Raw genomic sequence first — 71107 nt, 5'->3', positions numbered from 1 at the left:
AGCAGGGCATTCGTTAAGCGAGGCACCACTGTAGTTAGAAGGACAAAATGCCAGAGTTGTGTGAGAGAGCGAGAAGCAGGCTGCAGACTGAAGCCTAAGAGGGAGAGACATGCTTGATTTCTGCTTGAATCCAAGGCTGTGGCTATGGGGAAAGCACAACCTTCTGGGGTGTTAATGCTGTGAGGCCCTTCATCATAGGCCCAGCTTGTAGATATGTGTAAATAAATCATATATCCTAAAGACTCTCTGCTGTCCCTTATTCCAGGGAAACCAAACTTTGGGAAAGCTCCTGCAATCCCTGGCATCTTGCACCGCTCAGATATTCTTCTTTTTGTGTGTGGGCAAAAATATATTCACCCCAGGCTGCATACTTTGAATGCTTTTTGGCCTAGATCCCTTTTCCCACCACAGGTGAAATGTTCAAGGGCTAGTTGACATGCCTAGCAGAATGAGGGGATATGATGCCGCTTCAGGCGACAGGGAGAAGTTGCAGGCTCCACCCCCCCCCCACAGCAACTCTCCTAGTGCAAGTCAAAGCAGAAGAAAAGTTTAGCACATCAGGCACAGAGGTCAGCCTTTTCCTTGCTGGGTTCATCCTTTACTTGGAGGGAGGGAGTCATTTGTAGACAACGTGTGTTAAAAATGTGAAGCCCACACGGCAGACTGAAATGGTGCAGCTCTGGAGCTCCTCCCAGATGCATGAAGGGGCTGCAAATTGGTGGTGGTCTCTCTCTCTCTCTCTCTCTGCATTCAGAACTACTCTTTTCACTAAAATTAGCCCTTTCAAGTCAGATTCTCATTGAGACTAAGGTTACATCATGTCTTTTGCCACATCAAAAGATACTACTTGTAATGGTTTGTATAATGAATTTGGGCTTAGGTGTTTGAAACAGCAGAGTTAGCATCAGAAAGTGAGCCAGCCGTGCTGTCGGAAAGGTAATTTCTCTTTCAATAATTTCACAGCCTGTATAGGGTTGTCCTGTTGTGACTGGTTCATAATTAAAGTTTACCTCACACAGCACCAAAGTCTACAAGGGAGATCTGGCTAAAATGCTTACATATTCCAAGAAGAGCTGCTTTTAATAAATGGGCAAGAAAGCCAAATTTAGAAGAGAAACGTTTAGTCTCCAGGTCCAAGGCCCTTGAAACCAGCTCTAGAATAAGTGTCCCATCCAGGGCTTTCAAGTGGGAATTTCTTTCTTATTAAAGCTTCCAATCCACCTCGACCAGACGATGAGATGCAAATCAGTACAGCGTTGTGGTGCACTTTTCAGCAGATGGAAAGTTCTGCAACAGAAGGAAAGGTCTCCTGACCAAGGGCCCCATTTCCTGAGAAACCAAGCTTGCTGAGAAACTAAACCAGAGTGAGCCAATTCTTGCAGACTGAGGTCAGAAACTGGCATCTCTCTGCTGTCGTTCAAAGAAATGCAATTCCCAGAAGCAAGCAAAAGGCTAGTGGGTGTCCACAGTTTTCCCTTCATGAGCCAGGCCTTGCAGAAGCACAGCCCTCCCCTCCCTTTCCCAGCTCAGAATAGACACAGTTGGCTATTAAATGAGCATTCAGTCCAATTTGTTTGAGGGGAGGCTGGATGACATTGCATCAAAACAATTGTTATTCCACACATTCCACTACATTTGCTTGTCATTCTGTTTAATGTGCTCCATAATTTAAAATATTTTGAGGAAGCAAGGTTGTTGTGCAACAGCTCCTAATCAACTATAGCTGTGCAACCTGAATTTGCCAGTATGTGACTGAATCCCAGCCAAAAACTGTGATAGTCTCAAACTATCCCAAATTCCCCACATCTCCATGTTACTTTCTGGGTTGTGAATAATGTCCAGCCCCCCTCCAGACTGAAGAGACCCCAAAACATTGAGAGTATTCACCTGACAGAATATTTTAGCCTCTTTAATTTCTCAGCAATCTCTCCAAACAAAAATCATTCTAATTTTTTTCACAGAGTTGAGGAAACCCAAAATGCATAGGAACTAATCCCATTTAAAGTTTCATGACCATGTTCATCTTAAAGTGCTTTGTCTTACATCACATTCACAACACTGTCGGAACTGCTCAGGCGCTGCTGGGAATCAGGGATGCTGAGGGTGGTGCCAGAGTTTCACCGTACTTTGTGGGGCTTTGCCTGCCTCTGAGCACAGAGAGAAGTGTCTTTTGGTTGAGAGTTGGCTAACTCTAGAGCCAAAGAGGTAGGCTGGAAAAGGGTGGCTTCAATTTCTGGCACTGGGGAAGTTTTAAAAGTGTGTCCAATGAATGAGAGCAACCCAATGGGCCTTCACTTGATGGGAACGCCTGGGAAGCTGCAGCACAGGCCAGCCCTCAGACATAAACGTTGGATGGAACTAGACTAGCAGCTAGGTGGGCACATGCTAGGAACTAACCGAAAACATTTCTGTTCATGGGCGTACCCAGGATCAAAACTAGGGGGGGCAAGGGGAGGGGCCAAGGCACGGAAGGGGAGGGGCCACAAAGTGGGCGGGAACGGCGAACTCGCGCTCCGCCGGGCTGTGCCCCTCCCTAGCAGCAGGGCTGGTGGGCGGAGGCGGAGCCCAGCCCAGCGGAGCGCGAGTTCGGCGTTCCCGCCCACCGCGCCGCGCTCCCTGGTTCCCCGCCGCGCTTGGCCTTGCCTGAGGGCGCGCCGGGGAGCTGGAGGGAGGGTGCGGCGCGGCGCGGCGGGAATGGCGAACTCGCGCTCCGCCGGGCTGTGCTCCGGCTCTGCCCACCAGCCCTGCTTCTAGAGTAGGGCAGCTGCCCTAACTTGCCCCGTGGTGGGTACGCCCTTGTTTCTGTTCCCTTCACACCTCAGCTGCCACACAATCAAAGAACATCTCTTCAAATATGGATCCAAATTTGACTGCTACATTTGGTCAATAGGGACAGGTTTTTATGCCACAAAATCCCTGCTTTGCCCAAATGGAGGACTTCCTGGCACCCTTTGGCAAAGCAAGTCATGTGTGGTTCGTGGCTGTTTTGTCTCTGAAGGAATCCAGGAGGAAAAGTCGACCTCAGTTTGAATCTGTGGAGATCCACTTCAGGTCTTCTTTGAACATCTCAGCGTAAAAAGTGAAGTCATGGAGTCCGATGGGCTTCCTAGAGAAGCAACGTTTGTAGTCCATAAGCTGTTCCAGATAATTTTCATGTTGCTCATAATTTTCACATAGCATATTCGATGAATGCTAGTCTTCCACCCACCCCTAAAGCATATATAAGCCAAAGAAGGTTTTTGACTCCTCAGGATTCACCAGTGTGACTTCTGAGACACTCACATACAGGCTGTCCTGCCTGGAAAGGTTGAACAAAGCACCCAAATAGCTGCTCCTGCCCCACATGTGCCTGGCCACACAGTAGCTCATCTTTCGGTCCTCCATCAGCACCTGGATATCGGGATAAGATGGGTTTCTTTTGAAAACCACATGGTCAAGAGGCTGGGGGGTGCAGGCCCCACCTCGGAAGAACACTTTGGAGTACACGAAGTAGAGGCCAGCTTCATCGATCACCAAACCCCTGTTTTCATACTGAACACCAGAAGTGAAGGCATGCCCATAGGTGCTCTCCCATTCCAGTGGGAGCGATCGCTGGTTTGCTTTGCCTAGAAACATGGAATGTCATGGTGAAAAGAAGAAGACAACAAGCAGTTTTCTCAGACCCCACTATAGTGCAAAGTTTCCTAATATCTTTGAACTTAGCAAAATGACCTTTATGTCTAATCTGAAGAGCACTGAAGAATGTGGACTCCAATGCCATTTGCTGGTTTGCTCTTTGCAGTGTGGATGTCAGTTGTTCTCACCGCTGACTGAGAACCTTGAACCTGTCAGCTTGCTACTCTCGCAAGACAAAATGCAAAAAAGGTGGGGCTCCCTTCAAGTCTCCATTTCTCTACCTGCCAATATGCCAGAGCTTCAGCATGCCTTCTCTGCCCCCCAGAGAAGTGCTCTCATCTGCGTGGATATTTTGGAGATGCTGGAGCAGAAAATAAATAAGAAAGCCATTTTGATGTTTATAGATGCAGAGAAGGCTTTTGACAATATTTCTTGGCTGTTTCTAAAAAGAAATTTAGAAAAAATGGGGATGGGCCAGAGTTTCCTGAATGGAGTAAATGCGATCTATTCCGAGCAAAAAGCTAAAATAATTGTAAACAATATGGTTTCAGAAGAAATTAGAATTGAGAAAGGTACAAGACAAGGGTGTCCCCTCTCCTCCTTACTTTTTATATCGGTCCTGGAAGTCTTGCTCGATAGGATTAGGAAGGATCAGGAAATAAAAAGAGTGACTGTAGGGAACAAACAATATAAACTTAAAGCCTTTGCGGATGATCTTGTTTTGACTTTGCAAGATCCAGAGTCCAGTATTCAAAGGGCTCTGGAAGTAATTCAAGAGTTCGGAAGGGTAGCAGGTTTTAAATTGAATAAATCAAAAACCAAAGTATTAGATAAAAACTTGAATATTGAAGAAAGAGAGAAACTACAAGAAGCAACTGGTTTATCTTTTGTTAAGAAAGTGAAGTACCTTGGTGTTAATATGACTTCTAAGAACTTGAACCTTTTCAAAGATAATTATGTTAAATTATGGAATGAAGTTAAAAATGATTTAGAAAGCTGAACCAAACTGAAATTGTCTCTGTTGGGCCGTATAGCTACTGTTAAGATGAATGTTTTGCCAAAGATGTTGTATCTGTTTCAATCATTGCCAATAATTGAAAAGTTGGATTGTTTTAAAGAATGGCAAAAGGTGCTCTCAAAATTTATATGGCAAGGGAAGAAACCTAGAATTAAACATAAGATATTAACAGATGATAAACAAAGAGGAGGCTTTTCCCTGCCTGATCTGAAAATTTATTATGAAGCAGCTGCCTTTTGCTGGTTGAAAGATTGGTTTTTGTTGGAAAATACAGATATCTTAGATTTAGAAGGTTATGACAATGTTTATGGTTGGCATGCATATATCTGGTACGATAAAGTTAAGGCCCACAGAGGCTTTAAAAGTCATATAATCAGAAAATCATTGTATAAAGTTTGGGCCAGATATAAAGATTTGTTAGAAAGGAAAACACCTAATTGGATTTCACCTTTAGAGGCCAAGGCTCGCAAAAGGATCAATATGGAGACCAGTTGGTTGAAATATAGAGATTTGTTGATTGAAGAAGGAGACCAATTTAAGTTAAAAACTTATGAGGAGTTGAAAAGTAAATTAGATGATTGGCTCCAATACCACCAGATAAATGAAGTATTCAAATTGGATAGACTAGTTGGTTTTCAAACAGAAAAGTCAAAGGTGGAAACAGAATTGTTAGAACCAAAGACGAAAATACTTTCCAGAATGTATAAACTGTTGCTTGAGTGGCATACGAAAGATGAACAAACAAAAAATGTTATGATTTTGTGGGCAAAAGATGTTGGACATAATATTATGATTGAAGAATGGGAAAAACTGTAGAAAGAGAACATTAAATTTACTGCGTGTAGCTTATTAAGAGAAAATGTAATGAAAATGATGTATAGATGGTATCTTACACCAGTAAAATTAGCAAAGATATATCATAACAATGACAATAAATGTTGGAGATGTAAAAAAGAAGAAGGTTCTTTCTACCATATGTGGTGGACATGTCCAATAGTAAGTGACTTCTGGAATAAGATTTATAATGAACTCAAGAAAGTGTTGAAAAACACATTTGTTAAGAAACCAGAAGCATTTCTATTGGGCATTGTTGGGAAGGAGATCCCAAAGAAAAAGGTATTTTTCTTTCTGTATGCTACAACAGCTGCTAGATTATTGATTGCTAAGAACTGGAAACTACAAACACTACCAACAATTGATGATTGGCATATGAAGATGATCAAATTTATGGAGCTGGCGGAGATGACCGGAAGAATCCACAACCAGGGAGAGGAAGCGATGGAGGAAGACTGGAAAGATTTTAAACTGTATTTAAAAAAATATGCTAAAGTAACTTTTTAGATTAGAAATTAAGTTGTAAACAAACTGTGGAATATGTGAACATGATATTTTAAAGGGAAAAGAAGAAATTTTTATAAGGTGAATAATTTCTGAAATAGAATTTGCTAATTATAAATGTACTTAAGAACCACAGGGAGGGGAACCCGAGGAGGTCCCAATATACAATGTGAGGGGAGATAAGATTTCATGTTTTATATGTATTTGTTTTTGTATTGTTTTTTCTTTTTTCTATTTTTTGTCTTTAGTTTTTTGTATACCTTTTTTGGAAAAATTAATAAAATATTATTATATAAAAAAAAAGAAGTGCTCTCATCTGGATGAGGACATCAGCCCAGAGCCAGAGAATCTTATCTCTTCCAAACATCTCAAAAGCAGTGGGAGGGAAATGTGTGATTTGGTGCAAAGAGGAATGCTTAAGCACCTCCCACTTCTCCCTCTGTAGTCCTTTTTCCAGACATTTTGCCCAGCCCAAGATGGGGGGAAATTCAAGGGGAGAAGTGGCAAAAAGGGTTAAGTCAGGCACTTTCCCTGACCTGTTCCACAGCACATCCTTTCCCATTAGTTTTGAGAGACTGCAAAGTATCTGATTTGGTTATGAAAATCAGTTTTCCAAGTACAATTCAGCCAGTTCTTTGGTTTCCTCAGCTACAGCTTTTTTTGCCCTCACTGTTTGCAGGATTATTTGCTGCCCACCTGTCAAGTGTGCTCTCCTCTTGACTTTCTTTTCCGCTGTTCCATTCAGAAATCCTACATTGCAATAGAGAAGAGGGCAAGGAACACATTATACCTTTCCAACAGAGAGAAGAAATGGAAAGGGGAAGCATTGAGGTCAGCTCTAAAGAAATTGAGAGGCCAAAGTTAAGCACATTTTGGTCACATCCATTTCAACGAGAATTATGCCACTGAGTGCCATAGGCTTTACCCCCCAGGCCTTTGGCACTGAAATCAATGGGATCTACAAGTGCTAAACTAAAGCAGGATCTGTGGCCCTGTGCTTATCTTTCAGAGGCAGTTGTGCCCTTGAGGTGCAGGATGAGTGCTTAACATTTCATTTCCCTCAGCAGCCCAGTTTATGGACTGGGTGCTGTTTCCCACACAGCCAGCTAGGACTGTACTAGAACTTAGAGTTTTGGAACTTGTCTTCTAAGCTTATTGATATTATTCCTGAGTCTCCTCCCACGAGGCATCCCAAACTGATTTTCAAATACTGTATCTTATTCTAGTCTTGGCTGCTCCCCCAACCCAGGACTAATCTGTTTCCCAGCAAACACCCGGAGATCCTTACAGGCAGAATCAGCACAGAAGCAACAGGTTACATTGGTCATGCCCAATGTTTTCCTCAAACTTCTCAGCTCTGTTTTCAAATTGGTTTGGGACAAGGGCACATCTCCAAATCCATTGTGGATCCCCGAGGGCTTTCTCGCAGTGCCTTTAAATGCAGCCACCTGCAGGTCTTAGCTGCTTGAAAGAAGTCCCCATCTCCCTAGAGCTGAATGCTCTCCACCTCCCATAACACAAGAGCTGGACTTCCAATTCAGGCTGATGGCACCCAGCACCACTAGCAGACCACAGATTTTTCTGATGAAACCATTTTGAAAACAATACATTTCTGTTTAAAAGCGTGTGAACAGCAACAAACAGTTCTGTATCAAAATATTATATGCCAGACAGTAAGAGAAATGACTCTCAAGTGTGCTATAATCACTCTCTTTATCATCGGCCCGATGCAGCCCTATCCAGAAATCCCCAAAGCAGCAAAAGCTCTGGGGATCCAGAAATAACAGACAGAGAAAAGTCCCCCTGCACCTAGCATGGACTGGTACTTCAAGGCAGCCATTTCATTCAACATGTCACTGTTCAGGTAATGAGCCGAGATATCCAAAGTGGCCCAAGTTTCTTTAAGTCAGTGGCAAGAACAGCAAGCTCTAGAAATAGGCAGTTGTGATTACAGATGAAAAAAACTTTAGAAGAACTGCAAATGCAGGCAGAGCAGCCCAGGCACCACCACCCGTTTGGCTCTCCTCTCCCCCCCTCTCTCTCCCCCACCATCCCTGGACAAGGACTTCTCACCTTTGAGCATCTCAGGAGATTGAGGCACCTGCCCGGAGCAGGAAAGCTGTGGATGTAAAAGGCAGACGTTCACACTTGGGAATAAAAAAAACCCTGTGTCCCTTTTCACTTGAGGGCCCCACCTTCAGGAGCTGCCAATCCAGGGTCCCTGGGTGCCCTTCCCCCAAGTGCCATTTCTGTGCCTCCATTTACCTCTCTCAGAGCATCTAGTTCCTGCTGCAGATGGAAGATCTGAAACATTGCAAGCCCAACCCCAGTGAGGGCCAGAAGGGTCAGCAGAGAAACCACCAGGAAACAGAGGCATATGCCATCTTTTCTGTTCTGCTTCTTCCTTTGGGTCTCTGGCACAGGCAGAGCAGGGTGAATGTCCTGATGGGGCCCAAACCTGATGGGACAAAGTCCTGAAGGGGCACACTCAGAGCTAGAAACTCCGCTGCTGCTTGTCCAGAAGACCTGGGGATAAATGCAGTGCTGGTTCTGCTGCATGGCAGGCAGAGCCATGTGTCTGGATTCCTCACTTGCTCCCGCCAGCCAAGCTCAGATGCTGCGTCAGAGAAGGGTTCTCTTCCTGTGCTGGGTCCCCAGACGTCACCTGCACCCACCACTGAGAAGCCTCTTGGGCTGACACCAGAAAACCTCAGAGAGCAGAGCTTCCACCCACTGCTTAGATGCAAGATACCTGAGGTCTGCCTGCGCAGAGCAGAGCGGAGCAGAGCGGAGCAGGGAGCAGGAACGGTCCTCGTGCAAAGTGTACCCAAACATGAGATGCATTCAGAGACAAACACTGTAAACATGGACCTTTTGAGCAAAAAGCAAAATACAGTTTTGCTTCCTATTCATTTTTTGTTCAAATTTTGTCTCTTACTTGGTAGTTTTTGGTTTCCCACTTTAAAACTTGAATGTTTCTTCAGACTTCTGCTGCCTGCATTTTCCTCTTTGATCTGGCTGCTTTCCTGGCAGCCTGATTTATTTATTTTGGAAGCCAAGACTGCAATCCTTCCCATCCTCTTTGCTCCTTCTGGGTTCTCCTCCTCTTTGAGAAGCCTCTTTATTTACTTCTGACCTCCAAAGTGCAAATATGAAATGAGCTTCCTCTTGCCATTTGTTTGCTTCTACTTACTTATTAAAAACCAAACCACATCTAGGCCTTTCTCGTCTCTTTGATGTCTCCTAGAAGTTGATAAGGGAACACCCCCTGACTTTTGCATTACATGATGATTCATGGGAGAGGCAACAACTTTCGTCATATCCAGCTGTTTTCTTAGTTGCTCTAGTGAGAGCCTGAATGCTTTTGATTTTTTTGCTGAAGTGCCTAATACATTGGCGGCTGCTTATCTTAGTGTAACGCCACCACACTCTTGTTGGGATCATCTACGCTCTTAGCAGCAAAGATGTCAGAAAAACAACACCACTGTAATGTGGAAATAACACAGGAAACGATCAAGTGGACCCCCAGCACGGATGGCAACACTGGTGGCCACTCCAACAATGACCATCCACTTCCATGACACAAAACACCACCATATACAGAAAACACTTCCTCTTAGACACAAGCACCATGGACTCCCATCTGGTGCAGCCTACAGACACACAGCCAGCACAAGTTCCAGGAATCCACGTCTCCATCGACCCCCAGCTATGCCCCCCCCCACCGCCACCCTCTTGACAGGCAACCTCAGCAATGCACCTCTGCCAGCCATAACTCCCTTGAAGCAGGGAACATGCATGAAGAGGCTGTGGCCTCCCTGGAAAAGGGTTCAAGCTCTCCTGGGAGAACACATTTCACAATGGGGAGAGTTAGCACAAACCAGGCTGTGAGGCTCCCAATAGGTCAGCATGCTGAGATAGCAAACTGGAGAGAAGTGCTTGTGTGAGCAAAGGCTGGCCAGTGACCATCACATCGGAGGCACAGAAGGGAGCAGGTAGGACCAGGCCACATTCCATTAAGAGAATGCTGTGGATGTAGCCTATCTTGATTTCAGCAAGGCCTTTGACAAGGTGCCCCATGATACTCTTGTAAAGAAGCTGGTAAAATGCGGGCTAGACAATGCTACCATTCAGTGGATTTGTAACTGGCTGACTGACCGAACCCAAAGGGTGCTCATCAATGGCTCCTCTTCATCCTGGAGAGTAGTGACTAGTGGGGTGCCACAGGGTTCTGTCTTGGGCCCAGTCTTATTCAACATCTTTATCAATGACTTGGATGATGGGCTTGAGGGCATCCTGAGCAAGTTTGCAGATGACACCAAATTGGGAGGGGTGGCTAATACCCCAGAGGACAGGATCACACTTCAAAATGACCTTAACAGATTAGGCAACTGGGCCAAGGCAAACAAGATGAATTTTAACAAGGAGAAATGTAAAGTACTACACTTGGACAAAAAAACCCGAAAGGCACAAATACAGGATGGGTGACACCTGGCTTGAGAGCAGTACATGTGAAAAGGATCTAGGAGTCTTGGTAGACCACAAACTTGACATGAGTCAACAGTGTGATGCAGCAGCTAAAAAAGCCAATGCAATTCTGGGCTGCATCAATAGGAATATAGCATCTAGATCAAGGGAAGTAATAGTACCACTGTATTCCGCTCTGGTCAGACCTCACCTGGAGTACTGTGTCCAGTTCTGGGCACCACAGTTCAAGAAGGATACTGACAAGCTGGAACGTGTCCAGAAGAGGGCAACCAAAATGGTCAAAGGCCTGGAAACGATGCCTTATGAGGAACAGCTTAGGGAGCTGGGTATGTTTAGCCTGGAGAAGAGAAGGTTAAGGGGTGATATGATAGCCATGTTCAAATATATCAAAGGATGTCATATAGAGGAGGGAGAAAGGTTGTTTTCTGCTGCTCCAGAGAAGCGGACACGGAGGAATGGATCCAAACTACAAGAAAGAAGATTCCACCTAAACATTAGGAAGAACTTCCTGACAGTAAGAGCTGTTCGGCAGTGGAATTTGCTGCCAAGGAGTGTGGTGGAGTCTCCTTCTTTGGAGGTCTTTAAGCAGAGGCTTGACAGGCATATGTCAAGAATGCTTTGGTGGTGTTTCCTGCTCGGCAAGATGAGCACCAAGGAGGATGGCGGGTGCTGCTAGAACAGCCCAAACTTTTATTGAACAGCATCAGCAAAGGGGCAAGTTCTTAAAACAGGAGCTGGTAGGATGGCAGGATAGGCATTCAGAGTTCTGAGAAGATGCTGGCTATCTTGACTTTGTTTCCCACCACCAAGTCCCTCCCCCACTTGCAGGCTCGACCTTCTCTACAGAGGAGACTCATGTCTCATGTCACCACATGCTGCAAAGCCTGAGATGCATGTTTCCTGCCTGTGGTTAACATGTTGCTGGAGATCCTCTCATGCTATAGGTTTCCTGCCAGAGCTCTGTGAATAGCAGGAACCCATGGGCTGCTTTGAGGCTGGGCTGGGCCAGGCCTTGGACTGAATGATGTGTTTCCATAAGGCGGTAATGAAGTGGACCTTTGTAAACCACCCTGAGACCTGCAGGCATAGGGTAGCATACAAATGTAATAAATGAATGAATGAATAAGAACAAGAAGAGGGGACGCGGGTGGCGCTGTGGGTTAAACCACAGAGCCTAGGGCTTGCCAATCAGAAGGTCAGCGGTTCCGTTGCTCAGTCCCAGCTCCTGCCAACCTAGCAGTTTGAAAGCACGTCAAAGTGCAAGTAGATAAATAGGTAAACGGAAAGGTAAATGGCGTTTCCATGCGCTGCTCTGGTTCGCCAGATTTTGGCCACGTGACTCGGAAGCTGTACACCGGCTCCCTCGGCCAGTAAAGCAAGATGAGCACCGCAACCCCAGAGTCATCCGCAACTGGACTTCAGTCAGGGGTCCCTTTACCTTTACCTAGAAGAAGAACTGAAAGGAGCTGTTGGCCCCAACCACCGCTGATATGTGGTCTTGGAAGGTTGCTCAGGAAGGAATGCTGAATGAAGTTCCCCACTTCTGCATTAGCAGAACATCCGAGTGCAGCTCTGGGTGCTCCACGCCAGCTGAAAGCCTGAGGGTGTGAAGCTGTGTGTCTGCAGACGCCTCTTTGCAGGCTCAGAGATCAGGGATGGGGCAAGGTGGCCTGGGTCTGTTCCCTGCTCTAACAGTGGCTTATGCCAGACTCTACCCTCCCTTGTGGCTGTGCAGGAAAAGCAGAAATAGATGGGAGGTCGTGTTGCTTTGGCTCTCCATGGGCTTCTTTTAAAAATATCATAAAACAACATTACACCATTGCTGGAGTGAGCTCCGAGGGAATGTATAGTGGCTCAACAATGCCCTGCTGATGCCCAACACTCTGCCAGCGCGGTTTGCTGTTTTTGGTCCTTGGGTTAGAGAAGATGCCCCAATGCTGGGTTTATAACAGCATAATCATGGTGCTATACAAGCACAGATCCCCATCAAAATCTGGTGCACGGATTACTATCCTTTATCCCTCCAGCCAGAATGGTGCAGCGAAAGCAGGATTATTACAAGGTTTGTAGGGTATATAAGAATAATTCCCCCCCCCTTTCTCACTCTACATATTGACTAGGACTAGAGTCAGGTATGCAATTGTCGCTGAAAGTGGACAGAGAAATGCAACCACAATTATCTGTCATCTCTGATCAAGGAGGATGCTAGCAGAGCATGCAAATGTAATTTTTGCAGAGGCAACTGTGGGATGAGTGGCAATCCCTTTCAAACCACCTCTCTCAAAAACATGGTCCGTCTCAAACCCAGTGAGTGAGGCGTATGCCTTCCACAAAGGCAAGTTACGCCCACCAGTGACGTGCCAAACACACCAAGCTGAGCAAGGCTGGTTGCCCTCTGGAAAGACTGAGTTTCTTCTGCCTACAGCACTTTGTGGTTGGGTCTGTGTGCTTCAGGAGTTCCATGAGAAGTGGAACAATTTGACCATTCATCTAAAGTTATTCCATACCATTCTGTCTTCAAGTACCTTCTGTTTACTACTAGAATTTTTGTATAGAACTAGGATGTTCTCTCCCATCATATTTACTGTGTCTTTAAAGTCACAGTTTTAATGAAAACAAGCTAGTAGAAGCCTTCTGCCAACATTTTGGTTGGCACATATTCTAGTCTCTCCTTTTCCTCCCCTGCAAGCTGACTGTTCCTCGCCCCTTCCTGTCCCTTGCTTGCATCCTGTCTTCCTTGTTTAGCAGTGTCTCCCCTCTCCCTGCAGGTGGAGGGGCATGGAGCCCAGTTCACAGGGCTAGTCACCCTCTGGGTGCCATGGCTGCTTTTCCCCCTTGGGGTGCAGGCTTTGGGCTGTCAGTCAAGCCCAGAAGATGCTCCTGTGTCTGCTGCCTCCCAACCCGTCCAGCCACCCAGGCTAGTTGGACACTCAGACACTGTTTTGGCCGCTTCACCCAACAGCAGGCCAAGCAGTGATAAATAATAATAATAAATGTTTATTTATACCCTGCCCTCCCCAGCCAAGACCAGGCTCAGGGAAGCTAACACTGAATATAAATACAGTAAAAACATTTAAAAAAACAAACAAACAGTTGATTAAAATGTAAGTTAGAATACAGTTTAAAATGCAGCTTAAAATGCAGCCTCATTTTAGTGGTAGCCTATAGATCAAACCCAAAAGGGGAGAAAATGTCAAATATTCACCAGGGCTGGATGGTTCCCATTGCCACGGCAAGCAAAAGCGGAAGCACAAGTTCGTGAGAGATCTTAGTCAGACTATATCGAAGGCTGCACCCCAATGCTCAAGACCAGGGGTCAGCTAACTTTTTCAGCAGGGGGCCGGTCCACTATCCCTCAGACCTTGTGGGGGGCCGGACTATATTTTTTTTGGGGGGGGGGAATGAATGAATTCCTATGCCCCACAAATAACCCAGAGATGCATTTTAAATAAAAGGAACCATTCTACTCATGTAAAAACACGCTGATTCCCGGACCATCCGCGGGCCGGATTTAGAAGGCTATTGGGCCGCATCTGGCCCCCGGGCCTTAGAATCATAGAATCATAGAATCATAGAGTTGGAAGAGACCACAAGGGCCATCCAGTCCAACCCCCTGCCAAGCAGGAAACACCATCAAAGCATTCTTGACATATGGCTGTCAAGCCTCTGCTTAAAGACCTCCAAAGAAGGAGACTCCACCACACTGCTTGGTAGCAAATTCCACTGCCGAACAGCTCTTACTGTCAGGAAGTTCTTCCTAATGTTTAGGTGGAATCTTCTTTCTTGAAGTTTGAATCCATTGCTCCGTGTCCGCTTCTCTGGAGCAGCAGAAAACAATCTTTCTCCTTCTTCCATATGACATCCTTTCATATATTTGAACATGGCTATCATATCACCCCTTAACCTTCTCTTCTCCAGGCTAAACATACCCAGCTCCCTAAGCCGTTCCTCATAAGGCATCGTTTCCAGGCTTTAGTTTGGGGACCCCTGCCCAAGACCATCCCAAAGTGGGGATCAGGTCTTCTGTGTGATCAAGCTGTTAATTTGACCCTGCTAACAGCCTCTATCAAGAAGAAAGAATATGATGTGGAATCAAATGTGGAACTTTTCTTTGAATCTAGATACAAGGGATGAGCAATAGCAGCCTTAAACAAAATAATATATCCCCCCCCCCACCGGCCGCTTATGGAAGTATATTCAATGTTGCCTCTACATCCAGACAAGCCTTCTCCACAGACCTCGGATTAGTTAGTCTAGATATGGCAGAGATTTGCTCTCTGCGTTGGGCTATTACAATCACACACTTTGGTGATTATCTGAGAAAAGGTTAAGAGCCCAGCACACAAGGTACTTAAAAGAGCTCAAATTTGTTTAGAATTCTTTAGGTGCCAGAGATTTAAACGAGTTTTGCACCTTTATCTTTCTTGGGAACAAGGAAAACCATGGATCAGAGACCTTCATCAACTGGGTCTCCATTGAATACCTTAGGGTAAGAGAGGCTATGAATTAACCCTTGGTTTGCCCTTTTTGGGATACAGCTAGAACTTGGCAGCCTATGAAAACAATTCTCCCCGTGTGACTGAAGCTTGTGAGCCTTACCCTGTGGGAGGGACATGAGTCATCCCCACTTTCTATATGCAGGTGGCACATAGAACTGCTGATGGAGTGCTTTGGGTTCTAATCCCCTTACGTTGGCGCTTAAGGATGAGGCACACAGCATCGGACTATCACACTGAGCAGTGGAGCAGCACCCAGTCATTTGGAGCAGCTTGGCAGAGAAACCTCCTGCAGTCGGAGTCTCTTAACAGCAACTGCCCTAGATTGCTAGGCCTCAGGTAGAGAGTCTACCTCGACAGGCAGGGGCTCTCCCCTAGATAAGACACAGACAACCTTCCAGTCCTGCTATCTGAAATTCTTTAACTGGAGATACTGGGGGTTGACTGTACCACTAAGGTATTTTTCACAAATGTCCAGTGTTAGAATTGGGAGCTAGGGAAAGAGGGTAACATCAGCAGCATCTGATTCCACCTGGACAAAGTTAAAAACTGGTTCACCCCTGTCCTTGGTGATCATAAATTAGGGCTTCAAAGGGTTCATATATTTGAACCGTCACAAAATATCCAGTAGATGTGAAGATAAAACTTGCTGATACTCGAGGAGTATCATTGCATTGCATTGCATTCCTTGAAGAAATGAGGTAGATGCAGGTCAGCATGAATGTGCCTCCAAGGGAAAGGACTCCGATTTGGGAGTCAGAAGTACATTTAAAAAGGAACCTAGGATCTGAAGCTTCACCATCTCACCAACTGTTGAAGCTTATGTTCCTACATGTTGCTAACTAAAAAAATAATGCAAGGCTTAAATTTTAATCTTAAAATTTCTGCCAGCTCGTAGTGTCTGTGATTCTAAGCCGAGCATTTTCACTATTTCCAGGTTTAGTGGTTTGCATAATTAAATATGACCACCACCTGCCTTTCACGGGACTTGTCCAAAGTCCTGTGGACCTGATCTTGCCCTACCAATTGACCTGCACTGCCTTATTGCAAGACAAGTCTCACTTCAAGTCAGTTACATCTAAGGCTTCCTTAGTGGGCTGTTTCTTCAGGCCAAAATGGACGCAATGACCATGCCCAGAATTTGATCCTAGTTTGATGTAATGGTTTGGAATTCCAATATCAAAGCCAGAATTTCCTGGTTTGGACATAGTAGCAAACTTTGATTTAAAGCAACTACAGTGGTACCTTGGATTACAGATGCTTCAGATTACAGACTCCACTAACCCAGAAATAGTACCTCAGGTTACGGGTTAAGAACTTTGCTTCAGGATGAGAACAGAAATTGTGTGGCAGCAGCAGGAGGCCCCATTAGCTAAAGTGGTACCCCAGGTTAAGAACAGTTTCAGGTTAAGAACAGACCTCTGGAACGAATTAAATTCTTAACCCGAGGTACCACTTTATGATATGAGGAGAGCTGGTGCAAATGGTGAGCCCAGACAAGTGTGAGCCCCTGGTGCTTGTTCCTGACTTAGTAAGCCATGTGTGAGGGACAAGGGATACAGGGAAGTCCCTCCCATCTTAAGTTCCAGCCCATCCCCAAGCGCTGGAGAGAGTAGGGAGAGCTCTGCCTCCAGCGGAGAGTCAGGAAGTGGTGTCCGAGGCTCAGGCAAGGTTGTGGAGCCCATGCCTCAGGTGGGACAGGAAGTTGGGCGCACGGGGGGAAGGCCAATCCCCCCAACTCCCGAATTGCGACGCAAACGTAGGGGGAAGAGGTTGGGTCTCCCAAAGCTTTTGTGCTGGAAGAAAACGCGCCAATCGCCATTCGGAGGTTCTGACACCTCACCTTAAGGATGTATATTAACCGCTCTGACCACTGTAAATAATCAGCACTTAATAAAAGCCTAAAAAGACCATGCTGGAGTCGTTACTCTAGAGTAGCCACATCAGGCCCTCTGAGAGCAACCTCCGAATCTTTTTTTGGCTACTTTGGAGTGCCGCGATGAGCGCGCAAGAGGCTGAGCGTTGGAGGCGGGAGGCTGAAGCGGCGAAGCAGGAGATACTGAACCTGACAGCCCAGGCCCAGCAGCAATTGCATGCCGCTCAGGAGGAAGCGCGCGGGGCGCAGGAGGAGCTGAACAAGCTGGTGGACCAGGTGAGGACAAAAGAGGAGACTGAGAAACAGCTAAGGGTGATGGTATTGGACCTGCAGAAAAAGTTGGAAGAGGAGAAAGCCGCTAGAGGTGGGGGGGTGCCCCAGCCGCAGCTAGTCCAAGTGAGAAGGGGACAGAGCCTAGTCACCAAGTTTAGCGGCGACCCGAGAGAGTACCTAGGCTTTGAGACAGAAATAAATTATGCGCTGGAATTGCATGCAGCAGAATTCCCAGATGAAGCGCACAGAGTCTCCTTTATCATAGAGCATTTGACGGGGGCCGCCCGAGAATGGGTAAGACCGCTCATCGCGCAAAAAAATGATTGCATGAAGAACGCAAAACTATTCTTAGAAGCTTTAAAAATCATGTACGCGAGTGACTCTGAAATGGAAGCCACAAAAGAAGAGCTTCATAACTTAACACAAGGAAAATCGACAGTTAGGGACTACTGGGCGAGATTCACCATGCTGGTGCACAAACTGGGGTGGGATCTGCACAGTGAGCCAGTGAAATCAGCCTTCTACCTGGGGTTGCACTCAGACGTTAAGGATGAGCTGGCGAGGGGTCCTAAACCGCGGACTATGGATGAGTTAAGCAAAGCGGCGCTAGCGGTGGGGGTGAGACAGGAATCCAGATGGAATGACAAACAAACGACGCGCGCAGCAAAACCTTGGTTCCCACGCTCCTAGGACAGACCACATCACCAAACCCCACCCCAGGGCCCACCCCTAGCCCCGCCCAGACCAAGCTCAGAGCCGGAACCGATGGAGATCGGAGGAGCGCGCGCGGGGGCTTTTCAAAACCCGGTGCCACAGAAACGCAAGGAGGGGAGGGGAGGAAACTGCTTTTTATGCCACTCCCCCAGTCACCTCGTCAGGAATTGTCCGCATCGCCAGGAATGGCAGGGAAGGGCGGGAATTGTTATGCCCGCCCCCACAGACACAAAGCAACAGCAGGGAAACGAGACTGCCTGGCTGCAGGAGACAAGGGGCAGCAGCCAGGCGCAATCGACGGAAACCAGCCCCCTCCCTCCCTCCCTTCCACAGAGGGGCAGCGCCAGCCCACACCCCCCAGAGCAGGGGTGGTTCTAGAAGTGACTCTGACACTCCCCAATGGGTACCCACTGACGGTTTTAGCGTTAATCGACTCGGGTGCCTCTGCCAACTTTTTTTCAAGAAATTTTGCGGAAGCACACCAGATCCAACTGCTGCAGCTGGACTTTCCCCTGCACATCTCCACCATTGATGGCAGGGAGTTGCTGGGAGGGGCCATCACCCACCAGACCCCCCCCATGAGAATGACAGTGGGAAGGCACTCAGAGACACTGGCTTTCAACGTCACCACCATCTCAGACCCCCCCATAGTGCTAGGAATGAGCTGGCTAGCACGCCACGACCCATCCATAAGCTGGCACCAGAGATGCATTATGTTTGGATCGGACTTTTGTCTGGAACATTGCATGCAGCGCCAGCCAGGGGAGGGGCCACCGATAGCCACGGTGGCCACCATGCACGTTAAGGGGGGAGAGGCAATTCCCAAACAGTACTGGGACCTACAGGAGGTCTTCAGCGAAGCGGAATCCGACCACCTGCCACCCCACAGGTCTTTTGATTGTCAGATAAACCTGATACCCGGGGCAACACTACCCCCAGCCAAGCTGTACTCCATGTCAGACCAGGAACTGGAGGATCTGAGGGAGTTCATCGACAAGAACCTCAAGTGGGGGTTCATCAGAGAAAGCAAGGCAGCAGGGGGCAGCCCGGTATTCTGGGTGGACAAGAAAGACACGCAACAGCGCCGTCTTGTGGTGGATTTTAGACGCCTGAACTCCATGACAGAACCAGTGGCTTTCCCAATGCCCAGAGTGGACGATCTGTTGACAGCAGCGCGCAGGGGCAAGATCTTCACAAAGCTCGACTTGAGGGGGGCGTACAACTTGATCAGGATCCGGGAAGGCGATGAGTGGAAAACCACGATGATCATGCCACTGGGCTCTTTTGAATATCTGGTGATGCCCTTTGGTTTGCAAGGGGGCTCAGCATGCTTCCAGGCCTTCATGCACCACGTCCTGGGGCCCCTCCTCTTCAATAACTGCTTGGTCTTCCTAGATGACATCCTTATTTACTCCAATGACCCCGAGCAGCATGTGAAGGATGTCAGGGAGGTGTTGCAGCGCCTGAAGGAGCACCACCTGTATGTGAAGCTGGAGAAGTGAAAGTTTCACACCAAAGAGGTGGACTTCCTGGGCTACAAGCTGTCAGACAAGGGGCTAGCGATGGACAAGGACAAGGTGCAAACCATCCTGGACTGACACAGCCCAAGGACACGCAAAGATGCCCAACGCCTACTAGGCTTCGCCAACTTCTACAGGAAATTCATCAAGAACTTCTCTCGTGTTACGGCTCCCATCACTGACTGCCTGAGAGGCAAGCAGAAGTTCAGGTGGACACCAGAGGCGCAAGCAGCGTTCGAAGGCCTCAAAAAGGTGTTCGCCTCCGACCAGAACCTGTTCCATGTGGTACAGCACGCGCCACTGCGCATCGAAACAGACGCTTCAGACCGCGCGGTGGGGGCCATTTTACTGCAACTGGATGCCAACAGAGAGTGGAGACCCTGTGCCTTTTTCTCCAGAAAACTGACCCAGCCAGAACGCAACTACACGGTGTTTGACAAGGAGCTTCTCGTGATCCATTCTGCGTTCCAGCACTGGAGACACTTCCTGGTGGGCGCCAAGCACCCCATCCAGGTGTGCACGGACCACAAGAACCTGGAGTTCTGGAGAACAGCCAGGGTGCTCAACCAGCGGCAGATACGGTGGGCAGAGTTCTTCTCACACTTCAACTTCTCCATCCACTACATACCGGGGGGGCAGAACGTCAGGGCGGATGCCCTCTCCCGTAAGCCAGAGTACATGGAGGAGGAGTTACCACCGGCGCCCCGACACGTGTTTCCCCCGTCGGCATGGTCCTGTGGAGCAGCAGTGGTGAGCGAGGCAGAACTCACAGCACTGACGGCAGCAGATGAGTTTGCCACCCGCATCTTCCAAGACCTGCGAGGGGGGAGGGAGCAGGCACGAGACTTTGAGGAAAGGAGGGGGTTGCTTTTTTACAGGGGAGCCCTGTACCTACCCACCACACAACTCAGAGGTAAGGTCCTCAAGCAGATGCACGACAACCCAACAGCAGGGCACTTTGGTAGGGACAAGACCACCCACTTAGTCATGAGACACTTCTGGTGGCCAGGGGTGCGGGAGGATGTCAGAGACTATGTAAGGGGCTGTGACACCTGCCAGCGAGCAAAGGTGGTCAGAGCAGCACCAGCAGGATTGCTGGAGCCATTAGCCACACCGCACAGGCCGTGGGAAGTAGTGTCCATGGACTTCATCACAGACCTGCCTTCTTCAAGGGGCAAGACAGCGGTGTTGGTGGTGGTGGACCTCATGTCCAAAATGTGCCACTTTATACCGTGTGCCAGGGCGGTCTCTGCAGAAGAGACGGCCAAACTGTTCGTTGACCACGTATTCAGACTGCATGGGTTACCCTTGAGAGTTATTTCGGACCGAGGCCGCCAATTTGTTTCCAGGTTCTGGAGGCGGCTCATGAACCTCCTGCAGGTGGAGGTCAGCTTGTCGACGGCTCGGCACCCGCAGACCAATGGACAGGCGGAGAGGGTCAACGCCATTCTGCAGCAGTACCTGAGATGCTACGTCAGCCAGAGGCAGACGGACTGGGTGGATCGCCTGCCACTGGCAGAATTTGCCTACAACAATGCGGTGCACGTCTCAACAGGGGTGTCGCCCTTTAAGGCCAACTACGGGCGCGACCTCAGATCTTTCCCGGAGAGGGAGGGGGAGGAGGAGGAGGGCCCGCAGGCAGAGGATTGGGCAGAGGAACTGGAGACGGTGCACCAGCAGCTCAGAGAACACTTGGAGAGGGCAAAGGAAGCGTACAAGAGGGGGCAGATCGTCACAGGCGACCGGGGGAGGTCATCAGGGTAGGGGACAGGGTTTGGTTATCCTCTGAAGGCCTTCCCACCAGAGGGCGATGCAAGAAATTGGCGCCCAGGAGGCTGGGCCCCTTCACGGTCACGCAACAGGTAAATCCGGTAGCCTTCAGGCTGGCACTGCCGGAGGACATGAGGGTGCACCCAGTGTTTCATAGATCGCTGCTGTCGCCGTACAGAGAAAGTACCAGGTTCAGGGACAGCGATCAGCCTCCAGAGGGAGGAGGGGAAAGGGGAGAGACCCAGCAACTCAATGAGGCAACTGAGATTTTAGATTCAAGGAGAGGGGTGAGAGGGCTGGAGTACCTCATGGCATGGGAGGACACTCCGCCATCCCACAATGAGTGGATACCGGCCACGGAAGTACAAGAGGAATTTTTAGTGGAAGAGTTCCACGCCCTTTTCCCCCACAGGCCCAAGCCCTGGCACATGGAAAGGGAGGGAGAGGGGGAGGAAGGGATCGCAGGCAGCAGCTCTCCATGGAGATGGGAAGCGGAATTTGAGGATACGGAAGAAGAGGTGTGGGTTTCACCGAGGTCGACTACGTCAGAGGCAGGAGAGGACTGGCAGAACATTTTTACTCCCACCAGCTCTGACGCCACAGACTTTTTGGGATTCCCGTCTTCTCAGGGGGAGGGGGAAAGATCGCAGGATTGGGGGGAAATTTTTACACCCACAGGCTCCGATGCCACAGACTTCTTGGGGTTTCACTCGTCCCCAGCAAGCAGAGAGCCCCTAGGGAGGGGGGGAGAGGAGCCTGGGAGGGGGGTGGATGTGAGGGACAAGGGATACAGGGAAGTCCCTCCCATCTTAAGTTCCAGCCCATCCCCAAGCGCTGGAGAGAGTAAGGAGAGCTCTGCCTCCAGCGGAGAGTCAGGAAGTGGTGTCCGAGGCTCAGGCAAGGTTGTGGAGCCCATGCCTCAGGTGGGACAGGAAGTTGGGCGCACGGGGGGAAGGCCAATCCCCCCAACTCCCGAATTGCGACGCAAACGTAGGGGGAAGAGGTTGGGTCTCCCAAAGCTTTTGTGCTGGAAGAAAACGCGCCAATCGCCATTCGGAGGTTCTGACACCTCACCTTAAGCATGTATATAGATCGTTCTGACCACTGTAAATAATCAGCACTTAATAAAAGCCTAAAAAGACTATGCTGGAGTCGTTACTCTAGAGTAGCCACATCAGGCCCTCTGACACCATGGTTCTGCAAGGATTGCCTATTCTTTCCAAGCCCTCTGAGATCCTGTAACCCTTGGGCCCTGTCTATCTCCCTCATTTGCCATTCCTTTCTTTTGTGTTTTTAAATTGTTCCATCAGTCTAAAAAATGTATGTTTATGTTTTCCTATCTATCTATCTTTCTATCTTGTGATGCCAAAAGGTTTGACACACAAACAAACCCAGCCTGTAATTCATCCTTTAGAAAAATAAAACTGACCACAAGCAAGTTTCCTTCCCCCACAGCCAAGTTGCCGTTGTGCGCTGTGGAGGACTGAACAGGGTCCATGTAGCCCTTGGCCCCAAAAGGTTAGTCACCCTGATCAGAGCACTCCCCACCCCAAAGCTCTTACAATGCTGCTTGGTGATCGCTGGGTGTGGAGATAGGACATCACAAGGTCTCATCCACAGAATGGTTGAAACTGCTGGCTTAAACAAAGATTACCCAGTGAAGAAGCTCAACTCCAGAATAATTTGTGAAAAGAAAAATACATAATGTAGTTTAAAGACAAGTGTTCAGATTTATTTGGAAATTCACAGTTTCTACTGGCACTACAAATCTGTAGTTATTTATTACAAGTTCTAGTGCCTCAATTTTGTATGCTTCACGCAAACAGTATCACCGTTATGATTGCCATTCTGGTTTGGACCCACTTCTTAATCCATGTTATTAAAAAAACAAACACACAAACAAACAAAACCAAAACCAAAACCAGATCCACTTCTTTGACTGGCTAGCTGTGCATACTTAAGTTCATCACTGTAAAAAAGTACTCAAACATGGAATTTGCAAAACAGGCTTTAAATAAGTCACATTAAGAATGATATTTGGAAAAAGACATTAGCTCTTTCAAGAAAAGAAAACGAAGGAGGTTCTACTAAAAGTGCTTAATAAGTTAACTTATACAACAACCTCTAAACTCTCGAAATGGACCTTTCATCACATTCACTCTCATGTACTCACATTCCAGATATGCATTTTTTTAAAAAAAACAACAACCTCACAAGAGAAAGTACAAACGCATACTGACACACACACAAAGAACATAAGGTCATTCAATACAAAAAGCAAACTTTATGAACATACTTTTTGAAACAGAAAATAGAACGTGAAGCTTGACAAACTCACTGGTGCATTTCTACTGATAGCCAATTTTATCCAAAACTGGCATAAATGGTTCTTTCCTCCCAATTTATTACACAGGAAGCCAACTAAAGGTCATAATGTTAATTATCTCTGTTAATCAAGTCAATTGGGCTACAAAACATGTTTTAGTAATACATCTAAGCAGGGATACTGTACCATCAAAGATGTATCAGCCACAAGTGAGTTTGCAAAGCGGATCTCAAAGAGAAAGTCTCCCCGGCGGCATTTCCACAGTATCCTAGTCACATTACTTCATCTCACAGGAAGCCAGCATCTTCTTCCCCAGCACTGTAGTGTTGTATTTCCAGAAGATTTAAAGATACAAATAAAATAGTTCTCCCTTCCAGTGGTATTATAAATAGACAAAAAGGCACATAAATATGGGAAGGTGCTAGAAACAGGGGAACAGCAATATGGGAAACATTTATGCTTTAACTCTGCTCCACCCAAAATGAGTTTCAAGACCTCACCATCAGCAACTGTGAAAAACACTGTATAAAATGAATCCCCACCCTGCCATCTCCACACATCCCAAAGTTATCCACATAGAAAATCAGACTTGAAAAAGTTGAGGCTTATTAACTAAGGGTGGTTGCTGCCACGGTCCTATCTATTTGCAAAAGAACCAATGTACCTTCGAAATGTCTTCCAATTAGCCAACCACTCCTTACCTGTCAACCCAAATACTACAAGATTTGTCGTACAAAAAGCTCCCATTATGAAGAGTTCAATTAGTTTTAAAGGTGCCCAGAAACAGCTGTGACACCGAGTGTTCCCACAGTTAAATCCTTGTTTCCTTTGATGATATCGTGCAGACTTGGCAAGGATCCTGTCTTAGTCTGTATTAAAGTTTTTAGGAGCTTCTCCTGCTCTGGGGCTTTAGACCGCCTTCGTTTGAGAGCCCTCTTCTCAGTTTTTGTCTTTTGGATTTGTCCGTTACACAAACCTGCACACGCCGAAATGCCACAGAAGTAGGACTCCTCAGACTGTGACGAGGTTTCTGAGCTCCCTTCCGACGGGGGACCTTTGTATGAAGAGTGATACACATCGCCAATATTAGAGAAGTCTCTCTGGTTGGTAAAGGGCTTCTTGCTTTTTATTTCGCCATTAGCTACCTGCTGCACTGGTTCTGCTACTGGCCTGACAGTTTCGATTTTTTCACTTTTATATTTACAACGTTTCTTCTAAAAAAAAAGAAAAACAGAATTGGTAAGTAAAGGCCCTCAGTTCAGAGGCAGGATTTTCCACGTCCACTTTCAATACTTTCTGCAAATTCTTTTATGTGCAATGTAGCAGCAGCACACTCTAGCCATTTCTTTAAAAAGCATGATTCACTTTAAATGCACACATGCACGCACACAGAGAGTTTAGAACAAATGCCTTTCTACAAAGTACCTTTTTTTCTGGGGAAAACTTCAGTGGTTCTACAATGTACAAGTCCTCTGCATCCACTAAAAGGTAAGGGACAAAAATCAGACTATGCAAACACACCACCACACAGAACTGTTGATCTCCCTTTATTACTACAAGGTTGAATAGAGCCAAAGTATTTTTGAAGGTCAAGCAAAGGGCTCTGAGAGGAATTGAACAGACCAAGAAAAGAAATTCCTCCTATTCCAGATACAGAAGTCAAAATCTGCCTTCCCAGCCCTGGCAGGGGGGTCTTCCTCCATCTCAGAGGGAAAACTCCTGCTACCTGCTTTTTCCTGGGCAATCTGAATTTAAGTTACAGGTAGGTAGCTGTGTTGGTCTGACATAGTCAAAACAAAACAAAACAAAATAAATAAATAAATAAATAAATTGCTACTGGGTTAATTAATTAATTGCTACTGGAAGGAATTTTTTTTATTTTGTTTTGAATCTGAATTTAAATCAGCTTTGGTGGATGAGAACTCATTGGCATTAGAGAGAACTCATTGGCATGAGGTTGTGCAATTTAGAATTGCAAAAGCGGTGGGGGGAGGATCCATGCGCCAATAGACTGGGTAGTGCTGCCCTCCCAGTGGAACACACCCCCCCCCCTTCAGATGTCAAGGAGATAAAGAACTTTACAACTTTGAGAAGACATCTGAAGGCAGCCCATATCAGGAGGTTTTTAATGTTTGATATTTTACTATGCTTTTATATGTGTTGGAAACTGCCCAGAGTGGCCGGGGTATAAATAATGAAATCTAGTGGAGGGAGGGCTTTAACTGCACATACTTTTACCAAGTTGCTTCTTAATTAAACCAATGCGAGATCTTTCGCCATTACAAAATGGATATTGTTCTGTATTTGATACTGTACAGATTTTACAATACACACAGAGACAAATAGTTGAACCTGTGCCATTCCTACCTTCCTTACTATTCAGCTGAAAAGACTGAGACCTGGTGAGCGGAAAGGAAGTTCTTCGTTTCAAACTCATATCATCATAGGAAGAAACACATCTGTGGATGAAAATACATAGGAACTTCAGATCCAGATGGGAAATAATTATTTCATTTCTTTCAGCCATTCCTTAGGAGTTCCTTGTCCTAAACCCAACTTCAAGGCTTCCAACCCGGAGAATTACCAGAACTCTGTCCTTTCAACTCTTTAAGCTACCAAGAGCACAGGTTCCATGCAGCAGCTCCAGTGCTGGGGAAAACCTTACAAATTCTCTAGGAGACATTACGGCACACAACTCTAGATGACCTGGGGAAAACTGATGTGGATTAAATAGTCATCGGCATATTTGTAGCTTTATGGTAAGCTAGCCATTAAATTGGAGATATCTATCAAGCATGCCTTTCCAAATAATCATTGCTGGACATAATATGCAATTGGGAGGAGCCACCCCAGACTAAGGACAGCCCTCCAGGAACCTCTGGGTAATAAAAACATTCTTTTTAAAGGTGCAACTGGTGTCAAACATGAAGAAAACCTTCAATGCCTTCCTGCTTGCAGTGCTTTTCCTGGGCCCACCTAAAAAGCAGTGCCTTTCCTGGATGGGCCCAGCAGAATTAAGGCACTCAGACCCTTTGCTCCATCCATCTGCAGTGTCTGCAGAAGATAAAACATCAATGTTGTCGTATTTTGCAAAGTATGCTGGGAGGCCCAAGTAGCCACATTGCAAATTTCCTCCAAGGAAGTATCGTCCTGAAAGGCTGCCGTGGTGGCTGCCCCTTGCAGAGAGAATGTACGGTCATCCCTGCAGGAGATGATCTTCCAGGAAGAAAGAATTAGGCACCCTCTCCACCACTCTCTTTACAAGGTCACCCTTAGCCAGAGTGCACACAGAAGTCCTAGAGCCCAAGTCTCCCATCTATATATATAAAAATGTTAAAAGGGCATGTGGGTGGGTGTCCACTTTTCACCGAAACCGCTTGACTGATTGCGCTCAAATTTTGACACAACATCACATGTGAATGTCCGAAGGACCTTAGAAAGTTACCTAAGACAGATGTCACACCTGTGCCATGTAAAAACCCCAAAACAATGTCTTCCAGAACTCACAAATCACCCGCAAGTGCATGCTGGGAGCACAGGAGAGGTTACAACACAGCGCCCTCTAGTGACGGCTACACTGGTACTACACCTAGGAAACCTACCCTCTCCACAGGCTTGGCTTTCCAGACTAGGCCGAGTGGAGGTAGGGCCTTTCGGGAGGGGGGAGAGAAGGGGGGCAGAATAGGGGGCAGGGATAGGTAATGGGTTGGAACAGGGTGGGGGGAGACACAGGGATGAAACCTGCCCTCTCCACACTATCTCGGCTCAGCTTTTCAGACTAGGCCGAGTGGAGGTAGGGGCCTGCCTGGGTGGGGGATGGGGGGCCCCTACCTTACAGCTAAGAAAAAGGGCAGCTAAAAATATAGGGACAAAAACTCTGCACTTACACTAAGTGAAAGAATGAAAGGTCATGGCCCCTTCTTTCTCCTCAACCTCACAGTGTCTATGAAAACAGGGTCTCACACCAAATGTAAGTGACTCATAGAAAGGATTCTGGGCATTGAAAACAGACATTGTGTGTACCCTTGTGGTCTATGAAAACCAAAAGAAAATGGAGAGGTTTGGGGGGACGACATTAAAAACAATCAAACTTTGATAGAATTAAAGCTATATAAACAAAGAGCGACACAAAATCTATTAAAACCATAAAAATAATTACAATAAAAACAGCATGGCACCAGCCCTTTTCTGAAAAGCAGCCAGTTCCCAGCAGCCAGTTCACCTGCTGATGGAAGGACCACAAGGAGGGAGCCAGTCTGGCTTCCCTAGGGAGGAAGTTTCCAAAGCTGTCTGGCGGCAGAAGCGCCAAGAAGATTGACAGCATCAAATACAGAAAGACTCTTATAGGCATGTTCTTTCTTACAATTAAAAAATCAAAAGTAAAGTGGAAACACGTTACCTTTTTGGACTAGGATAGTGATTACTTTTGGGAACTTTTGAGAAGTAATCATAATTTAACTCTGATTTATTTTTGCAACGCTGCAGAAAGAGCATCAAACCCAGGATGGCACAGAGTATCAAGGAAATCACAAGATAGCTTTGGCGATCAGAAACCTAAACAAGGACAGATTTCAAAGGGTTAAATGTGAAATACATACATGTAGCTGAGCGGCTGAAACATGGCATGATGTGCTGGCCTGGATGAAGTGCTACCACATTTCTATCAACAAAAGTATGAGATCCATAGAGCAATTGCTGAGAAAGGCCTACCACCCCCACAATTTTATCATTATCTGGAAATATACTCAATATTCTAAGGCCTTTGGGCATTACTTTATTTTTACAACAGTCTCCAAGAGGTCCAGTCTTGTGGTCTTAGTGCTCAAGGCAACCAACCTTCCCCAAACTCTTAGATCTGAACCCCTGAGTGACCATCCCAGGGCTTCTGGAACCAGCACAGCACCTCCAGGAGCCTGGAATGCTCTCACAGCATCTTCTCATGAGGCCACCTGAGTCCCTGTGAGCATCCCGGTACCCAGGGAGGGGAGAGCTTACAAACTCTTTTTGCACTGGGTAAGTTACTTCACATTTATCTGTAGGCAATCTGTTTTACTCAAATACAGAATTATTTACACGACAATCTACAGCTGGAGTTCTAGGTTTAGCATTCCATTGGCAAAACATTGTTCCATATTCAGATACTTACCTCTCTTTTTAGCTCAGTCACAGTTAGCGACAGATTGGAGACTAGCTGTGTCATGTTGGTCAGCTGAGCCTGTAGCAGCTGGATGGCCTCTGTCTGCTTCAAATCCTAGGCAAAGAAGAGAAGAGAAGTGAAGTGAAGTGAAGTGAAGGCATGCCCTTGTTTTAAATACTAATGAGGACACAAATCCAAGGCTTAAAGAACAAGATGAGGGAATAAGAAATACCTAGAACATGTGAACAAAATAAACTAGGGGTTCCTTCTTGGCAGCCTTTAGATTACCCTTAATTTTTTGCTTAACAGACCAAATGTCTGGTGCATAGGAAAATTCTGCACTGAGAACAATGCTCAAGATCTCAGCTCTATTCCCCACCTTTGTGGGGGGTTTGAAAGCTTCTCTGTTGTTATGGCACTCAGGTCACTCCAGTTCACAAGATGCTGCTACAGGCTGCAGAAAGAAAATGTAGTTTGACCCAAAGTGTCTCTTTGGCTTCACGAGCTAAGCAGCAGTCCTGCATATTCTGCTTCAGAAGAAGTCCACTAAGCAGAAGGGGAAAGCATCAACTACAGGAGATACAGAAGAAATGGCCTAAGCTACAAACTAAAACCAAATAAAGCTGTTTTACTCTGTAGCCATCATTTAAAATTACAGAAGGGTACTAACGGGAATCCATCTAGAAAAAACATGAACTGTTGACTTTTTAAAACTTGCGTATACACACAGGTCCGACTTTCTGAAGGCTCGCTATGTGAAAATTCACTTATCTGAAAGTAAAGACTTAGTACTACCGTGTTTCCCCTTTTTTAAGACACCGTCTTATAACTTTTTTCCCTCAAAAAAACACAGGGTGGCTTACTTTCGGTGGGATGTCTTATTTTTATTGCATCAGTATGGTACGGTACAGCAATCTACATTTATTCAATTAAAATTAAGTCATCTTCTTCTGGAGCATACAACAATCAACATTTATTCAATTATAGTTAAGTCGTCTTCTTCTGGAACATCATCATAACACTCCAAACCCGGAATTCCATCCTTCATTTCTTGCAATTCCAGTTCCTTTAGAACCATTGGCCCCAATCTTTCATGTTGAGCGATAGAGCTCTCAGTAAATGAGCACCTCTTATCCAGGTAACCTGCTCGGAGTGCATTGGCAACAACACTGTCAGTGATTTTATCCCATGAATTCTTCACCCAATTCACGACCTCTTGCAGGTTAGGTTTCACAAAGTTTCCACGCTGATTTCTTGTCATTCTATTTTCAATGTAGTCGTTGATTTCCATACGCAAATGGTCTTTGAATGGCTTGTTTATTGCAATATCAAGAGTCTGCAGATAGGCAGTCATTCCTGCAGGAATCATTATTTGATCTATTCTTCTCTCTGCAAGGAACTTCTTCATGTCTTTTGCATGATGAGTGCTGGCTGAATCCCAGACTAGCAGACCTCTTTGACCACCTCGCGTAACAAGTGGCAGCATTAAATCAAGCCACCTCCTTATAACTGCTTGTGTGCACCCGGCTTTTTCGGATTCCAGAACATAAATGCCAGAAACACGTTCAATCTTATCTTTCTTGCCCTTAGCGATGATAACAGGTGTGGCTTTCTTTCCATCCAGACGAATTGCCAAAATACAGGTAACTCGAGAACTTTCATGACCAGTGGAGGGAACGTAGATTGAGGAGGCACCCCTCTGTTCAATTGTTGTTTGGGCTCCTTGACCCATAAACACTGCAGTTTCATCCATAGCAATCATGTTGCAAAGTTGGTATTTAGAAAAGTCGATGCCATCAACAAAGGACTTGAATGCAAGTGCTCGCTTAACAACTTCAGCATCTTCCAACCTAAACAGTGTTGTTGATTTTCTGAGAGACAGTTCATATCGCTGAAGGAAGCCATCCAGCCAGTGTTGTGATGCTTTGAATTCAGGGGATACTTCAAATTGTGATGCCATTGCTAGGGCAAATGCTTGAATATCAGCCCTGCGCACAACCAAAGCCTTTGCTCTCCTTTCAGCGATCCACTCACTGATCATGTCTTCCAGCTCAGGAACTGAAGGTTGCCGACCTGCACCACACTTACGCTTCTTAGCATTTCCTATGACCACCTGTAGACTGAGGTTATCGTATTCTGCCCGCCATTTTTGGACCATTCGGATATCCAAATTCTTCTCCTTGCAGAAAGTTGTAAGATTCTTGCCCTGGGAGTCCTCCACAATTCCTTTCTTGTACTCAACTGTATAGCTCCTTCTTTTTGCAGCCATATTGTCTGGGGGTTGTTTCTGGCTGGTTATGGGGGGATAGAGAAAAATGTTAAATGGCTGCTTTTAGGTGTCCAGAAATGGCTAAAAAGATTAAATTTTGGCACCTCAGGACAGGGGACTCAAGAGCATATTGCAATTTTAAGTTTGGCACAATTAAAGTGGATTAAAGAGCTGAGTTGTCCTAGTGCAACAAAACCACTTTGTTGTTTTTATTGGAACTTTGTGTTGTTTGGAAACTTGAAATCCACTGAGAACTGTGGGATGAACAAATTGTCAATGGAAAAACCTGCAAACACCCTCCACAAGCAAGTTGGAATGAATGCTTGCTCAATGAAGTCTGGATGATAAAGACTAAAAGCTTTGAGTTTGAATGCCAACAAACAGGTCATATGGAAAAGCCCTTGGTTGTTTTTTTAAAATAAATGGAAGAGGGAGGGGAGGAGAGAAGCTTCCCTGTCCTCCTCCATAAAGATCTGTTTCCTCGGAAGATTTTTAAGGAATCACCCCTCCTTCAGCCACAAACACCAGTGGCTGGGCAGGGATAAGCAGGAGGAAATCTGCCTTGAGGCAAAGCTGCCTTGATAAACAAAACTTCCCTGTCCTCCATAAAGATCGTTTCCTCGGCAGATTTTTAAAGAATCACCCCTCCTTCAGCCACAAATCAGCTGGGCAAGGAGGAGCAGGAGGAAAGCGATCCTTGGGGCAATGCTACCTTAAAAAAACGGGAGGAGGGAAAGAAGGAGAGAAGCTTCAAAAGCGCCAAGTTCTCAACAGGGGTTCCTTACAGTTTTTATCTCCTGTATTTATCTCCTTGCACGCGACAGTGCTTCTCGCTCCTTCAGTCGTCTTTGTCGGCAAGTTTCCTCTGAGTCCCGGTGGCGGCAGGGCTCGGGCAAGAGGAGACTTTTTTTTTTCCACCTCTCGCTCTCTGGCTCCCTGCACGCTAGAAGCAGGCTGCAGAACTCCGGCAAGAGGCGCCTTTTTCTCCCGGGCCTCTCGCTGGTTTGCTGCTCCCGGCAGGAACAGGAAGTGGCGTCTTTTTTTTCGCGCCTCTCCCTTTTGTTCTCCCCGCGAGTCAGGAGCAGGCGGGGCAGAACTCCGGCAAGAGGCGTCTCCCCCCCCCCACGCCTCTACCGGTAGCTGCTTTGCTGGCGATGGGGACAATGGCGGCACCATGGCTTACTTTCAGGGTACGTCTTATTTCTCCTACTTCTAAAAAAAACCCTGCCATGTCTTACTTTCTGACTACGTCTTAAAAAGGGGGAAACACGGTATGCACACTGCAGAGTCAAAACAAGAGAACATTTTTTTCACTTCCTTGTTTGCCTTTTGCAGTTTGGTTGAGAAGCTGTAGTGATCTGTATTTTAGTAAAGCCCCAGAGGGTTGTCCTTGGCTTTTTCATCATTTTGGAGTCAAACTTCTGTGGTTTAGAAAATTTCCCATAGGAATCAATGGAAATCGTCAATTCACTATGCAAACATTCAACTAATGGACTATTTCCAGGAAAAATGAGACCTGCGAGTACTTAAGAGGCAAATAAAGTGAAACCTGGGTCTGCTCTGCACAATTTAATAATAATAAATATTATTTTATTTCGCTTTTATTTCATGGTTAGGCCCTTTTTTGCGCTATTACAAGAGAAACAAGGCTGCACACAGTAAACATACCTGCTGTTCGGCTATGTGTGAAGTATTCTGAAGTTTTATTATAGTTTTATTAAAAGCCTTCTGCATTTCTTCCATTTGTTTGCGATATCTACAAAGTGAGTTAAACAGAATCTTAAGACAGCACCCACAAGTAAACCTTTTGAATTAGTACTTTTCCATGTATAAGACTAGGTTTCCCCCCTTAAAATTCATGCTAAAAAGAGGGGGTCGTCTTATTGCTGGGTAGTGCATAGGGTGGACATTTGATTGGCTGCTGCCGCGACTGTCAACAGCTATTGTGCGTGTTATTGGTTGCTGTGTCAATGGGTGGTGGTGATTGGCCAACGCTGTGGCAACTGGGCAGGCGATTGGCAGCTTCAGCCGGCAAGGGGACAGGTGGGAGACGGATTTTGCGATGTGTGCAGGTGAGTGATTTTTGGCATCCCCCCCCAAAAGAAGCTCAACAACCCTCGGAAATCCTCCCCAAAAGAAGTTCTACAACTTTTTGCCATCTCCCCCCATTTTCTGAAATTTCAGTCCACCAAAATAGACGGAGAAGTATGGTAGTTGCTTATGCTACTGCTGCACCCTGAAACTTACACTGATATATCCAGCTTTCTCAATACAACTTGAAAAGGCTACTTTCGCAAGCAAGTATCTAGCTTAAATCATTTTTCTAAATGTGCACAAGGACCCTTTGCACCTTGAAGCAAAATTTGAAGTTTGGGACACGCAGAAGAAATCTTGCCCAGTGCAGTAAGGCTGCGCTTCCTGGCCTTCATGTTCTCCTAAGCACACTTGATGTGTATCACTCTTAAACCACTGAACATACTTTAGCTAACAGAAAGTTCCTCAACTGGCTTAGTAAGGAAACAGCACCCCTAAAAAGAAGCTTAGAGAACCACCTCCCTAGGAATGTGAGTGATCCAGTATCTCCTTTAAGAACTTTTGGAGCTGCTTAGCTCATACTCAGGGTGCAAGTAGTTTAGTTTAGTCCCACCAATTTTCTTCATCAACTTTTAAAACATCTCAGAAGTGAAAATACAAGGCTATGGAAAGCTAGACCTACCTTTGACTCAGTTCTTCCAAGTAGCGGCTGCTGAGAGACATATTCACTTCCAGGGCTTTAATGCGGTTATTGAGCCTCATAAACACAGACTCTTTTTGATTTGATCCGTGAACAAGATTCCCATTTCCATAACCCAAGTCTGTGGAATTCTGCAATTCGGCATAAAAATCTGTAGCCGTCCGTGGAACAGGAATAGCAAGAAATGCTTCCTCAGCTGTCTGCTCATCGTCCTTAATTTCTAAAGATGATGTTTCCACAAGAGACACCACTTGCTTTTCCGCGTCTGAAGAACTAATTTTTGCTTCGCCCTCATAGCTTTCTGTGGCTACTGTACATTCAGACTGTGGAATAGTCTCTGTCGGTTTTGAAATAATTTCAGTTGAGGTTTTTTCATCTGTGTTCATGTCACTGAATTCAATTCCAATGCTGGTTGCAGATGGATTCTCTGCAGCAGACCCAACAAGTCCATCTTCTGAAGAAGGACTTTCCTCTTGTGAAGGGGCCTCTGGGGTTTCAGATACGGCTTCAAGTTTTGGAGGTTCCGAGGATGCCTCAACTGTAGACAGGGACTCAGCACCTGTTGTAGCATCCAAGAGAACGGACTGAGACACAGTTTGTGGGTGACTGGGCTCCAGTTCAAAAGTGCCTTCTGTCTGATTGATCACAGCCCCATTCAAGATGCTACTTAAGACCCCGACAACCATTTCAGATGGCTCTGCAATTAAGGTGTCCAATTTCTCTGAAGGATGTTCATGCACCAAAACTGGCAACGATTTGGTTGGAACCAGCTGGGCCTGCCAAGTAGCAGCCGAGTAGTATTTTCCCCAACTGGTGTCACTTTTGCTACAGTAACGGTGAAGTGTCTCCACCACTGAACACCACTTGTACAGATACTCTGAGAAACTGGAAATGCAACAGACTGTCAATAGTTCATAGCAATAGATTTGTGTTTCAGACTCAAACCATGGTATGTCTTCTTCTTGCTCATCACTGGGCAGTAAGGTCACTGTGGACTGAATTGCTTCCTCTTCATATTCATGGACTAACTGAACAATCGGGCTCTCTCTTGTTGCATCTAAGACTAACAGCTCTTTATCCAATTGTAGGATCTCTGAAGTAACAAGCCTATAAACAAAAGTTTAGAAGTACACATCAAGATGCAGTTTAGCAGATCCCTAAAACCTCTGCCAACTCGAAAGTTACTGCCATTCTCCTAACAGAGTCTGGCTTCAGAGATCTGCCCTGCCATATGCAATTCCACATATGGCCAGAGTTTCATATCAAGGTCTTGTATACTACAGGATCACTGAGGGTCAGGAAGTTATTTTTGGACCAAATATATTTTAAATTTGATTGCAACTGTTCTGGGAAATGGGTCGAGAGTGAGAGAGAATGGACATCCCCCTCCATACAAGGCACTAGATGAAGATATAAACTATTCCAAGGTAGAGCTGGATTGCAGGGGCCCAGGAAAGGCTGACTAAGGGCTGACGTCATGTTTGGAATACAACCCAGGGAAGGATGGTCAAGCCAAGAGTCATGGATGTGGGTGAGGACAGACATGGGAAAGCATGGGGGCTCTAATCTTAATGGTACTTTTGATTGTATTTATATTATTTGCAATCTGCTAAAAAAGACTCTGGGTAGCTTACAAGTCCCACACACAAACAAATCACTTACTCTAAGGAGGGAATGGTAGTGGGCTCCGGCAGTTTAGGTTCTGGCCAGGAACTGGCAGTTGTATTTTCAGAGACACTTTTGTTTCCTATCAAAGAGACATGCAGATTTATAAGATATCACATTCCAGATAAGACTGTTAAACACAGAGAATAAAAACAAAAACAAATAGCCTTTTTAAAAAAAAATCCTCTTCTGTAACCAGGCAGGGCTGTTGGTTGAAAGTTAAATGCAAAGGGACAGCCATCCTCCTCTACCTCACTCCTAACTATAATAAGAACCATAGAAGAAGAACAATGACAGGGAAGGAGGGCCTTGAAATACACTTCCTAAGCAGTGTGTTTACAGTATACTGTTCCAGTCCTGAAGTCTAGTCTCTACTGCCCCATAGGTTGTCGCTGGCTGCTAGGTCAAACACTCCCTTGTGAGCAAGGTCATAGTGCAGAGGTGCAGCGCATGCTTTTATCATCTAATGGTCAGGGGCTCAATCCCAACATCTTCAGGCAGGTCTGGGATTGAAAGAAGAAGAGGAGTTTGGATTTGATATCCCGCTTTATCACTACCCGAAGGAGTCTCAAAGCGGCTAACAATCTCCTTTCCCCTCCTCCCCCACAACAAACACTCTGTGAGGTGAGTGAGGCTAAGAGACTTCAGAGAAGTGTGACTAGCCCAAGATCACCCAGCAGCTGCATGTGGAGGAGCGGAGACACGAACCTGGTTCCCCAGATTACAAGTCTACTGCTCTTAACCACTGCACCACACTGGCTCTCTTCCCTGCAAACTCAGACAGCCACTGTTGGTTTGACCAGGCAATACTGAACTAGACAGCTAGCCCGGGAACAAATGGCCCCAGCCTAAAGATGACCTTAAACCTATGGAACCTATGGACCTTAAACCTATGGAAAGAGCACATTTCTCAAGCTCTGAGAAAACTGCATTTCCATGTAGAAGGGTGTTTTTAGCAGGTAACTCTTAAGAGTATACAGAGCCATGGCTGAGAAATGGCGTTTTGAGAGAGCATTCAGAGCAGTGTTCAGATCCCATGTAGAGACTGAAGAACAATGGGGAGGATTGGGGAAAGCGGCTTGCCTTAGACGTCTCCATCCATACAGATGTAGTTAGGCATTTCTCTAGTATCAGCCCGGACAGTGAGGTCCAGCTCTGAGGGTCTTCTGGCGGTTCCTTCACTGCAAGAAGTGAGGTTTTAGGGAACCAGGCAGAGGTTTTAGAAGACATCTGAAGGCAGCCCTGTATCAGGAAGTTTTTAATGTTTGACATCTTATTATGTTTTTATATGTGTTGGAAGCCACCCAGAGGGGCTGAGGCAACCCACTCAAGATGGGCAGCATATAAATATTAAATTGTTGTTGTTGCTGCTGCTATTATTATGTCATCCAGGTTAGGGTACTCCGGCACCCATGGAGACACAGGTGCGCTACAACAAACCATGAAAATTACAAACAAAATGGGAACATGTAGTCCTGAAAGGGGCTACCCGTGAAACTGAAGCATAAGAAGCTCCTCTGCATCTGCAACTGGCAAATGGGTCGCCCACTAATGGCAGAAGTTCTCATCAGCAGGACACTAACATGGGTCAGAGAAGCCATGCAAGAGTGACATCTCATCTGATGAGGTGACGTAGGATTGCTCACACATTTCAGGGGGTTTTTTGGGGGGGGGGGGCATTTCTGGGATCAGGCTCGATTGCCACTGGCTCAGGCAGTGGCTATTTCAATTAGCAGCTCATGTCTGGGTGAAATGCTTGTAGCTGGACTTGGGAGATAGACATCCCTCTCTTCTTTTTTGTCTTAGGTTTCCATTGAAATGGCATCCAGAGATTCTGTGAAGAACTCAGATCCTGTAAATGAGATGTTGGTACGATGGGACTATAAGCCTATGTCCACTCCCCAGGATCACGTCCAATATTTCTAAGGACAGACATGTTAGAGGCCCTGGCTGCAACAGAAAGCCAGGCAGCACCTAGGAAAGAGTCCGTTTAAGCAGCCACAGACCAGGCTCCCTGAGGCTGCGGGGAAGTAGATCAACCAATAAAATGCTGAATTTGCCACAGGAGGACACAGTGCAGAAGAAGAAGAAGAATCGCAACCCTTTCCCCAAGGATAATATCTTTGTTGCATGGATCTCTGGGAAGGCTACTGCAATCGAGAGCTAGAACGGCTTAGCACAGCTACTGGTTCATCTACCTGTGGGTTAGAGCAGTGGTCATCAACCCCCGGGCCATGGACCGGTACCGGTCCGTGGATCAATTGGTACCGGGCCGCCCAAGGAACATTAAATATAATTAAATTAAAATTATTAAATCAAAACAATCTGAATAAAATATAAACAATCAACGTCCCCCCCCCCTCAGCGGGCCGCAGTAAAATTACCAAACGTTGACTGGTCCACGGCGATAAAAAGGTTGGGGAGCACTGGGTTAGAGAACTGGGGAGAAGTCTTCATTATGGAGAGGTGGAAACAAAACCCAACTTGAGCCAAAAACAACCACCCCACATCTATTTAAAAAGGTTACTTCACTTCAACAAGTTGCGATAATATACCTTGGTCAGTTGAGTCTTCTTCAGTTTTTGCTCCAAGCATATTAGCAGCAATGTTCACCATATTCAAAATGGCATCTAAAAAATTAAAAGGATCGAATAGACAAATTTTAAAAATCTGAAGAAGTGTGCATGCACACGAAAGCTCATACCAAAATAAAAACTTAGTTGGTCTTTAAGGTGCTACTGAAGGAATTTTTTTAAAAATCACAAGAAAGCCTGCAGAAAACCAGTCTTTTCGAAGCTGCTCCTTCCCACATGCTGGTGCAGTTTCTGGGCAGCAGATTATGCACACATAGCAAAACTGCACACCCCTAACGTAGTGCTGAGTCCCAAGTGTGGCCAAGGCTCAGTTCACCCAAGCACACACACACCCACACCCCGAGATGGCTGAGCAGCATTCCCACCTGCAGAGAAAAGTGCTAGGGGGAGTCCATGTATTGGCATTTAGCAGCCCATGTCAAGCAAGGTCACTCTTCAAACAAACCATTTGCCTGTGTTTCTCAGAACTGAGAAAGTAGTTATCTTCGGACTCAGCTATACAGTGGTACCTCTGGTTAAGAACTTAATTCGTTCCGGAGGTCCGTTCTTAACCTGAAACTGTTCTTAACTTGAAGCACCACTTTAGCTAATGGGGCCTCCCGCTGCCGCCGCGCCGCCAGAGCACGATTTCTGTTCTCATCCTGAAGCAAAGTTCTTAACCTGATGTACTATTTCTGGATTAGCGGAGTTTGTAAAACTGAAGCGTTTGTAACCTTGAAGTGTTTGTAACCCAAGGTTACTGTACTAGTAAAAATAAAATATTATAAATGCATTATAACACTGTGACACCAGATGGCGCTTTAGAGCTGAAATCGGAATGAAATTTTCCACTGTGAGCTTTAAAACGGTTTTTTCCAAGCATTTTCAGAGTGTTCTTAATAGCTGTGTAGACAGCAGCAAACTATTGCTGCACTGAGATCCAGAGAGTCAAGCCAAACCAAAACCTGAACCAAGTTGCTTGACTGGTCTTAGCCACTTGCTACATTGTTAGTATCTGAGGGGAGGATAAAGAGGAAGGGATTCTTCCATCTGCCCAAACAGATGATCACGCAAGTTCAGCTCTCAGCCTTAGGTGATCCAATTAGCTCCAAGGAACAAGTGGGGAAGTAGATCCAGGTCTCCCCAGCCTAAGACTAACCACTACACAACTACATATTGTGCAACTGGAAATCGTGGAAATCTTTACAAGCAATGCTGCTTCTGTTAGAGCAGTTTCCAACTTTTCCATCCACCTGGCAACTGCCTCTCAATGTCTCTGCCCTTTATGCATTTCAAGGTAAATTTCTGGACTCTTTCCTACATGGATTCTAAGAATGTGTAGAGGATCTTAGCTCCCCCTCAAAAACACATCCCTGTAATTACTCACTTGTGGCAGAGCCAAGAAGATTTTTTGAAGATTTCTCTTCTCCTGCATTGTAGTCCAAAGGATAATCTGCTTACAAGAGAAGAAAACACTTATATGCAAATCACACACCTTTTTATCTCTAGAGCACTTCATAAAGTGACTAGAATAGGTGGTGCTAAAATTTCTGTATGTCATCTTTTTATTAAAATACTCCCAGGACAAAATATTAACCTCTTCATGTCAAATCCAGGTCGAAAGCTGCAAAATTGTCCCTAGGTATGGCTTTTGCCATTATAGAGTTGTGGTGATGAAACTTATGGAGACAAGGTTATAGACACAAGGAGGCATAGTTCTGTCAAAATAGATTCCAGCCTCCTAGCCAAATTTTCAAGTCTCCAGTCATCTTACTTGTGAGGGCAGAAGGAAAAACATGCAAGCAGTATTCTGCCCAGTTGACTGTGAAAATAAATCTCTTGCCTTACAATGCTATGAACAATGAATGCAAACATGAGGCTACCAGTAACTTGCAAGGCGTAAGAGCCTTCTTTTTAATTTTGATACAGTTTTATTAATATTCAGTAAAACTGAAGCACTTTAACAAATCTAGCAACGGTATTTACAATCTTGCTGCTCTGCCACTGTTTGGGTCCCTTTGACTTTGGGCCCCTTTGAAAAATGTTCCTGGATATAGACCTTTGAAGGGAAAGCCCATGGCTCATGGAAGGATACTAAAAATATATATCAGGAATTGTGAGCCTAGGGAAGGTGAATCTGACAGAATCTATGCAATTTGCACCATTTATTCTGCATAATTAATTCCATTTCTGCTGATCTTGCAAGAAATCAGCAGAATTTTTTTTTGTAAGGCACTAAATCCCGTTCTCTGACTGCAGTCTTATTCAACCACTTCTCTTACTGAAATTTCACCAGGTTTAGGAAATGCACTTTCGAGCCCTTATACAGGTGAAACTCGGAAAATTAGAATATCGTCGAAAAGTGCATCTATTTCAGTAATGCAACTTAAAAGGCGAAACCCAATATATGAGATAGATGCATGGCATGCAAAGCAAGATATGTCAAGCCTTTATTTGTTGTAATTGTAATTATTTGTCATTAGGCAGGTCAATTATAAATGGCATGTATTTAATGAAAAGTAAAAGCGATGGGGTTTTTTGTTTATTTTTGTATTATTGTAACTATTTGTTTTATTACTGTGGAATTTCCAAAAGAAAGCATTTGTAAAAATTAAAAGAAAAAATAATAAGTTGCATTACTGAAATAAATGCACTTTCCGATTATATTCTAATTTTCAGAGTTTTACCTGCAGTTTGCAAAGGTATGCTTGAAATTTGCTTCAATTAACCCCCCACCTCGAGTTTTCACAGCTAGAGTTTTAGACCAATATCACAATGATCTCATGGGTAATTGCAATATACAAAAAGCTCACCTCACCATTTCTAACCCTTCACCATGGTTGGTCTTTGTCAGGCTTCCTCCCCTGCCCAGCTTAGTGGCCTCAGGACTTCTTTTAGCCACCTTGCCTGCCCAGCATTCTGGGTTCGCTTATTATTTAGAAATGATTAGCAAAAAAAAAATCAATCTAACCTTAAATTGTGACCAGGCTACTTCCTTACCATAGTCTTCATCAAAAAGCTCTTGTCTTTCAGACTGGTACTGTGAATCAGCTATTTCTTCATATTCTTCTACCATGCTAGTTCCAAACACCCTGTAAAAAAAAGTATTTTATTAAAATAGAAGCAAGAGGCAGTTTTCATCTCCTCAGAGGGAGTTTTTCTACGTGGCATCCTGTGTAAAACTGAGGTGCATAGCAGATGAAAGTTCTCACTGTTTCAAGACTTCACACATTTCCTCTTTGTACACAACAACTTTATAGATAAAGCCACTAAGTTCTCAAGATATCTGTTACAGTGAGTGTTATCAAGTCTTTCTATATAAATGGCTTTTGCAAACGTTTTTGAAACTGAGTGGCTGGGGTTGTTAGTTATTTGGGGAGTGGGGTGGGGGGTAGCGCCAGAAAAATATGTTTCACGGTGACAGGAGACTAGAAGCATCTGCTCAATTTCATCAACTATTACCTTATAAGGCTTAAAGGACAAAAGTGTTCTGATCCAAAATGTGATACCAACTCCACCTAAAGAATTAAAAAAAAGTATTTAATAATGAATGGCCTGCAGATGGACCAAGTAACAGTTTTCATAACAAAACAGAAAAAGAATGTTTATATTAGCCATGCGGTAGCAGAAAAGATCTTGCCCGACTCTAATTCTTGCCATGCATTAGTGTGCTGAGCCACAGAATACACCCATGTTCTAGGCACCCAACGTTACGAAGATGTTGCTAACCTTTAAGTACTTGATGAACATCTGAAGCAAGAGAAAAGGGGGGAAAGAAGTGTCAATAGACAGTATGCAGGCCACAGGCAACAATATTAGCGACTTAAAGAATTATGGAACATGACCACTGTCTGTTACCCTTCCTTCCCTCTTTGCCTCCCCCCCAAATAATAGCTACAAAGGATGCATTTGCAAGGGAAGGGAAGATGCACATTAATGTCTACAATAACATGCAGAGTAAAATTGCAGCTCCTTGTTATATGATCAAAACCTTGACATGCATAAAAATTACAGTACCGACTGTATACCAAGGAAAAAAACACTGCTATTAGATGTTTTCATTTGTTAACTGTATAATATAAAATTAGTTTCTACTTCCTAAATCTGTTTCTTTTGGATTTCATCTAACTGCACTACAGCAGAAGAATTAAACCTACAGGTAGTTTTTGGAAGACAGCTTAAAAAAAAAACTAACTAAGGTTGCCTCTTGCAAATATCAGTTACTGATCTGCCAAAATATAATGGCTTCCCTATTTTAAGATAATAGGTTAGAACAGAGCTTTCCAAACTTGCCATGCATTATTTCGTGACACATTAATTCAGTTTTACTAGCAAACCGGAAGTTAAACTAACCCCTTTCCAGCCCCAGGAGGAGCACAGGGAGCATTCGCACACTGCAGCCGACACACTAATGTGTTGTGACACAGTTTGCATAGCTCTGGCTTAGAAAATCAAACATAAATCACATTATGTACAATACATAATTAAGAGTCAGCCTCATTAAGGTAGAAATTATGAATATGAACGAAGAAGCTTTGCAGTTTTATGTATCATTCCTTTGTGTATATTTTTACTAAGGGTATTATATTTACTTTCTAAAAGGCTGGCTGTTCATGTTCAGGAATTGTTAAACTCCTGTTTGCATGCAAATCCAAAGATTTTGTTTATGTTCCTATAATCTGTATTTTAATTCTCCTTATCTGATGTTTTGATGACTGAGAGTGGCTGCCAAGATCACATAGCACTGGTCCTGAAGGATCTTCATTGGAAACATTGGTATGTTTCCGAGCACAATTCAAAGTGTTGGGGCTGACCTATAAAGCCCTAAACGGCCTCAGCCCAGTATCCCTGAAGGAGCGTCTCCACCCCCATTGTTCAGCCCAGACACTGAGGTCCAGCGCCGAGGCCCTTCTGGCAGTTCCCTCCCTGCAAGAAGTGAGGTTACAGGGAACCAGGCAGAGGGCCTTTTCGGTAGTGGCACCTGCCCTGTGGAACGCCCTCCCATCAGATGTCAAGGAGATGAAGAATTACACAACTTTTACAAGACATCTGAAGGCAGCCCTGTATAGGGAAGCTTTTTAAGGTTTAATGTTTTACTGTGTTTTTATATATGCTGGAAACCGCCCAAAGTGGCTGGGGCAACCCAGTCAGATGGGCGAGGTACAAATAATGAATCATTATTCTTATTAATAATAAATTTGGTCTCCATGCCATCTTCTCACGTACAAAATCTCTGGTTGCGAATGGCTAACAATATTCCCTGCAGGAGTATGTACCTGGAAAACCAGCAGCCACTTTCACAATATTTTATTTTTCACCTGATTTTTAAAGCCATGTTTTTCCCCCTTCCACATGTTTCCATTCACCTTTGGTAACCCTCTTCATTTTCTCTTAGTAAAAAAAGGAAGTTGAAGATTTTGAAAGGAGAGTGGCATGAGCTGGGGTTCCACCCGGTGCATGAGAAGCAGACTGCTCACATTCTTCCCACGAACCCCAACAGGTACTGAAGCTGCATCCAAGCTCAACTCTTCTTCTTCTTCATGGATGGAACCTCCCCTCTCCCCCATTTAGTGCCTTTATTTAACACACACAACACTTTCCCCCTCCACAACTATTTGCCCTACAACTCTCTGGGTTCCACATCACATGCCCCTTTTTGGCATACAGTGGTTCCACACAAATGACCCCCACTTCACAGATGGGGGGCAGCAGGAGCTGAATACTGATGACTAGGGAGAACTAGGACTGTCAGCCGAGGTTCTACAGAGGATGCTGCAAAACATCCCCTGTGATGAGGGAAACTCCTCAGGCCAGTGTCTCAAACTGCATTGGAGCAGCTGGCCCTGGCATAGAGGAGGCAGCCCATTGCAAGGAAGCGTCCTGCAAACAACAATTTGCCCTAAATGTATAAATGGTCAGATAACCTGATGGCCTACAGCAGACATGTCCAACCTGTCAATCGCTATAAACCAGTCAATCACAGGATGGATTTTGGTCGATTGCCTTGTCGCCTCCGTCCTCTCCCATGGCCCCCGGGGGCTCTAAGCACGCGCTTGGCCATGGCCGGAGCGACTCCACAGATCAAGGCTCCGCTTAACCAGGCTTGCTCGCCGCCACAGCAAGTACTCTGGCTGGTTCTGGCGCCACCTCAAGCACGCCACTCCGACCGCTGACTTTACCCAACGCCCAACCAGCTGGCCAGCCCCGGAAAGGCGCGAGGCGTCCAGCTCCACCCCCTGCAAGCCGCAAGCAGGGAGGCGGGGGCAGTGTGGCACATGGGTTGCAGCACTGTGGAGGGAGCCGCAGGAAGGGCAGCGCATGGAGAGAGACAATGGTGCCCCTCCCCCGCCCCTCCCTCCTAGTTCTGTGTGGACGCTGAACTTTCCCCACTATTCCAGCTCCAGCGTAGCAGCGTTTACTCAAAAGTAAGCCTCCCGCCCCACAGAGCTTGTTGTCCGGTAAAGGAGGAATTGGACATTTTGGGGTGTGTAGGCTTCCCACGTGCGCCAGGGACCCTGGGAGGAGGCGGGGGAGGGGGAATAATATGTTATTTTTAGCATCATAATAGTAATTTATTATTTATAGCCCACGCATCTGGCTGGGTTTCCGCAGCCAAATATAATACAGGGTGAGTCCTTTAAAAGAGGCCCCGTGGATACAGAGGACACAAGACTCACCTTGTATGTTTAAGTTGAAGAATGACAATGGAAGAGTGTGTAGATCACTGCCAGTTTTTGATACTGGATCACAGCCTCCTTGAAGCTGGACATGCCTGACCTAAAGCATCCAGGAGATAATCTCTAGGGCTGTTTTTTTCCTGGCTTAGTTAAACTCTTGTACTTGAAACAAGCAAAGGTGTTTGTCAGTTCAGTTGTAGTCAGGGGCACAAGCTTGAATCAAATATCGGGGGGCCCAGGTAAGTCCCGCCCTGCATACTTGAGCACATGATGCAGCCATGTACCCCATTTGAATGGCAATGCCAATCTACTTTGGAGACCCAGCCCCGTTAAATATTTTATGGGGGGGGGGTGCAAAGCTCCTGGGGTTGTAGTCACTTTTAAAAGGACAAGCACCCAGCATTTAAGTTGCCCAGCAGTTCTATTTCATTCTCTATTTATTTCTACTTTTTAAAAATGGATTTGGACTGGACACAATAATGAGAGTTAGTGAAGAGCATATTCTATCTTGAAACAGGGGTGGCTAACTTGTAGGCAAACATCTTTGGGGATGGGGCACAACATGCTGTCTGGGGCTGATGCCCTAGCAGTATTCCTTGCCTGTTTTCACCTGCAGTTGGAAGACAAAAAGGGGGGGGGAGCTGCAAATGTGAAAGTGTAGAGAAACAGGCAGCAGCCGGGGGCGTTCTCTCTTTGCCAACAGCCCAGGCCAAGGGAGGAATGGAAGGAGGTCCTCCAGCTTTAGGTACCTGTCATGACTGTCCCAACTTGCAGTTGTCTAAGATTAGGTCCTGATAAGTATTCACATACACTTGTGACTCATACAGACTTGGTTGGATCCTCCTATGGCACTGCAGGCATGGAATCACAGAACTGTAGGGCTGGAAGGGACAACGAAGGCCACTGCAGTGCAGGAATGCACAGGCACTTTGAGGGTTTCTTGCAATCGAGCGGTGTATACATCGCCATACACTTTGGTAGGTATGTGAAGTGGCAAGTGAGTAACGTCAAAAACTTACCTTGACATATTTGGCATACATCTGTTCATCCAAAGGGAAGCTCTGGACATTTCTCTCATCTCTGGCATGGAAAGTGCCTAGCTTGACCCACTTATTTGTTGGATACCTAGAACATAACACACACCAGAATGAACACACAGTAACCTCTCAGAAACCAACGAATTCAGAACCTCCCTTATAATACACAAAAATCGCTGTTATTGCAATGGCATCACAAACACTCTATTGCAGGTACAAGGTTACGATGGACAGAATAAAAGATTTCAGTGGTAACCTCAGTAATTTTGGCTTTAAAAGCTGGCAATTTTAAAGCTGTGGTCTACCAAGACCTTATTCTGTTCATCAATTTGCCCACCCCCCGGCTGGCATGACAGACTGACAAATCAAATAGGTGTCCCAACGACTGGTAATGATGTGCCCATCCCAGATAATAAAAATTAAGCAGCCATTGCGGTGAAAGAAAGAAACCTTACATTCACATATCCTGAGACATACCTGTCGCTGATAGACACCAGAAAATCCTTGGGAGTAGATGAGAATAACTCATGGTTGGCAATGTCCAGCTGCTTCACTTGAATTGGTTCACACAGTTCAACGACAAACCTGGCAGGTGGGGAGAAAGTCCAGCTGAATTGACTAGGTATGGATGGAAACATGCTTCAAAATGCCCTTCCTGTGCATTTTCACATACAGATAGCACCAGCAATCCGTAAAAGTCCCTTCCTGCTCAGGCAAGTGCTGAGTGAGGCACAGACAGGGGGCTTAGGTAGACTTTATGCAGGGCAGAGCTGCAGATTTCCTTCCATTTCTTTGATGAATTCCTAGCACAGTTAATTTGAAGACCAAGTTGTGAAATGGTTAATAATTCTGTGTAAGAATTTAGTTGATCTTTAGAAAACCAAAGGTGCATTACAGCGGGCAGACAAGCCTTCCATAAGCCAATGTTCAATGTGCTTTACAGCCCACGCCTCTGCATGCTTACTCAGGTGCCACATGGAATTCAGTGGTACTTAGCATTGCTAGGATTTTAGTCATAAAAGAATGGAGCGAGGGCTCAATTTCCAGTCAGAAGCAGCTGGAAGTTAGTCAAATTATAAGTTTTTGAACCATTCTGAAGATAGGATTTTACATGCAGACGGTCAGGTTTTATTATGAATCCTGAATAAAAAACAAAGTATTAAAGACTAAACCTTTTTGGGCAGGGGGTATAAGTTTTCAAGATGCTACAAGACTGCGTCTTAAAAGTTCTTGAAAAACTTTTATAAGAAACATTCTTAGGAATTAAAATAGGTGCTACACTGGCCAAACTCCATGTTTTCCCTACATTTTGGATTTTGTAATGAAAACGTGATTGCTGTGTAATATTTGGACCTTAACAAAATCATTTACTTGCATATGGGGGAAAAACTAGAAAGAAAAATCACGAAGCTGTGCAACTGATATATTTAAAAGTCAAAGCCATTTTATATATTTAATAATTATTTCTTATGTATAACGCCATTCCCTCTGATGAAACCAGCATCTTCTTTGAAAATGCTTTATAAATTGCTGCAATATCATGGTGCAATCACATTTCACAAGAGGCTAGTAGCATACAATGCTTGCCTACCAAGGCCTGCCAAAAACTGTAGACAATTCAGTGGCATAACAGATATTTATTTCACTTACGTATCTATACTTCACTTACCAGATTTTAGTACTGCATGGATTCAGCATGTAGAGATCCATATTCTCCATTAGTATTGCTGATGTACTCTATAAAGAAGGAAAATAACACTTCATTAAGTGTTAATAACACTTAAAATAATCCTGCCCCTTTTTTTACTGCTAGTACTTTTAGAAATCTCAACATGTCTTTGGTTTAATTTACAGTATTATTTGTGTGTCCCTTATCAGTTAAAACACTGACAACAACCCGGAAGACAGGTCACGTTGTTTGAAAGTATTTAACTGCAACACAGCAATTTGGAGGGGACACAGCTCAATGGCAGGAGACCACCTTTCGTGTGCAGAAGGTCCCAGATTTGAAATACAGTATCTCCAGGTAAGGCCTGGAAAGACTTGTCTGAAACCTTAGAGAGCCACAGCCAGCAAGACAGATGGGACCAAGGCCTGATTCAACAGAGAAGGCATCTTCTTATGTTCGTAATACTGTGTTACTCTGCTAATCCTGGAGAAACATGTGTTGGCTTTCTAAAGAAGTGTTAACAGAAATACTCAGGCACATTTTGAACAAGACAAAGCAGTAATAAATTTATGCTCCAATATGAAGACCAAGATGATCAATAAACAGTGGAGGCATTAATTTGTGGAGAGCTAAGTTTAAGAAACATCTCATCCACTGACTCACAGCCAGATCTCTAAGGCTGGGTTAACTGACATCCCATGCCCTTTTAAAATGTATTGGGGGGGTACTAGGTTGTTTTTGGTTTTGTATTGAATATGTATTTTGTGGTTTTATATTGTGATTTTGTCTTGTGAACCGCCCTGAGACCTGCAGGTATAGGGTGGTATGCAAATTATTATTATTATTATTATTATTATTATTATTATTATTATTATTATTCATTACCCAGCCTGACAAGATTCTAGAGCACTTAATGAGTGCTGCTTAAGTTATGTAAAAATTAGGGCTAAAACTTCAGTTCATCAATACTATCATAATAACCTTAGTCTCCTACTGAACTTTACTTCCCCAGTACCAATTCATTGGTGGGGCCATTTGGGGTGGGACTTTTGAAGAGCCCCATGCCATCTAGGCTGCCATAAAATGCTGGCATCTTTCTTTCTTTCTTGAGATGAAGTGCTATGGTACCTTAAAGATAAATGAGTTTATTCTAGCATAAATTTATGGAATAGAGTTGTTCTAGCTCATCCTTCTCCAACCTGTAGCCCTCCAGATGTTCTGGACTACAACTCCCAGCGTCCCTAAACCTTGGCCATAGTGCCTGCAGCTGGCGGGAATTGTAGTCCAAAGCATCTGGAACATCGCCTTCATGGGCTGGCATGGCCACTTCTCGTTGGTGCCAACACTGCCAGTTGTCTCTTCAGCTCTTTCCCTCTCCAGGGGCAGCTGACTGGCAGAAAGTTTTCCATCCCAGCCAGCAGCAGTGGGAATCCTCTCAGTGTATTCTCTGGGGAGAAGGGAGCCAAGAAGGCTCCAGCTTTGAAACAGTGTCACAAGAAACCAATGAATCTGTTATATTTAACTGACAGAATCTTCAATAGTATTGCCATGTCCACCAACATGCCCTTTGAGGTGGTATACTTACCTTTGCTTCTGGGTTAGCTGCCAGTATTTTGGCACCACACTCTACTGAAGCATAATTATTCCTATTTTTCTGGACCTTTTTTGAGAGATGCTGACCTCCATTGGAGGATGGGTGCATTGACTGACCTGCGTACGAAAGGAAGCATACCACCGAATAAGTAAGATCACTATGCCATTACTTCCAAGCTTCTAAGCTAAAGCAATTTATATACAAGGCAGCAGTATTCAATACTTACATTGTTAACAGTAGTATTTGTAATTGCTCAGATTTAGAATACAGTGGTGCCTCGCTTAACGAATGCCCTGCTTAACTAAATTTCCGCTTAACGAAAGTTTTTTTTCTAGCGGAGGTTGCCTCGCTAGACGAATTCGTTTTATGAAAAATTTGTCTAGCGAATCGCGGTTTCCCATAGGAATGCATTGAAATTCAATTAATGCGTTCCTATGGGCAAAAAAAAAAAAAATTCAATGCATTCCTATGGGATTCGCTAGACGAATTTTTCGTTATAAGAAAAGACCCATGGAACGAATTAAATTAGTCTAGCGAGGCACCACTGTACTTGCATTTCACAAATAATCTCTTTAGCCAAATAATGCTCTTTAGCCAAAAAAAACCTGCTCCTAGAGCAATTATATTCCATTGTAAACAACACAGTGCCCTACCCTCAGGCTTACAATTTAGAAAATATACATCACAATGGGGAAATGGATTGGAAGGAGTAAGCTACAGATTAATTTAATAACCTACTGTGCTAGAAAGATTTAAGGATGAGGAGCCCAAAGCTACTGGTCTCTTGGCTGACAAGCGCAGCCGTGCATCCCTTCTCTCCCCAAATGTAAAAGTAATCTTTTCTTACACAAGTGGAGGTACAGAAAAAAAAATCATTAAGATGTGGCTGGACTTTCTTCTTCTCCTTCCCCTGGCATCCCAAAGGTCATAAATCTGGGATAAGACCAAACTCTGATAAGGCCACTTTTATCTCTGGAGCTAAATCTGTCTAAGTATTAGGAATCTCTTGGAATGCAAAAAATATTTTAATCACTCAAAATGTGTAGTATGAAGACAATCCACAGCAAGAAAGAAAAGTAATTCCTGTCTATTCCATAGATTTTAATCCTATGCACAGTTGCCAGGAAGCAAGCTCTCATTACACACAATGGTTCTTACTTCTAACTAAACAAAAGAGTACTCTGTAAATTTCATAAATATGGCAAATTGTATGCCTTATGTTGTTAAAGCAGTATATAAGTTTAGGTTTCATGTGTACTCCATATATTCTCTGTTATACTTTCTCTTATAAATTTGACTAAAAAAACCAAATGCATTAACACAGGATCATCAAAGCCTGGCAGAATCCCTCTAGATCACGACAGATGGGCTCACACAAAGAATAAACCTACTGCCTTAGTTAAAGAACATAAAGTCGTGGTCTATACAGTGGTACCTCGGGTTAAGAACTTTGCTTCAGGATGAGAACAGAAATCGCACAGTGGCGGCTGCGGGAGGCCTCATTAGCTAAAGTGGGACCTCAGGTTAAGAACAGTTTCAGGTTAAGAACGGACCTCCAGAACGAATTAAGTTCTTAACCTGAGGTACCACTGTATATGAATCAAGGGAAAAAAAGGGTCAGTGCTAAATACTTGATTTTTAAGGGAGAATTCTGTTCAAAGTTTTCAAGAACAACCCAACAACCCCCCCCCCCAAAAAAAACAACACTGAACTCACTCTTTTCTTTTTCCACTTCCATAACCTGCTTTTTCCATTCGTCAAAAGTGGGAATATCTCCTGGATCCTTTGGGCTTATTACAGAAGTTGGGTCAATTTCTCCTACTTTTCTCTGCAAGGTTTTCAGATATTAACGAAAAACAAGAAGAAGACAGGCAATAAGGCGAGCAATCAAAACAGTGTAAGGCTTCAAGAACCAAACATTAAAAGGCAAGCTATGACCAGCAGGCTCAATGGTAAGCTGACCATTCTATTGCTTTTACAATTTTTCTTATTATTATTTTGCAAAACATAGCCTGTGTTTGAGGGGAATGTGATGTGGAAAATGTGCTGGTTAGAGAAAGGAATGAAATGTGTGTCCTACTATACTTGTGAGACTCAGCAGTACTCAGACTATCATGAAGGGAATAACCCAATCACTTACAAGGTTGTAGATACCAAAACAGAGAATCTAGTATCGCCTTCCCCAGTCTGTTGCCTTCTAGATGTTCTGGATTGCAAATCCCATCAGACCCAGCTGAGAAGGTCAGAGTTTATGGGAGCTGTAATCTAAAACATTTGGAAAGCACCACTTTGGTGAAAGCTACTACATATTTACAGTAAGAAAGGAGTGGAGTTTTGCCATTGACTTATCTGTTTTTTCTGTTTTTCCTTTAAAATCATAAAAAGGATAAGCCATGAACTCTCAATGTTTCAGAGTGAATTTCTGTAAGGCCAGCATTGTTCATCTTCAACTGAGAAGAAATATGTTGATTTAACAATGGTTTTCTATGTTCACTCAAGTTCCAAAATGCTGGGAAACTACAGTTGTTAAGGACCAACCCTTTACAAATGTTTCATTTAGGTCATTTTTTTAAAATGGTATGCTATCCTATCTTGTGGTTAGTTTCAGTTTTGCCACCACTTTGCAGCTCAATGACTGTCCGAGGTAGAGCAGTGAAGCCAAGTTCCAGACGTGTCTGTTGACCGGAACAGTCACACAAGAATCTGTCCATGCAACTGTAGCTCTTCCTGGAAACAGTCTGCCCTCCAGTTCCAAGCTAGGGGTGAAGATGGAACGAACCAGCTGATTCCAACAAGCACTTCAAGTTTAGTGCCTTTTGAATGTTCTGGAAGTTTTAACATTACTATTCATCTTTATATTTGAATGCGCTTTCACAGGAAAGCAGGAGAGTAATGTTGAAATAAAACCAATAGTAAAGGTAAAGGGGCCCCTGACCATCAGGTCCAGTCGTGTCCGACTCTGGGGTTGCGGTGATCATCTCGCTCTATAGGCCGAGGGAGCCAGCGTTTGTCCGTAGACAGCTTCCGGGTCATGTGGCCAGCATGACAAAGCTGCTTCTGGCGAACCAGAGCAGCGCATGGAAACGCTGTTTACCTTCCCGCTGGAGCGGTCCCTATTTATCTACTTGCACTTTGATGTGCTTTCGAACTGCTAGGTGGGCAGGAGCTGGGACTGAGCAACAGGAGCTCACCCCGTTGCAGGGATTCGAACCACCGACCTTCTGATCAGCAAGCCCTAGACTCTGTGGTTTAACCCACAGCGCCACCTGGGTCCCTTAAAATAGTAGTGCTTGGCATTTTCCACATTTGAAATATGAGCATCATCTGCTAGTAGTTGAAAGGAACCTATAACAGAAGCAGCACATTAAGTACCTGTCCATTTAAAGTACAGTAAGCACCGAGAACCAATACTGCAGAAAGGATAAAGCTGAGAAATGTCATACCACAAAGGGAGCGAAATGTTCTTTGACATTTACTGTGAGAGATACACATTTACTTGAACCATTCGTATCCCTACAGGGTGTTTGGGGTTATTATCACCTACCTCCCCTCTTATGTTACCCGAAGCATTCAGCGCAGATTTTGGAGTGGTCTTTTGCTCCGCTGCAGGAACTTTGGGTTCGAATTCTGATTTAGTTATCTTTCCCTTTCCATGTGAAGATATATTTTCTATATGTTGACCTACAAGGCTGAAAATACAGCAACATCAGAAACACCTAACTTGAAATATTTTTACATATCAATTCCATAGAATATAGACAGCACAGAATTCTCATAGAGTACTAGTCCGTTGCTATTGAACTTGATAAAATTAGTGTTTTAGTGAAGAGCAGCAATATTCAACATATGGTCTCAACTGTGAAAAAAGTCTGTCCTCCAACACAGACAGGCAAAGCAAGCCAGAGGAAACCTGCTTAGCCAAGGATGTTGGTAAAAACAGCATAACTGAGGCACTGGAAAATACTTTTGCTTCTTTTTCAGCTTCTTCTGTAAAGTGACATGTGGTCAAAAGTATTTCAAGTACAGTAAGACTGCCCCTCATTAACCTTATTGAAGGAGCAGAAAAAGAAAATCAAACCTGCAAGGTCAGGCAATAAAAAGCTGTTCTGAGTTACTAACTTTCATAGAATCATACATAGAGTTGGAAGAGACCACAAGGGCCATCCAGTCCAACCCCCTGCCATCAAAGGAAACACCACCAAGGGTTCCGGTTTCCGCCTGCAGGAATGGCGGACCTGTTTTCCATCTCTCTGACCTTTGTAAGGAATTTGGCGGTTGCTAGGGGAGTAAATGGCAACCCCCTACCCTCCCCGGGGGTTACGGAGAGGGGCCGCTGGCCCGCGATGCCCCCAGACCCACTCCGACTGTTTTTGGAGTGGGGGGAGCTTGGGCTGAGCACTTACAAGGGCCAGGACTCCCGGACGCTAATCTGCATGGCGGGGATTTCCATGGTTAAAGAAGATAATTAGGCTTAAATCTATGGACATACTTCAGAAGGAGGGAAAGAAGCGCTGTTTACTGCTGAGAAATTTATGCTGCCGAGTGAGAGGAGTCAAAGATTGTACTGCATCTGGAAGAAGGATTGATGGGGACGGAGCGATAAGGGGAGTGAGTTTTTATTTTATTTTTTTTCTTCATATTGTTGCCTCGTACCTTCCCGGACGCGATGTCCTGGCTTGTTTGGAGTGAAAGAGAAGCAAAAGACTGTGTGAGTTGAACCTTATAACTGTTGTTACTGAGCATATTTTTTTAAAGATGTGGAGTTGCCGATGAGAAAAGCCCCCCCCTAGTCGGACGGAAGGAGTTCTGAATGCGTTCGGAGGATTTATGAGCTGTGACGCACTTTAAATTGGAGCAGCGACCTGAAGCTAAGTTCAGCTATAGGGCAAGGAGATCCATTAATTTACCAAGAGTCTATGGTTTGATGTTTGAGTCTCCTGCCTGGAAAAGCTGTAAATTCTATAATGATCGTAAATCTTCATGGCTATGAGAGAAAAGCGAAAGTGATTTGAGCTTTTTAAGATGGCGCTACTTCGAATTGCTTCAACGCAACAGGAGCTCCATTAAGAAGATTTATGGGGAGGCTGGACTGATTAACTCACACAGGAGAAAGAACATCTGTGAGACTTTGTTTGATATTTATATCAGCAGCTGGGAAACAATCGTGAAAGTGGAAAACATCTATGTGACTGTAAGGGGAAGATCTGGATTATTATGAACTTGAAGGACGATTTGAACTTTAGAAAAAAGACGGCAGTGGACAGTTGCGAGGAATTCCCAATTTCTTGAAGCATGGGAACCCAAATAAAAAATTCTTTAGATGATTTGGCATAACATTCGGTCTGATTGATATATATATGTGTATAATTTGAAATATTGAATGTGATATAATTGGTTTTAATTGGAAAATTAATAAAAATATTTTTTTAAAAAAAAAAAAAGGAAACACCACCAAAGCATTCCTGACAGATGGCTGGCAAGCCTCTGCTTAAAGACCTCCAAAGAAGGAGACTCCACCACACTCCTTGGTAGCAAATTCCACTGTCGAACAGCTCTTACTGTCAGGAAGTTCTTCCTAATGTTTAGGTGGAATCTTCTTCCTTGTAGTTTGAATCCATTGCTCCATGTCTGCTTCTCTGGAGCAGCAGAAAACAACCTTTCACCCTCCTCTATATGACATCCTTTTATATATTTGAACATGGCTATCATATCACCCCTTAACCTTCTCTTCTCCAGGCTAAACATACACAGCTCCCTAAGCCGTTCCTCATAAGGCATCATTTCCAGGCCTTTGACCATTTTGGTTGCCCTCCTCTGGACACGTTCCAGCTTATCAGTATCCTTCTTGAACTGTGGTGCCCAGAATTGGACACAGTACTCCAGGTGAGGTCCGACCAGAGCGGAATACAGTGGTACTATTACTTCCCTTGATCTAGATGCTATACGCCTATTGATGCAGCCCAGTATATTAATAGTATATTAATAGTGAAATACAATTAAGAATTATGTTAATAGTGAAATAATTACTATTACATCCAGGGGTTTTTTCCTTTAAATTTTTCTGGGGGCCCCAAGAGAGTGGGGCCCTAACCTTTAGCTTGCTTAGCTTATACGTAAATCCGGCACTGGTTAGCCACCTTGCATCTCTTTGAAGAATAGACATGATAATTAAAAATAAATAAATAAGAATGAAAATCAATGGAGCAGCCTATCGCAGCAGTTATTTTGCTACTCACCCCTCTGGTGAAGTATCAAGAGATGCAGAGTCACTCTCAGGCTCCCCCTCCAGTGCCCCACCCAGGTCACAGTCCGGCTCTGACTGCTCGGCTTCAGCTACAGGGATATCAGCACTGGAGTTTTCTATTGCACTGAAGGAAAAGAAAACAAACATGCTTTTTACTTCTCTGAAAGAACTAATGCTTTTGCTGGAATTTCTAATACTTTCACACATCAAAGCACCCTTGTATTAAAGCAGTTGCCTGGTAACCACAGAAGACAAAGAACTGCATACAGCCCAATGCAGTGGTGCCTCGACTTACGAATTTAATCCGTTTCGAAGGCACCTTCATAGGTCGAAAAATTCGTAAGTCGAAAAGCGCCATTGGAAACGCGATTTCCCATAGGAATGCATTGGAAACGGAAAAAATTTGTAAGTCGAAGCAACCCCATCTAAAATTTCGTAAGTCGATAAAACCCTATCTAAAACCGCCGCTGTTTCCGTTTGGATGTCAAGAAATTCGTAAGCGTGCGGCCATTTGCCCCACTCGTAAGTCGAAAAATTCGGTTGTCAAGTCGTTCGTAAGTCGAGGTACCACTGTATATGAAACAGTATATGTAAGGGAACATCTTTTATACGTTTTTACATTTTTGCATATATTTGTATACACTGCTTGAGTCCCAGTCTGGAAAAAATGAGGGATAATAATATTAATAAATAATAACTTATTATATTATTTCTTGCAGAAAGTGTGCAACTTTACTGGCATTATTTGTGTTGATATTTGTGTACAGGCATGGTCCTCACAATAAACGGTTTTGTTGTTGTACTGGCATTATTAGAAATGCCAATAGTGAATCTTTCGCTATGGAGCAATACTACCCTTGTCAATATAATTCAACTTAAAACAAATGCAGTTTCCTAACTTTAATGTGGTATCAGTTGCTGCCATGAATGAATCGAGTCAGAGAAGAGCTGATAATCTAGCATAGTTTTCTTAAAGTGAATACAGTATATATAATACATAATGCAGTGTGTTGGCTACATATCTGTCAGGCTTCGGGGAATCAGATCCCTCCCCTGGTGGCAGCAAATAAGCAGATCAAAAGAAAGGAGCATTACCTTTTTTTTTTAATAATCACAGCGAGAGACAAAGGAATGCATATCTCTCTAGGAATGGTGTTGCTCCCAGTAAAGGTTCACCCCCTCTGTCCCCATTAATCTACATCACTCCTATGTCGGGTAATCTGAGCTTGTTGCTGCTGTGCTTTCTGTTCTATCACTCTCAAAGCCCGTCTAGTCTTAGGCAAAGGGGGGTCAGGAATGCTTTCTAAAGACAGTGAATCTGCCAGCTGTCTGTCTCTCTCCTGGTGTTTCCTCTTCTAGATGTTCCTCACCCAGTATTTCCCAGCTTTTCCCCTCAGGACTATGCCCCTCTGCAAACCACTGTTCTAAATCAATGGAAATGTTCAGCAGAGGGGGGGGGGGTCTCCCATCATTTCTCAGTCCAGTCCCTGACAATATCTTACAGGTTCACACTTCTTTCAGTTTCTGTTTAGAACAGATGAAAGGTTATTTTTAATAGAAAAATTATAAACTGCTTGATCAGAAAGTATCTCCAGCAGGTGAAATGCCTCTTGATGTAATATGATGCGGAAATGAACAAAAAAATGAATAGCTTACCTGGGCTGAGAGACTGGTGAGATCTCCGAGGTAGATATGCTGAAAGTACTATCAGGGATATCAGCTACACTAAAAGAACCGTCACTGGAATCCACTGAAGGCTGTGCCTCAATTTCAGGTGTCCTCAATTCCCCCATCTCCACGTTCTGTTCAAAAATGTCAATATACACTTTAGAATCAGTTCCAGCATCTGCCCAATTTGCAGAATTCCAAAAAAGAATAGTGACGCCTACAAGGCTGCTATTTCACAGGGTAAGCCAACCACAAGCAAGTTGGGACAAGTAAAAACTAACCTTTGAGCCTTAATACAATTCACCATGATAGTCAAGTGGTTCATCTTACTAAAACTACATATATGAAATGCTGCTATCAGGATCTATTTGTTGGGACGGGGGCAGCACTCAACTGAATTAGCCTAGCAAATACTTAAGGTTCCTTGTGGAAAATTCAAGCGCTTCTTATTCTCATAGTGCCAGTAGACTTGAGCTGCACTTAGTACCCTCAACAAGAATAAGAATCATGTTATAATTTATACCCCACCCATCTGGCTGGGTTCCCCAGCCACTCCTTGAGAAAAGCCTCTATACAACGACTGCCATAAATAGGATTAGCAGCCAAACCAGCTCCACCTAGTTCAATGGTGGAAAAGATCCATTGCACAAATGTTGCTGGTGCTGACTTTCCCTTGAGGGCTGTCACAGCAGAGAGATGCCAGGGTTGGAGCTGACCAGCCAGAGACCACAATGGCCAGTTGGTCAAAGGGCTTTGCCGGTATTTTATTGTTTCATTCCTTTTTAAACCTGTGTGAGGGCTGTTGGGTTTTTTTACACTCATGTGATATATCCATTTTATGAAGTAAATAACTGGGTGAAAACAGTATAGCTTCCACAGAGGTGGTGCCCGAAAGGAAGATAAAAGGCTAAATAAATCCTTCAAACCCTTCAACCAATAGGTGCAAAACAACACAACCTTTAAACTGTATAATGATATCAGCCTCCTTCCCTCCTCCCACAGTGGCAGCTCCTTCACACCCGGCACTCAGACAGGCTCTCTGAGGTGTGTAGATTTACTCCAGGATAAAAACCTTCCACACCCACCCCATGGCTCCCCTCCTCCTGCCTTTGCTCTTTCTCAGCCTCCTCCCTCTTATAGAGAAGCACAAACACAGCTGAGCCACAGAGACACACCCACCCCTGTCTCTTCAGCACCCCAACCCCACAACATTCCCCCCACCCTGGGGGTGGAAAGGGCCCTCTGTGTTGATCTTCCCCCCCCTTGCAATGGGGGGAGGGAAGGGGAGAGGGGGAGAGAGAGGGGGAGGGAGAGAGAAGGCAAAAAATGTAAAGGACCCCTGGATGGTTAAGTCCAGTCAAAGGTGACTATGGGGTTGCGGTGCTCATCTCACTTTTAAGGCCAAAGGAGTCAGCGTTTGTCCACAGACAGCTTTTCCAGGTCATGTGGCCAGCATTACTAAACCGCTTCTGGCGCAATGAAACACTGGGACAAGTGCCAGAGTGCACGGAAACGCCATTTACCTTCCTGCCACAGCGGCACTTATTTATCTACTTGCACTGGTATACTTTCAAATTGCTAGGTTGGGAGGAGCTGGGACAGAGCAACAGGAGCTCACCCCATCATGCGGATTCAAACCGCCAACCTTCCAATCAGCAAGCCCAAGGGGCTCAGTGGTTTAGACCAGTGGTCCTCAACCTTGGGCCTCCAGATGTTTTGAGACTACAATTTCCATCATCCCTGACCACTGGTCCTGCTAGCTAGGGATCATGGGAGTTGTAGGCCAAAAACATCTGGAGGGGCTTCCGGGTTCAGCGCCAGCGTCGATCGGCGGGGTTTCGTCTCGTCTCCGAGACGGCCCGTCTCTGCTAGGAGTGGGGAGGGCAGCGAGAGCAACGCTGCGCCCCTTAGAACCTCGGGAAGGGCGTCCCGAGGGCAATTTGCTCGGCACAGACCCAATCCGGACTCCCCAACTCTTCGGTTAGCTCTAATAAGAGCTCCGGAGCGAGGAGGGTAGAAGTCGCGGGGGCCATTTTGAGCGGCAACGTTATTCTAGCAGGGAGAAGCTTCAAGCCGAAGGCGGAGAGCGCTGGATTCTTCCGAAAATAAAACGATTGGAAAAGACTGTAAGTAACCTCACGATTTGGATTATAAAACAATTTGGTCTGGGAGAGAGGGGAGAAAAGAGGAAGCCACCCCCCCCCACGGCAACAAAGAGACAGTAAATAGAAACCCGAAGCCATAAACAGAAGATTTGTAATTCAAAAGGATCCCTCAAAGGCATCAAAGAGAATATCCCCTTTGATGCAGGGTGAAAAGGGGAGAGAGACTGTGGTTTATGACTGCCCTGCAGCAATGAGGTAAAGCCTAAGAAAAACCTTTCTTTCCCTCGGGAGCCGGCAGCCCAGGCAATCCAGTGAGTTGATCAGGATTTATAAGTCAATTTTTACTTCACTTTGTATTTCTGGACTTTGTGGAATTTCTTTTTTGGCTTAAGTGCTTGTGAAATGTGAGTTCGAACTTTATTGTTAACAAGACTTGAAGAATGCAGCCAGCTTGTTAAAATGGAGTCGAGAAAATAAACTGTGATCATATTCCACCCCACGTGATAAGTTTTGACCTTGGCAGGACTGAAATATGTCAACAAAAAAGTGTTCCCCTGAGTTCCAGCGGTCTGTTTTGACCTTAATGTGGGAAACAAGAATAGAGTTATGTCAAGAGGAGACACGACGACAGGAGTTACAGCAGAAATTTCAGGAGGTGATGGCGGAATATGATTTTCTAGGAGATGAAGCTTTTGACACTGAAAAAGAGCAATGTGAGAATGACAATGATGGGGAAGGAAAAGATGAAGATGAGGACTGTGATGATTCAACACAAAATGAAACACACCATGAAAAAAATGATGACTCTACTCTACAAAAAGTTGGATGGAGTGCCCTGCCTTTGAGGGGGGCACGACTGGTATTATTGGAACTCCAGAACGCCCACAGGGAAGAAGGAAAAAATATGCAGAGAAGAGAAGAAATTCAGGGGTCCTGTATGGTGACCTGGATGGCAAGAGACTGTAAACAGGGGGTGGGGTGAAGGGAAAGTGATGTTGTGATTATAAGGATGGATTAACAGGTTTATAACTGGTCTGCTGATTTTGGAATTTGCTGGATTGGGGGGGGGGTGGAGCCGGTAATCGGGGATGTAAGGTTAAATTGAGAATAGTTATAGTTTTAAAAGTGAATGGATTTTGGAAAATGTGAAAATATGGAGGCTTATAGAGGGAGAAAAAAAAATTAGGCACGGGAAGAGAAAATGGGAGTTTGAATTTTCAGTGATTTGAATATTAGATGAAAATGTTAACAATTGATTTATAAGTTGTATAAGATACAAAGGTGTATTTTTATAAAGTAAGAAACTGTTGCAGATGATAAAAAAGGGATGAAAACCGGGGAAGGGGGGGAGGGGAAGCCCATAAAATATGGTTTTTCAACTATGAATGCAAGAAAAATTTTTCTGTTTTGTATTGTTTTTTTCTTTTTCTTTTTTTTCTTCGCCCTTTCTTTTTCCCCTTTTTTTCCTATTTATATTTTTCTCTTTTTTTGGTATAACAATAGATGGTTGGATGGATGTCCTCCTGCGTACTGCCCTGGTTTGCTGGAGCTCCCTGGTGGCAGGGGGGGGCTTTGGGGTCAGGGGAGGGGGAGGAGGACAGAAATCCAAGCATAAAATGGACCATTTCTGACTGTTCACAAACATGGGATACTTCTGTGGCAGGGGAGGACCCATGTGGGTGGGTAGGAAGGAGGTGGAAAAGGGGTTTAAGTATGTACCATTTTTTTGTTTTTTTGTATTTTGTAAAATTAATAAAAAGTATGTTAAAAAAAAAAAACAAAAACATCTGGAGGCCCAAGGTTGAGGACCACTGGTTTAGACCACACGTGAGGCACTTTTCCAATAGCTACAGTGAGGGGGCAAGTATTTGACCCCCTGCTAAATTTGCCCGTTTGCCCTCTGACAAAGAAATGACCGGTCCATAATTTTAATGCCAGGTGTATTGTAGCTGTGAGAGACAGAATAACAACAGGAAAAACCCCAGAAGCCCAAGATGGATGTGCATTATAATGAGTGAAATAAATATTTGATCCCCTATCAACCAGCCAGATGTCAAGCTACCTGGTACCTTCACTGTATGTAATGAGCTGAGATTAGAAGCACCTGCTGTAAGGGAGAGGTCTTACCTGTAATCCCAGCTCGTTACAGTACCTGTACAAAAGACACCTCTCGAGAGAAGCAATCAATCCAGCAGATTCCAAAGTAGCCACCCTGACCAAGACCAAAGAGCTGTCCAAGGATGTCAGGGACCAGATTCTAGACCTGCGCAAGGCTGGGCTACAAGACTATTGCCAAGCAGCTTGGTGAGAAGGTGACAACAGTTGGTGCAATAATTGGCAAATGGGAGAAACACAAAATAACTGTCGGCCTCCCTCGGTCTGGGGCTCCATGCAAGATCTCATCTCGTGGAGTTGCAATGATGAGGAGAACGGTGATGAAGCAGCCCAGAACTACACGGGGGGAACTTGTCAATGATCTCAGGGCAGCTGGGACCAATGTCACCATGAAAACAGCTGGTAACACACTACGCCGTGAGGGATTGAGATCTTGCAGAGCCCGCAAGGTCCCTTTGCTCAAGACAGGACATGTAAAGGCCCGTCTGCAGTTTGCCAATGCACATCTGAATGACCCAGAGGAGAAGTGGGTGAAAGTGTTGTGGTCAGATGAGACCAAAATTGAGCTCTTTGGCATCAACTCAACTTGCCGTGTTTGGAGGAGGAGGAGGAGGAGGAATGTTGCCTATGACCCAAGAACACCATCCCAACTGTCAAACATGGAGGGGGACATATTATGCTTTGGGGGTGTTTTTCTGCTAAGGGGACAGGACACCTTCACCGCATGGGGCCATGTATCGTCAAATCTTGGGTGAGCACCTCCTTCCCTCAGCCAGGGCATTGAAAATGGGTCAAGGATGGGCATTCCAACATGACAATGACTCAAAACACACGGCCAAGGCAACAAAGGAGTGGCTCAAGAAGCAGCACATTAAGGTCCTGGAGTGTCCTAGCCAGTCTCCAGACCTTAATCCCATTGAAAATCTGTGGAGGGAGCTGAAGGTTCAAGTAGCTACACATCAGCCTCAAAATCTTACTGAATTGGAGAGAATCTACAAAGAGGAGTGGGACAAAATACCTCCCGAGATGTGTGCAAACCTGGTGGCCACCTTCAAGAAACGTCTGTAATTGCCAACAAGGGTTTAGCCACCAAATACTAAGTCATCTTTTGCAAAGGGATCAAATACTTATTTCACTCATTATAATGTACATCCATCTCTAACTTTTGTCTTCTGGGTTTCTGGGGTTTCTCCTGTTGTTATTCTGTCTCTCACGGCTACAATAAACCTACCATTAAAATTATGGACTGGTCATTTCTTTGTCAGGGGGCAAACGGGCAAATTTAGCAGGGGATCAAATACTTTCCCCCCCCCCACTGTACCTCGGGGAAAGTTCCCCCAAAGTCCCGTCCTCTACTTCTCCCTCCCTCCCTGGCTCTTTCTCACAGCAGCAGATGGAGGAGAGAAGGAAGCCCAGCCAGAGCAAGCCAGGTAGTGCAGGCGCAGCCACATGGAGCAGGGGAAGCCTTTCAGCTCCTGTGACTGCAGCCCCTACCAGCTGACCAGCAGAGCAGAGCAAGCGGTGGCAGATCACTCAGGCAGCAGGAGGAAAGTTTTATCTCAAGTCTCAGACACAATACAGAGCAACAAGACTTCTGAAACTGCTTGCCAACAGACCATTCCCTACCGTTGGAACTCCGCCAGGGGAGTTTCAAGCGCTGCCATGACCACTCCAAAGCTCAGAGCCATGGATCATGGCTAAAAGAATAGACATATCCCCAAAGACTTGCCTCTTTCTGCTTTGTGCAGTCAACTAAACATTCTTCAGGATGGCTGTTTATACTGGATTCAATGTGCTCTAAAGAATCCATTCCAATGGATCCATGGGTCTCCTCCTAGTGGAAAGATACAGAAATGTATTTAGATAGATAGATGCAGCTGACAAGCTTTGCAGGGAAACTTCAGCTCCGAGGAGGTACTTTTAATCCTAAAAGACATTTTTTAGTCTAATCTTTTACCATTTTGCATGCACCAAAACATGATCTAGAGAGTGTCTTCAATTGTTTAACTTTAAGACCTTACAATGACTGACATTTAGCAAACACAAAGAGACCTCTGGCATCTTAAAAAAACAAAAACATTATGGCCGAAGTTGATGCAGACTGATGCCATAGGCCAGGGGTCAGCAAACCTGTCCACTGTCCCTCAGACCTGGGAGGGGGACGACTATATTTTGGAAAAAAATATGAACGAGTTCCTATGCCCCACAAATAGCCCAGAGATGCATTTTAAGTAAAAACACATATTCTACTCATGTAAAAACACCAGGCAGTCCCCACATATAACCCAGAAATGCATTTTAAATAAAAGGCACATTCTACTCATGCTGATTCCCGGACCATCCGCGGGCCAGATTTAGAAGGCGATTGGGCCGGATCCAGCCCCCGGGCCTTAGTCTGCCTACCTATGCCATAGGCAGTGTTTCTCAAACTTGGGTCCCCAGCGGTTGTTGGGAGTACAACTCCCATCAGGGAAATGTAGTCCAGCAACAGCTGGAGACCCAAATTTGAGAAACCCTGTCATAGGGTGACATCTAATGGAGTTAGCTGGCCTACAGGATTATCCCTGCTGCATGAGGAGGACTTCTCTTCCTCTCCTACCCCATTCAGTTCCTACCAAATTCACTCTGGAGAGTCCAATCGCATGACATTGGACAGCACGCATGATAATATATGTAATTAAAATAGCTATTCTTCAAGGGGCCACAAGGTCTGTTGCAACAAAAACAATCAAGGCCACCCTTGTGTAAATCTTTAACAATGGTTGCACTGTTTACAGCAGACTGCATCCAAAGCAGCACCTGTAGAAGAATACCGTATTTTCCGGCGGATAAGACGACTTTTTAACCCAGGAAAATCTTTTCAAAAGTTGGGGGTTGTCTTATAGGGCGGGTGCTGAAACATCCGAGCCAGAATGGAGAATCTGTGGTCGCTGCATACGGTGGGGGGAGCTCAAAAATGGCCGTGGCCGCATCCCCGCCACACGCGGCGACCGTATGAAAGCAGCAAGGGCGGCGCTATACAAGTACAGTAGAAGAAAATCCACTCACCAGGATTCCTGGAAAGAAGTGACTTAAGGCGGTCCCGCTGACGAGGTGAGGGGGCGCCTCACCGGGAAGGTGTAAGTGAAGGGTGGAGCAAGCTGCAGGCGTCCGGGACTCTCAGGGTATGGAAAAAAGAGATAGAGCAGCACTGTGCACAGAAAAACACGCCTCTTTCACCCGTCTGGCCCACCCTTGTATCCTATTACCGTACCTCCTTCTCTGCCTTCCATACCCCGAGAGTCCCGGACACCTGCAGCTTGCTCCGCCCTTCACTTACACCTTCCCGGTGAGGCGCCCCCTCACTTTGTCATCGGAAACTGTCACACCAGCAAAACCTGTAAAAATACTATAGCTTGCGGTTATGAGGGGCGTTGCTAACTCGCCAGGGACTTGCCCGGCACTTGCTCTCTCTCTCTATTGTTTGTTATCTTCCTCCTATCATCACCAGTTCCAGTTTGGTTGACAGCTTAGAAAACAATCAGCATGGCAGCTCCCATGGGTTTATTGTCTTATCCTTCCTTTCAGCTTTAGAGTGAATTAGGAAACGTTTGGTCCACTTGCACTGTTTTATGTTTACATGTTTGATGACAAACAGCCTTATGTATATAAGTGACAGTTTTCCTGTTAAGTACCTGCATGTCATAAGCAATTGAATTAAAATTACCATATTGAAATCAAATCTGATTTTTAAAAATTGTTATTTGTTGTGCGTTGGAAGAGGGGTAGTCTTACATGGCAAGTATATCCCAAACTCTGTATTTTAACTGGAAAAGTTGGGGGTCGTCTTATATGCCCAGTCGTCTTATGCGCCGGAACATACGGCAATTCCCAACTACCCACTGTGGTGACATGAAATCCATTCTGGGAGATGCTCCAAAGGCTGGGGGATTGCCTGATTTTATCTTCTCAGATACATGTAGCAAAGATCCTGCTGTCACCACCTTTTGGGAGGGCCATTTCACAGAGGCTGCTTTGGGTGTAACTCAAGAGAGATGGCCAAGGAATCTTAAGACACAGATAAGCTTGTTTTAGAAAATCATTAGGTTTCAATAATTTAGGTTCCATAATGTATAGAAAAAGAAAGCCATTCTGAGTTGTTGTTTCAATTTAAACATTTCCTCTTAATTTAAAGCAGCCTTTAAAGAATCCTGCAAGTAAGACATTTATTCATGGCATGGCATGCAATTCCCCAATAAAGCTGTTCAGTTTGTTCTAGGCCGTTACCTTTTCCTGGATATTCTCGTCCATGTTTGCCAAGGGACAGTTCTCATTTGGTAAATGCAAAGAGCCAGAGGAAGGACTCTCTTTACAAAAGACATGCCAGCTGGGTAATCTGTTAAGAGAACAAAACCACACTTATACAGACAGGTAGTTATGTCATGGCTGATGCCATGAGAGGGCGAGGCAAGGATGATCAAATATGCCCTGACCCGCAAAAACAAAAACAAAAACCAAGTTACCTACTCAACTCCTGCTTTGCCCAAAAAGGGAATTGGATGCACCCTCACAAATACAACCTGAAAAGTGAGGGTTCAAAGTATGAGCAAACCTGGAGAATGGCCTGCATGCAAGGATGAGACAGGCAAATATTGTACTGGGAGCCAGTGTGGTGTAGCGGTTAAGAGCGGTAGACTCGTAATCTGGGGAACTGGGTTCGTGTCTCTGCTCCTCCACATGCAGCTGTTGGGTGACCTTGGCCTACTCACACTTCTCTGAAGTCTCTCAACCCCACTCACCTCCCAGGGTGTCTGTTGTGGGGGAGGAAGGGAAAGGAGAATGTTAGCCACTTTGAGACTCCTTAGGGTAGTGATAAAGCAGGATATCAAATCCAAACTCTTCTACTAATCTTCAAAATAGTGAAAGAGGAAGACCCAAAAAACCTAAATACTGGATAGTCTGGGACCCGGGTGGTGCTGTGGGTTAAACCACAGAGCCTAGGGCTTGCCAATCAGAAGGTCGGTAGTTCAAATCCCCGCAACGGGGTGAGCTCCCGTTGCTTGGTCCCTGCTCCTGCCAACCTAGCAGTTTGAAAGCACGTCAAAGTGCAAGTAGATGAATAGGTACCACTCTGGCAGAAAGGTAAACGGTGTTTCCGTGCACTGCTCTGGTTCGCCAGAAGTGGCTTAATCATGCTGGCCACATGACCCGGAAGCTGTACGCCGGTTCCCTCGGCCAGTAATGCGAGATGAGTGCCGCAACCCCAGAGTCCTCCATGACTGGACCTAATGGTCAGGGGTCCCTTTACCTTTTACTGGATAGTCTAACTCTAACACAAGGTAATGTACTAGAACATATTATAAACAGGTCAATCTGCAAATATCTTGATAATATAGTGATTTGTAGGAGTTAGCATGGATTTGTGAAGAATAAATCCTGCCAGACTCCAAGCTTAAATAATTGCTGTCAGAATACAAGCTTAAATCAAGTTGGAAGGGATCCTGAGGGTCATCTAGTCCAGCCCCCTGCAATGCAGAAATATCAACTAAAGCATCCATGACAGATGGCTACCCAAGCTCTGCTTTAAAACCTCCAATGAAGGTTTTCACTTCCCGAGGGAGACTGTTCCACTGTCAAAGAAGCTCTTACTGTCAGAAAGTTATTCCTAATATTTAGTCGCAAGCTCCTTTACTGTAACTTGAATCCATTGGTCTTGCCCTCCAGGCGAAAATGTTCCTCTTCAACCAGGCCCTTTTAAATGTTTGTGGGGGGAGGTTTATTGGTTTATGGGCTTTTTGTTGTTCTTTTTATTATGTATTTTGTGTTTCTATCTTGTATTTTTATGTTGTGAACTGCCCTGAGATCCATGGATGAAGGGTGGTATACAAATGAAATTAATCAGTTATTAATAAACAATGAAAGGATGAAGCCCCCAAATATCTGCTGAATAAGCTGCTTATGTGAGCAAATTATCTGGAAGCAAAGGGGGATTCAGATTGGCGAAAGTCACAAAGCATCGTAAGAATACATACTTGTATCCAGCCCTGCCAATAAAATAAATATACACCAGCCTGCAAACATACTGTTAGTGCCTATGGTTGTATGTCACAGAACAGCTTTTGCAGCATATGTGGCTTGCTACTCTCCTCCTGAAGTTTGAGATCTGTGGCTTCCTGTCAAAGCTCCACTTATTTCCATCAGAAATTGCCAGTGTTGGCTTTAGCTACAGCTTTGCTCTGCTTTCAAAGCACTCTTACATACCCGTGGGAGAAAACACATTGATAACAAAGAATAGCATGTTATTTTTCAACTGGTTTTGTAAATTCATCAAACACAAGGCCCATTTCCTCCTTTGACTTTTCTTTTTTAGAATGGTAGTTTAAGTAGTTAAGATCTACCGTATTACAGGAATGTAGCCCCTCGACAGAAAGCATAATCCTACATGCTAGTTGTTCACTACATTTACAGTGTCATTATGCCAAACACAGCCAAAAAGGGGGGGGAAAGCCCCCAATATGTACAGGCTTAAGTACTGGGGAGCAGAAGCGACACAACATCACTGCTATGGTGCACCAAGAATCCTAGTCTGTCCTTGCAAATAACTGTCTGCCTGACCCAAATAACTGTCTGCCGGCCCTTAGCCTCCTGCTCTCCCAGGGGCTAGCTAGCCACATGCCAACGGGAAGTCCACGAGCAGAATCGGAGCAGGATGATCCCCCCCTTTTCGCTTTTCACCGCACGTTCAAGCTTGCATTACTGACTTTTCTAGCGATTTATCTCAACTCACAGCCAGCAAAGGCGAAAGAGCCAAATCATGCACGGGAAGCGAGGGAGCGAAGGAGCTGCCTAGAAGCAGCACTCTCGACCTGAAACACCTGAAAGTACGGGAGGGGGGGGGTCCCGCTAAGACGCCCCGAGGTCCCCCTGGCCAGAAGGGGGCGGGGTTCCTGCCTCGGGGCACCTTCGGAATCGGAACTCCCCTTTGGTCGCGACCGCGGGGCTCTTTGTGACCCTGCCTCCTTGTGCTCTGGCTCGTGATCCCGGGCTGGCGGGCTGGCGCCCCGGTGAGACTCCGGGCTCGGTGTGCGCGGGTGCCGAGGAGACTCACCCGGCCAGGCAGCCCAGGAGGAAGCAGGAGGAAGCCAGAAGCAGCAGCCGGCGGGGAGGCTCCTTCATCGTCTCCGCCGTCTGCCTCCTCGGGCCCGCGGGCGGCGGCGCATCCTCCCGAGGGCGAGGGGCGGAGAAGAGCCGCGGGGAGCGGGGCGAGGGGTCCGGCAGCCGCGTCCGCTGCCCTCGCTGGATCCGCGACGCGCTGAGCTGGAATGTGACGCGTCACCGCCGAGAGGAGCGGAGGGAGAAAGAGCCGCGCCTGCGCACCAGGCCGCTTCCCCTCTGTTTCGAAAGAAAACGGCCCCGAGAGGCCGTCAGCCAGCCAATCGACAGCCCGTTTTCTCCAAGGCGGTCGCTGATTGGGCAGTTTTCCCTTTCACCTCTGCCCCTCTCCGCCCGCGGACAGGCCGCGCGCTCCCCCGCCCTAAAGCTATGGCGGGGAGTGAGAGGTGTCCGTCAGGAACGCCGGAGCGTTAGCGGTTCGCTCCTAAACTGCCTCGGTTGTTGCAGGGGGGGGGCGTATACTGTAATAGCGAAGGCTTTGGTTTTTTTAATGGAACGTACGCGCCGTGAGCACGAACCGACAAGAGCCTTAAATCGCTTTCGTAGATCAGGCATTATCTTCGTCAGCTTGCCGCAAACGCCGCGCGGGTTCGGGGGCTTTTTATAGTCTTCGAGGCCCCCGGCGGCGATGTGATCATGTTATAGACGCGCACCGAGCGCCTAATTTGCGGGTTCCTCTTGCACGATGCTTTACCTGCGGTTGTGACATTGCAAGGGCTGCTCTAGGCTGGTCCTCAGCCGGCACACCTGAGCTCATCGCATCGGGATGATGGACAGCACTGTTCTATCCTTTTCACAGAAATGTACGCAAAGGCTGGGGTTCATATTCATTCATTCATATTTCATAAAATCTATACACCGTTTGATTGCAAAAAAACCCACAACCCAACTACATGTAACAACCACATAGTCATGAAGGAGAAACTCCATCTTTTAATCATTTTTAAAATCAATTGTAACTTGAACTAAAGCACTTTTTTAAAAAAATGCTTCCAGTAGTACCTTAGAGACCAACTAAGTTTGTTATTGATATGAGCTTTCATGCTACCAATAACAAATTTAGTTGGTCTGTAAGGAGCTACTGGAAGGATTTTTTAAATTTTGTTTCAACTACGACAGACCAACACGGCTACCTACCTATAACTAAGGCATTTTTAGTTGCATAATCATTTTACCATTTTTTTAAAGGTAGCCTAAAAAGATCAACCAATATTAAGGTGCCAAATGGAAAGGCGGTCCTTTTTTTTAAAAAAAATGTTAACATTTTTATTTTTATTTTTTTAAAAAAATCATTTAGACACACTATAAGATTTCTAGATCCTTCCTCATGGGTCCCAAAGTGCCCTCAAAACCCCAGCATGTTTTTCATGTTCAGAGTCACATATCTTTTTAAAAAACAAAATAAAAGAGTTCCTTCTAAGTAGATTTCACTAATGTTTCATTCTTTCTCTAAAAAGGGGGTTGCATTATGAAAAAAAGATTTAAGAACTGTAGATGGGGGAAACAGGAGAACAAATGTTACATAAGTGAACAAAATGCAGTTATTGCATAAACACTTAGAACATAAACACCCTCCTGTTTTGATGTTTTTGTTATTTGTACTTTCAAAACCTGATCCCATGGTTCTATGAAAATTAACCAAAAATGGCCTCTAGAATAAATAAATTTTGAAACTGAAAGCTTTAATTTTGAAATTTTGCATTTCAAATTGTGTTAATTCATTACCAATTCCCTTCTATTGTCTTCTGTTGACTTGTCCCTGTTTTCTTTTGTTTTCCACAAGCTAGCTCTGTGCATGAAGAAATTCACTTCATCTCCTATCACAAATTCTCACAATGGAAATTTGCCAGTTGGCCGACGTTGGGAATTAAGCTGCATGGATCTTGTGTGTGTATATATATGTCTTCTCACTCAGGAAGAGAGCATTCAGTGCCACTAACACAGTGACTGACTTCACCCATAGAGGTGCACTCCAGTGTCTCTCGAGACAGATGGTTGCCAACCAACCAGCTGAAGGGTCTCTCTCCACTTCCCTCACTTAGGCCACTGCATGGCGAGACTTTGGAGCCTGCACATGTGCTTTCTTTGCTTTGGGGCAAGGGAGCTTGTTAGGTTGCCTAGAAGTCAGCCTGTTTTGATTCCGCTTTCCTATATGAAACATTTTATGGCCCTGGGAGAGAAATCTGGAAAGGCATAAGAAGCCATTGCAAGATGGGAGCCGGAGCAACCTCAAATCGCAAATGTCCCGTTTCTCCAGACAAGTTATGTGTGCCTGCCCAAACAGGGCCTCCAGCTAGGAATTATTATTATTATTATTATTTATACCCCACCCATCTGGCTGGGTTTCCCCCACCACTCTGGGCGGCTTCCAGCAAATACCAAAATACATTAAAATATCACAGATTAAAAACTTCCCTAAACAGGGCTGCCTTTAGGTATTTTCTAAATGTCAGGTAGTTGTTTATCTCCTTGACCTCCAATGGGAGGGCGTTCCACAGGGCGGGCGCCACTACCGAAAAGGCCCTCTGCCTGGTTCCATGTAGCTTTGCTTCTCACAGTGAGGGAACCGCCAGAAGGCCCTCGGTACTGGACCTCAGTGTCCAGGCTAAACAATGGGGGTGGAGACGCTCCTTCAGGTATACTGGACCGAGGCCATTTAGGGCTTTAAAGGTCAGCACCAACACTTTGAACTGTGCTCGGAAACGTACTGGAGCCAATGTAGGTCTCTTAGGACCGGTGTTATGTGGTTCCAGAGGCCACTCCCAGTCACCAGTCTAGCTGCCGCATTCTGGATTTGTTGTAGTTTCCGGGTCACCTTCAAAGGTAGCCCCACGTAGAGCGCATTGCAGTAGTCCAAGTGGGAGATAAGTAGAGCATGCACCACTCTGGAGAGACAGTCTGTGGGCTGGTAGAGTCTCAGCCTGCGTACCAGATGGAGCTGATAGACAGCCGCCCTGGACACAGAATTAACCTGTGCCTCCATGGACAGCTGTGAGTCCAAAATGACTCCCAGGCTGCGCACCTGGTCCTTCAG

General features: G+C 45.1%; 2 protein-coding genes across 8 annotated transcripts; both read right to left on the bottom strand.

The window, feature by feature from the left end:
• Nucleotides 1–2762: 2762 nt before the first annotated feature.
• On the bottom strand, nucleotides 2763–8656 carry FASLG (Fas ligand). The gene is made up of 4 exons (XM_035102107.3): nucleotides 8237–8656; nucleotides 8045–8090; nucleotides 6668–6721; nucleotides 2763–3605 (listed from the first exon to the last, which is right to left on the bottom strand). Exons 1-4 carry the CDS (start codon nucleotides 8543–8545, stop codon nucleotides 3211–3213), a joined length of 804 nt encoding a protein of 267 aa, XP_034957998.1. The 5' UTR covers nucleotides 8546–8656; the 3' UTR covers nucleotides 2763–3210.
• Nucleotides 8657–22815: 14159 nt separating this feature from the next.
• Nucleotides 22816–68436, bottom strand: SUCO (SUN domain containing ossification factor). Of its 7 annotated transcripts, none has more exons than XM_060276537.2 (24): nucleotides 68009–68436; nucleotides 65188–65296; nucleotides 62651–62755; nucleotides 56690–56835; nucleotides 55026–55157; nucleotides 52334–52478; nucleotides 50506–50617; nucleotides 48781–48905; nucleotides 47196–47263; nucleotides 46004–46111; nucleotides 45509–45614; nucleotides 41542–41562; nucleotides 41275–41330; nucleotides 40813–40904; nucleotides 39200–39265; nucleotides 37795–37869; nucleotides 35237–35321; nucleotides 33557–34681; nucleotides 32509–32596; nucleotides 28581–28685; nucleotides 27834–27988; nucleotides 25802–25893; nucleotides 24860–24915; nucleotides 22816–24648 (listed from the first exon to the last, which is right to left on the bottom strand). In XM_060276537.2, the coding sequence occupies exons 1-24, from the start codon at nucleotides 68074–68076 to the stop codon at nucleotides 24202–24204; spliced, it is 3687 nt and encodes a 1228-aa protein (XP_060132520.2). In that variant the 5' UTR covers nucleotides 68077–68436; the 3' UTR covers nucleotides 22816–24201. The 7 variants fall into 7 exon arrangements, with proteins under 7 accessions (XP_060132520.2, XP_060132519.2, XP_060132521.2 ...); XM_060276536.2 differs by having other exon boundaries at nucleotides 39200–39268; nucleotides 68009–68324; XM_060276538.2 differs by lacking the exon at nucleotides 41542–41562 and having other exon boundaries at nucleotides 39200–39268; nucleotides 68009–68324.
• Between the last annotated feature and the right edge of the window lie 2671 nt (nucleotides 68437–71107).

This window comes from Zootoca vivipara, chromosome 7 (assembly GCF_965207765.1).
Source record: "Zootoca vivipara chromosome 7, rZooViv2.hap1.1, whole genome shotgun sequence".
In the NCBI taxonomy this organism is placed as follows: domain Eukaryota; kingdom Metazoa; phylum Chordata; class Lepidosauria; order Squamata; family Lacertidae; genus Zootoca; species Zootoca vivipara.
Note: the sequence above shows the minus strand (reverse complement) of the source record. Positions and strands in the feature narration are given on the sequence as shown.

Excerpts from the sequence above, each read along its gene's own strand:
- FASLG (XM_035102107.3), bottom strand. The coding sequence starts at position 8,545 with ATGGCTCTGCCTGCCATGCAGCAGAACCAGCACTGCATTTATCCCCAG. Across the intron at positions 6,722-8,044 it reads ATCTCCTGAGATGCTCAAAG|GATTTCTGAATGGAACAGCG; the intron begins GTGAGAAGTCCT and ends ATTGCAATGTAG. Across the intron at positions 3,606-6,667 it reads GAGGAGAGCACACTTGACAG|GCAAAGCAAACCAGCGATCG; the intron begins GTGGGCAGCAAA and ends CCATGTTTCTAG.
- SUCO (XM_060276536.2), bottom strand. The coding sequence starts at position 68,076 with ATGAAGGAGCCTCCCCGCCGGCTGCTGCTTCTGGCTTCCTCCTGCTTC. Across the intron at positions 50,618-52,333 it reads CGGGTAACATAAGAGGGGAG|AGAAAAGTAGGAGAAATTGA; the intron begins GTAGGTGATAAT and ends AAAACCTTGCAG. Across the intron at positions 28,686-32,508 it reads CACACATAGCCGAACAGCAG|GATTTGAAGCAGACAGAGGC; the intron begins GTATGTTTACTG and ends TTCTTTGCCTAG.